The sequence below is a fragment of the Myotis daubentonii genome, chromosome 8 (assembly GCF_963259705.1).
Source record: "Myotis daubentonii chromosome 8, mMyoDau2.1, whole genome shotgun sequence".
NCBI lineage: Eukaryota > Metazoa > Chordata > Mammalia > Chiroptera > Vespertilionidae > Myotis > Myotis daubentonii.
The window spans coordinates 67,887,007-67,952,808 of record NC_081847.1 but is presented as its reverse complement, the minus strand read 5'-3'; the positions used below and the strand labels follow the sequence as shown (position 1 = coordinate 67,952,808).

General features: G+C 47.5%; 3 protein-coding genes and 2 pseudogenes across 5 annotated transcripts; 3 read left to right on the top strand and 2 right to left on the bottom strand.

Moving 5' to 3' along the window:
- Nucleotides 1-5,136: 5,136 nt before the first annotated feature.
- RAB43 (RAB43, member RAS oncogene family) lies at nucleotides 5,137-29,365 on the bottom strand. 2 transcript variants are annotated; one of them, XM_059706813.1, is made up of 3 exons: nucleotides 28,928-29,365; nucleotides 10,152-10,329; nucleotides 5,137-6,206 (listed from the first exon to the last, which is right to left on the bottom strand). In XM_059706813.1, exons 1-3 carry the CDS (start codon nucleotides 29,123-29,125, stop codon nucleotides 5,956-5,958), a joined length of 627 nt encoding a protein of 208 aa, XP_059562796.1. In that variant the 5' UTR covers nucleotides 29,126-29,365; the 3' UTR covers nucleotides 5,137-5,955. The 2 variants fall into 2 exon arrangements, with proteins under 2 accessions (XP_059562796.1, XP_059562795.1); XM_059706812.1 differs by having other exon boundaries at nucleotides 10,152-10,335; nucleotides 28,928-29,360.
- On the top strand, nucleotides 13,655-17,670 carry LOC132240113 (keratin, type I cytoskeletal 19-like; annotated as a pseudogene).
- Nucleotides 29,366-38,814: 9,449 nt separating the features above from the next.
- Nucleotides 38,815-60,958, bottom strand: ISY1 (ISY1 splicing factor homolog). Of its 2 annotated transcripts, XM_059706810.1 has the most exons (11): nucleotides 60,792-60,958; nucleotides 58,237-58,259; nucleotides 57,676-57,727; nucleotides 55,852-55,917; nucleotides 55,625-55,667; nucleotides 53,788-53,900; nucleotides 51,684-51,801; nucleotides 46,219-46,341; nucleotides 45,304-45,425; nucleotides 42,945-43,031; nucleotides 38,815-42,562 (listed from the first exon to the last, which is right to left on the bottom strand). In XM_059706810.1, exons 1-11 carry the CDS (start codon nucleotides 60,792-60,794, stop codon nucleotides 42,455-42,457), a joined length of 858 nt encoding a protein of 285 aa, XP_059562793.1. In that variant the 5' UTR covers nucleotides 60,795-60,958; the 3' UTR covers nucleotides 38,815-42,454. The 2 variants fall into 2 exon arrangements, with proteins under 2 accessions (XP_059562793.1, XP_059562794.1); XM_059706811.1 differs by lacking the exon at nucleotides 53,788-53,900 and having other exon boundaries at nucleotides 51,684-51,797; nucleotides 60,792-60,956.
- LOC132239854 (small ribosomal subunit protein eS1-like) lies at nucleotides 50,328-51,577 on the top strand (annotated as a pseudogene).
- A 1,356-nt stretch (nucleotides 60,959-62,314) lies between the features above and the next one.
- LOC132240111 (probable RNA polymerase II nuclear localization protein SLC7A6OS) lies at nucleotides 62,315-63,619 on the top strand. Its single transcript, XM_059707481.1, has 2 exons — nucleotides 62,315-62,323; nucleotides 62,610-63,619. Exons 1-2 carry the CDS (start codon nucleotides 62,315-62,317, stop codon nucleotides 63,576-63,578), a joined length of 978 nt encoding a protein of 325 aa, XP_059563464.1. The 3' UTR covers nucleotides 63,579-63,619.
- Nucleotides 63,620-65,802: the final 2,183 nt, after the last annotated feature.

Here is a 65,802-nt window from a genome sequence, read left to right as displayed (position 1 = left end):
CTCTCTCTCTCTCTCTCTCTCTCTCTCTCTCTCTCCTCTCCCTCTCCCTCTCCCTCTCCCTCTCTGTCTTCCTCTCTGAAATCAATAAATATTTATCTTTAAGAAACTGTAACATGCACACAAATCCCTGGAGATCTTATTAAAATTTAGATTCTGACGCAGGAGCTCTGAGGTGGGCGCTGAGATTCAATATTGCTAACAAGCTCCTGCATGATGCCAGCTGCTGGCCTGTGACCCTCACTGGGATTCATGGGCCTCTGAAACCCTCTCCTGGCATCCTCTCCCAAGCCCTGCTCATGATGGCCCCGGCTCCTGGGTCCCCTCAGCCCAGCACACAGCCTCCAGCTCACTGGGAACACCGTCATCACTGGCAACGTTGAATTTTATATGAAGGGGAAACCTCCATGTCTGCAGCCTGTTCCCTGGGCTCCCTGAACCGAGGTGGTGGGCAGAGCCAGCCTTCCTGTGGCCCCGAGGTGGCCTGGGTGAAAGTACACCGCGGATGCCCAGGAGGCACCAGTTGGATCCAGACCTGCCACCTGGGTCTTTTCTCTCCAGTGGGAGAACGACAGCAGAGAACTGCCACCTGGGGCAGCCTCTAGGGCAGGGGCAGGGCCCCCCCATGCGCCGAGGGGTCCTGGGTGTCTCTGAGGGTCAATGTCAGGGCCAGGAGGCTGTCCTTGGGAGTCCTGCTGGAGAAGCCCTTTACACAGCAGGTGGGCTGGGGGGGGGCGGGGTCTGCCTGCCTGGAAGCAGCGCATTGTGGAAATGGCAGGGTCATGTGTGGCTAGGGGTGGCAAGTGTCGGGGAGCGTGCAGCGGGCTCTGGGTGGTCCTGGGGGCCCTCTTGAAGGAGATTGAGGGCAACAGGGAGCCATGCAGAGGTCTGAGCAAGGGGGTGACCTGGTTAGTGTGCGACCTGCAGTCAGATGTGGAAACTGGAGGCAGGAGCCAAGTCAGTAGAGGCTGGGCAGAGTCTGGGTGGGTGGGGAGTGGCGTGTGGGGAAGGTGACAGAGGAGGGACTTCAGAGCTGTGAGGATGAGAGGGGCCATAACTGGGGCAGGGCACCTGCATCCTGGCTTCTCTGAAGGAAGTGCTGGCGGCCCCTGTCCCCAGCCCAGCCGCTGGGCAAATGTGTGCAGGGAGGGGTTGAGGCAGAGCAGGGGCAGATTCAGCTCTGGGGCCCAGCACCCAGCCGGGCCTGGCCCTGGCGGGTTCAGGTGTAAAATCAGTGGGGGTTTGAGCAAGTGTCTCTGAGTCCCTGGCCTCAGTTTCCCTGCCTTAAAGTCCAGGACTGGACTTGTGAGTCTGACCCAGGGTCTGGGCAGTCCCTGCTGTGGGCAGAGAAAAGGAAGGACCCTTGGCACAGCCTGGCCCACATCAGAGCCTCTGGGATGGGTGTGAGTGCCCGGCTCAATGTGGTTTTTCTTTCAAGGGGCACATTGGGCTTGGGGCTGCCTTGCATTCACTGAGAGCAGGAAATTCAGACAACGGTGTTTCTTCTCCCTGGAAAAGGTGTTGGCAAGTGCCTGGAGTTGGCCCATCTGGAGTTTCCAGGGCTCTGGGCCTCCCTCACTCTGTCAGCGGAATTCAGCAGCCTCCTGCCACCTGGGACAGACAGACAGGAGGCCCTGCTCCAGCCCTTCTGGTTACTAAGCTCCTCCCAGCCCAGGATCTCATCTTGGCATCCCCGATGCAGGCAGGACGGGAATTAAGAATCCTATGTCCTTGGAAACGGAGGCCCCGGGTGGAGAAATGACTTGCCCAAGTGCATACAACTAGTCAGGGCAGGCCTGGACTTGGCATGGAGGTTGGTCTGAGCCCATGATGTCAGTTTGTCTCAGAACGAGGCTTGGCCGGTGGATGCATGCCACCTGGCTGCCATGAGCAGTCATGCCATGCTCTCTTCATCTCACCCCTTCGGCTGAGGCCTTTTGTGAGCGGCCAGGAGCAAACCCATTATCGTGGTGGACTCTGGGTTCACAGGATTCCTGGTGCCCGGAGCCAGTTCAGGCCTCAGCAGTGCTTTCAGCACCTAGGTGCCGAGCCCCTTCTCCGCGCTGCGCTGGGAATAAGCAGTGAACAAGAGTGTGGCCCTCACGGGGTTCTTAGATTTGACTTGGAGTAAGAGCTAAACTTCCTTGCGGCTCCAAGGCTTTGGCAAGCATGGGACTCCCACCCCGAGTCTGCTGGCTCATCTGAAAAAGTAGACATTTGAAGTGAGGGGTGCCTCGTGCTCCGGGCAACCACCAAGTAACATTCCCAGCCTCCCTCCCCACACAACCACTGAAGGAACCTGGGTCCAGAAAGGCCAGTGACTTGCCCAAGGTCACGTGAGATCCTGGCAGAGAGGGGGCCCGAACTCCTTCCTGCCCCCTGGGCAGTGGGATCCCACACTCGTCTGGGGCAGAGAGATCTTAACAGTCTCCAGGCAACAGACGGGCAGTGGGCAACGTGTAGGCTCACCAACCAACTCCAGGCCTGGAGACGAGCCGGGGGATGGGAGGGGCAGGAGACAGGTGGGACCATCTGTGGGGATATCGCCACCTGGGCTGGCTCTGGGCTCAAAGGTAAGAGAACCAGTCTTGGGTGCCACTGCTCATTAGAGAAAACTGTTTAATGGTTTAGGAATGTGTACACTCTGGCTCTGTTAAGTTTCCATAAAGGTAACTTTTCCATGTTTTTAAAAATAGATGTGACATAAAGATGTATATATTTATAAACAGGTAATGTAAAATTCCAATGTAAATGGCATCCTTGGGCTGGCTAAGGCACTCCCCGCCCCACAGTCCAGAGCAGTGGGGCTCAGAGTGTCCCTAAGACCCCCCGCCACCCTCCCTCCCACCCCGCCCAGCAGCCCTCCTGGAGAAGAGTAACTGGATTCAATGTGAATTAGGAGTTTCCTTCAGCTCCGCGTCTGCTGGGACTTGTGCCTTTGGGGTCAGTCCCCACCCCTACCCCCATCCCCACCCCCGAGGACAGGGGACCACCTCTGGATCACATGTGTCTCCTGCCCACCCCAGTCCTCCTCCCAGAACTCTATCAGCTTCCCTCGTCCTCCCTCAGCCCATGTCACATCTGCCTCACCTAGACCACACTGCCCTTCTCCAGGCCTGGCTGCCAGGACAATTCCCCAATGTCCTTCCCTCTCCCACACCCGGGCCCCTCTCCCCACCTACTCCTGTGCTTAGATCATTTATAAACAAAGAGCGAACCCTGGCTGGCGTGGCTCAGTTGGTTGGAGCGTCATCCCATGCACAGGAAGGTTGCAGGTTCGATTCCTTCTACAAGTAAAATAAATACACTAATAAAATAAAATAAATAGAGATTAAACCGTTCCTTTGCCCCAGAGGCTGCTGGGAAAGGAAACAGAAACAAGTCTTATTTGCTGCCTCAGATACTTCCCTCATTTTCTCTTACTCCATCTGACACAGGATGAGGCCCAGAGAGAGAGGCCCCAGCCTGACGGGCGCAGAGCAGGGACCCCGCGCGGCATGCAGTCAACGCCTCGCCCGCAGCCGGGCCCTGAGCGCTAGCATCTGTGTCTGAGGTTGAGGGCATCTCTCGGAGCATCAGGAAATGGCTTCGGCCCAGGGAGTGGGTGGAGGAACCTCACAGGCGGAGGGTAGGGAAGAACTCATTCTTGCAGGAAAGAACGATGAACAAGAGATTAGCTTGGGGTGGGGCAAGTTCTGTGGGGTGTCCAGCTGGGTCATTTGTGGGATCATAAATAACATGAATAAAAGGGCAGGGTAAGTGGAGGGGGGGCGGAAAGGTAAGTGGAGTGGGAGCAGGATGCTCCTGGGGGACAGGCAGGTGCTGGAACGAAGCCAGGGTGGAGCTGTGAAGGCCTTGGCTTCTGGGTCCGTGTGGACAGCACTCCAAGTACCTGAGGACACCCCGAAAGGTGTTGGGGGGTGGCAGGACCAGGAGGGACCTCTCACAGTGGACACTGATGGCTGCAGGCGGTGGCTGGGGCAGTGGGATGAGAAGCCCAGGACCAAGGCCAGTGAGATGTCCGGGTGAGAGGATGTGATGGCCAGTGTCTCCGACACCTCGGGTCTGTGACGCGGAGGAATCAGAGTTGTTTGCTTGGTTTCTGGGTGAACCAAGAGGTGAGCAGTGAGACGAAATCTCCCTGGTCCCAGGCTAGGTGGCTCTGCCTTCCCCTTCTAAGCCAAGCCCCTGCAGGGTTTCAGGCCTCCTGCCCTAAGGACGGGGGTTGTGGTGGCTCATGTCCCAAAGTGACAAATGAACCTGTCACCTGCCAGCTACCCATTCCTGTGCCTACCCGCCAAGGACATCCATCCCGGGGGCAGAAGGACCTCCCTCTTCCCTGAACCCTGCGGGGCTGGGGACCGTGCTCTCAGCTGGAAGTGGGGCTGCAAGTCAATCACAGGGATGCAAGCCCTTGCCTCTGCCCCAAGACCCCAAAAACAGCAGGTGACATTTTCTAGCTGGGGCCTAAATTCAACACCCAGCTCTGCCCAAATATTAGCCCCTAGCAGGGGTCATGGGGCTGGAGGACCTTTGTCTTTTAAGGACCTTTGACCTTAAAGGAACCCTCTTCAGGGAACCCCTCGGTGACAGGCACTTTCTACTCGGCAGGTGGAGCCCAGGCAATGGAGAGGCCGGGCAGGCGCCAGCTCCCTGCCAGCACCCGGGTCCCATTCACCAGCAAGGCCGCTGAGGACTAAAGCCAGCAGCCTCCTTGCTTGTCAGGTGCAGGCTCTGGGCTGCCTCTCCATGACACGGCCTCGCAGTCCATCTCCTGAGGCCCCACACTGAGAGGCCAGCGGGCTGAACTGGGCTGACAGGGGAGAACTGAGCTGGCTTAGGAAGATCACCTAAGTCCAGACTCTGTGACCCTCTGAGCTACGCCAGACTCTGGTGCTGCTTCGAAGACCCCCAGTGACCTCGGCTCCACCCTGCCTTCTGACCTCAGCATCTGCGCATGTGGAGGCTGCTGGGGGCAGGTGGACTCAGAAGAGGGGAGGGGCAGGACGGGGTGGTGAAATGCCCAGGCCCAGAAATACCAGGCCTCGCCTCTTTGGTTTGGGAAACTCTAAGCTAGACTGGGAGCAGTGGAGAGCTGGTGCTCTAAACATGACAGGACAGATTTCTCAGACCTGAGCCTCAAGGATGCAAGATTTTACTTTTCCCTTAAATGTCCAGATTCCTATCTCATTCCCCAACCCCCAAGCTTCTGAGACCTCAGAACTGAAGAATCAACTGTGTGTTTTTGCAACCTGAGTGACAAAACTTTGGGTCCCAAGCCAGCAGACAATCCCTGCTTGGCTGTGGGCCTACACTTTTGTGAATGAAAACAAGAAGCTACATGGAAAACTGGAGAGGTCTTGCTAAGGCAGCACGTTGGGCCCCATGGTGTCTGTGAGCTCAGAGCTGGCAGTGAAGACGGTTCCTGCCCTGGAAGGAGTTGGGGCTTCCCTGGGCTGTGCTCAGAAACCACCTACTGGGCTGGTTGCTCTGCTCTCTCAGCTACATAGGGAGGCCCTGGAATGACCTGGGAACCAGTCACACCCCTGGGAGGCAGCAACCTGCTGCTACGGCTGCAGCAGACACAGGTGTGAAATGGTCAGAACCAGTTTGTATAGAGCAGGGCAGGCAGGTCCAGGCCCCTCTCCAGCTGTGGTCCACACTGTGAGCTCGGGCCAGTCCTGAAATGTAAGAGCATGAAGAGAACAGCCACTGACCGGCAGGGTGGGCCCCACACCCTGCCCTGTGACCACAGGCTCCTGCAGGAGGAACCCTGCTTCTCCTTTCCTTGGGGGAGCTTTCCCATCAAGCATCCAGGCCATGGGATGAATGATTCCAGGACTTTATCCAGCTGCTCTAGAATCGCGGGTGCCCTAGAGGGCCAGCTCTGGAGGGCTGGGCTTGGCAGACCAGAGCGAGGAGAAGGGGAGGCCCCTGCCTGCCTGCCCTGCACCCCAGTCAGCACCCGCAGCCCCAGCTTTCTCCAATGTCCTTGCTATCCAGCTGGATGTGGTCGGTGGTCTTCTCACTGAGCAGAGGACCCCCGTGCCTCATGACCAGCTCTGTGGCCACCCTCACGAAGGCCTCCTCCACGTTGCTTGAGTCCTTGGCAGACGTCTCAATGGCACACAGGATGTCATAGTGCTCCACCAGGCTCTGCGCTTCAGCCAGAGGGACCTCCCGGAGCTCACCAAGGTCCGACTTGTTCCCTGCGGGGAAAGGCCAGGAGCAGCGCGGTGAGGTCGGCTGGTGCAGGGAAGCCCTGTCCCGCGTGGCAGGGCCAAACTGACAAGCCCAAGCCCACCTGATGCCCTGTCAGCTCCTAGCTGTGCATGGCGATCTTTAAAACAACAACCAAACTGTTATGTTAAAGCTGCTATTCTATCCTGTAGTCCACCCCACTCTGTTTTTAACCTTTGCCAGAGGATTGTATATTTTGACTCTTTCTAAGATACAGCAATAAAATTTAGGTAAAAGAATACCATACTTTAACGTTAGAAGAAAATCTGGGTAGAAACTCCAGCTTCCTATCACTTAGGTAAGTCACTTCATCTCTGAGCCTCAATTTCCCCATCTGATGCCACCTTCAGCAGAGCAGGGATTAAATGATACAACAAACATGAAAACAACTGGCATCTGGCAGGTACTCCATAAATGTGTAAGTTAAAGAAATCTGGCACTGCTCTTTTTGTGTTTGTTTTTTTTCTGGTAAAATTCCGTTATTATTATTTATTCTCTCTTATTTTTCTACTACTAAGAACACAGACGACCACTTTATCTGAGAGCACATCACTGGCTCCTCCTACAGGTGTGAGGTGTCTCATTACATTCCAAATCATCTAGTAAACTACTCCTTGACCCAATTTTTAAAAGCATTTTTTAAGTTTCTAAATGGTTGACTTTTATAATGTGACTAGGGGCCCGGTGCACGAAATTCGTGCACTGGGTGTGTGTGTGGGGGGGGAGTGTCCCTCAGCCCAGCCTTCCCCCTCTCACATACTGGGAGCCCTCAGGCGTTTTCCCCCATCACCCTCCAATCGCAGGATCGGCCCCTTGCCCAGGCCTGATGCCTCTGACAGAGGCATCAGGCCTGGGCAGGGGACCCCCATCTCCCCCCGATCACTGGCTCTGGCCCCCGCCCAGGCCTGAGGCCTCTGGCCCAGGAATCATGCCTGGGCAGGGGACCTCCATCTCCCTCTGATTGCTTGCTCCACCCCCGGCCCAAGCCTGATGCCTCTGACCCAGGCTTCAGGCCCGGGCAAGGGGACCATCATATCCCCCCAATCCCCGGCTCCGCCCCCCGCCCAGGCCTGATGCCTCGGCCAGAGGAGTTGACCCTCATCACCCTCCGATCACCAATCACCGGATCGGACCCTTGACCAGGCCTGAGGCCTCCGGCAGAGGTGTCAGGCCTGGGCAGGGACCCCCAGCTCCCCGCGGTTGCAGGCTCCGCCCCTGCCCAGGCCTAACGCCTCTGGCCTAGGCATCCGGCCGGGGCAGCGGGGACCCGCAGTGGCAGCGGGGGGCGCCGCAATCGCGTGGGCTCCGCCCCTGCCCCTGCAGGACGCCTCTGGCTGAGGCGTCCGGCCCGGACAGCAGGGACCCGCAGCTGCACTGGCCCCGCGATCGCAGGCTCCGCTTTAGGCCCAGGCAAGGGACCCCTAGCTCCTGGGACTGCCAGCTTCGACCGTGCCCAGCTCCCATCGCTGGCTCCACCCCTACTTCCTGCTATCACTGGCCAGGGCGGCAAAGGCGCCTGATTCTCCGATCATGGCTGGGGGGCAGGGCAAAGGCGGCCCCAGGGCCGCCTTTGCCCTGCCCCCCAGCTCTTAGCTCCCCCCTGGGTTTCCGATCACTGTCAGTGGCAGGAGGCTTTTTCCTGCTTTCCTTTTCGCCTCCCTGCATTGTGCCTACATATGCAAATTAACCGCCATCTTGTTGGCAGTTAACTGCCAATCTTAGTTGGCAGTTAATTTGCATATAGCCCTGATTAGCCAATGAAAAGGGTAGCGTTGTACGCCAATTACCATTTTTCTCTTTTATTAGTGTAGATTATAGGGAGGACAAAAAAATAGATAAATGTCTATAAATATCTGAAATTTCTTTGGTAACCTTAAATGATATAGCAATCAATTTCAATGTGTGAAACTTATCCTAATTTCAAAAAGAAAAAAAAGCACATGTTGTTTATGAGTAATTATAAATCTGAACACAGGTCAGCTATTTGATTTATTCAGGTATTGTCAATATTTTTAGATGTGAAAATGGTACTCTTGTCATGTCTTTTTAAGTGTTTTTATCTTTTTTTTTTTTTTTTAAAGAACAGCTCTGCTCTTTTTTTTTTTTTTTAAATATATTTTATTGATTTTTTACAGAGAGGAAGGGAGAGAGAGAGTTAGAAACATCGATGAGAGAGAAACATCGATCAGCTACCTCCTGCACATCTCCTACTGGGGATGTGCCCGCAACCCAGGTACATGCCCTTGACCGGAATCGAACCTGGGACCTTTCAGTCCGCAGGCCGACGCTCTATCCACTGAGCCAAACCGGTTTCGGCGTGTTTTTATCTTTTGATTCATGCTGGAATATTTACAGATGAAATATTACAGATGTAGTTAGGAATTGCCTGAAAATAATACAAGGGAGGGAGGGGATGAGGTGGAGGTGAAATGTGACATGAGTTACTGAAGCTGGGTCTAAGGTTCGTTATACTATGTTATTTCTGTATTTGTGTAAAATACTCAATAATAAAATGTCTTATTTTAAATGTCCTGGATAAAAGGAATGTGGAAGGCTGGGCAAGGAGAGCTCCATTACTTCCCGGGCAGATGAGCTCTGCTAGCCCTTCTCTCCCCAGTCCAGGCAGGTGTGTGGGACCAAGCCACCCTTTCCCCAGCTGGAGCGACATCCAGGACCCATCTGTACAACCTCATCTTAGAAAAATCAGTCTGACTGTTGAGGTGAGGACCCAGGGGTCACACAAGTGGTCCAAAGCTTCTTGAGCCCAGTTCTGGGAAGTTTATGAGGAGAAAAAAATGGGAAATGGAGGTATCCGCATCTCTGCAACAGTAGTTCTCAAAGTGGGTTCCCTGAGTCGGCAACAGCTCTGTCCCAGATGTCACCTGGGAACGTGTTAGAAATGCACATCCCTGGGCCTCACCCAGGCCTCCTGAACTGAATGCTCTGCAGGAGGTGCCCAGCAGCTGTGCTTTATGGCTTTGGGGGCCTGGGAACATTTGAGGAGCCCTAATCTGCTGAGTTATGGTTAGTACTAGAACCACATTCACATTTCACGTGTGTATGCTCACAGGCTGTTTGAACTGAGAAATCATTTCACTTCTCTGAGCCTCATGCCCACGCCCTGACAAGTAAGGAGTAGTCAGGTTATGGGAATTAAACCCAAAGACACGTGTGAAGACTGAACCAGTGTTGACCACTGTGCAGACACGTGTGCGCCGCAAATCGAACTTTAGCTCCCTTTCTTCCCAAACTCCAGTTTTAAATAAACTTCACAAGTGACGAGCAGAATCAGAATTTCAAGTTCTGGCTCCATTCCTGCCTGGATAAGCTCAGGCCCGCTCTGTGCTCTGGCTTTCCTCTGTTTAAAAGGAGAGAGAAGCCCTAGCCGGTTTGGCTCAGTGGATAGAGTGTTGGCCTGCAGACCAAAGAGTCCCGGGTTCAATTCCGGTTAAGGGCACGTGCCTTGGTTGCAGGCTCCTCCCCGGCCTGGGCCCTGGTTGGGGCACATGCAGGAGGCAACCAATCCATGTGTTTCTTTCACATCAATGTTTTGCTCTGTCTTTCCCTCTCTCTAAAAGATCAATGGAAAAATATCCTCAGGTAAGGATTAAAAAAAGAGAGAGCCCAGCCAGTGTGGCTCAATGGTTGAGCATCGACCTATGAACCAAGAAGTCATGGTTCAATTCCAGTCAGGGCACATGCCAGGTTGCAGGCTCGACCCCTCATAGGGGGGTGTGCAGAAGGCAACTGATCAATGATTCTTTCTCATCATTGATGTTTCTATCTCTCCCTCTCCCTTCCTCTCTGAAATCAATAAAAAAAAAATTTTTTTTTTTAAAAGGAGAAACTGAGACAGACAGGATCTGTGGTCCCAAGGAACCCTGCCAGCCCTGACTTCATCCCTCCCAGCTCACCGATCAGCAGCTGCACAATGTTGGAGCCAGCATACTTCCTCACGTCCTCGATCCAATGAGGCACTGACAGAAAGGAGCTCCTCTTGGTGATGTCGTAAGCAAGAATGGCCCCATTAGCACTGCGGTAGTAGCTCTGGGTGATGGTGCGGAATCGCTCCTGGCCGGCAGTGTCCCAGATCTGCAGCTAAAGACATAGGAAGCCTCCCGTGAACCGGATGACATGGCCGGGACAGGAGGGCAACCCCACACACCCATGCCGAAAGCACTGGTTCCAACTGGCAGGCCACCAGCCCAAACCTTGACTGGACTCACACAGAAGGTCTAAAGGTGGAGAGAGAGAGAGAGAGAGAGAGAGAAGCCCTTCTGAGCCCTTAGAAAGCAACTCAGTGGCCCTGCGCTGTGTAAGGCTCCCCCACAACTAGGGTTCTCTATCTGCATCAGAAATACCCAGGACTATGCTCCCTACTTGGTGGTAAGGGAGGCCTGGGCTGTGTCAATGAGGGCCCAGGGGAAGCAGCGGGCAGAGCCCTTCCTGGGGCCTTTACCATCAACTGACCCATCTTGACCAAACGCAAAAAGCTTGGCATCTTTTCCTGCCCGTGTCTTCACTTAGCAACACTCACTAGGGCCCAATGCCCAGCCCTCCTGGACACTGGCCAGCAGGAGAGGTACCTGGGTGTGGCAGGAGCTTCTCTAGCTTTCTATAGAGGCAGCAGTTTGGCAAGACAGACACAAGATAGAGCAGGGCAGACCTGGCCCTATACTGTGCCCAGACGAGGAGGCCTCCCACTCTAGGTGGAGACCACCACCAGTTCTAGGACTGGGAGAGATACTGCGGACAGGCATCAGAGCAGGCAGGTACCAGGCTCTCAGGAGCTCAGGGATTGCTTTCTCCACTCCAGAAATCACAGGTTCTTGGGGCTCTGAGGATGAACACAAGCCTTTGGTCCACACTGGGCTGCAGGTCCATCCACGCTCCTTTGCTGGCACAAGTACTGTCAGTGCCTCTCTACCTAGTTCTCAAGGTATCAGAGGCCCTCTAGTCTGTCCGGAGTGGGACAGACCTCAGGGGTCTCAGACAGCTCCTGGGGGCAGGGATAATGACCCTCTCGGTATGGAGGTGACAACCTTTTCCCTAGGCCCCACCAAGAAAAGTCTGAGAGTTAACCTCTGGGCCACAACATGCCAAATACAATCCTCCAGCCCTGAGGATTCCTATTTACTCTTCAGCTCTAAGAGGCTACAGGGAAACCAGGCTCCATACCCCACGGCTTATGCTGTCTGCTAGCTCATGCATGGGGTGAAGCAAAAGGTGTAAACATTGACACTACACAAACCTGGGATCCAAATGACCAAGCACTCATCTCCACACCCCCGAGGAGAGCATATAACACTAAAGACAGAGGATAAACATGGAAAAAAGCAACTTGGAGGAAACAGAAATTATGCAAAAGCAAAAACCTCAAAAACAATCATCAAGAGTTTCAGAGATAGAAAAGATCTGTGAAACAACAATAAACACGTTAAGTAGAGGGAGCAATCAGAAATAAAAAAGAGCTCTTGAAAATTAACTATATAACAAAAATGAATAATACAACATAAGGGTTGGGAGATAAAAGTTGAAGACATCCCTTCATGGTAAAGGAAAAAATAAATACAAAGAGATGGAAAAGAGAAAAGAAAATTGTAGAAACAGCCTGGGAGGTACAATATGTGATAGTAAAAGGTTCAAGGGGGGCCGAAACCGGTTTGGCTCAGTGGATAGAGCGTCGGCCTGCGGACTGACGGGTCCCGGGTTCGATTCCGGTCGGGGGCATGTGCCTGGGTTGCGGGCATATCCCCAGTGGGAGATGTGAAGGAGGCAGCTGATCGATGTTTCTCTCTCATCGATGTTTCTAACTCTCTGTCTCTCTCCCTTCTTCTCTGTGGAAAATGAATAAAATATATTTAAAAAAAAAAAAGGTTCAAGGGGGGTGGGGGGAGGAAGTAAAATCAAAGAAATACTTCAAGAAAATGCCCAGAACTGATTGACAGGGTCCACTAAGCACACACACAAAGAAGGAAAACAGACCCACACAAAGCACATGACTGAGAATTCCAGAATAATAGGGAAGAAAAACTCCCAGAGTAAAAACAGAAAAAGAAAAAACAGGTTTCAAGGTTTCACACAAAAGATTCACATGGTATTAGATACTCAATCAAACAATCCCTAAAAATTATGACGGAAAATTATTTCCAATCTAGAATTCTCTACTCAATCAACTATCAGTCAAGTGTGATGGTTTAATAAAGGCATTTTCAGGCGTGTAGGCCTCGAAAAATTTACCTTCCTACCACCCTTTATCAGGAAACTACTGAAGGTTCCTCTACCTAAAGAAACCAATCAAAAATAAGAAAACGGGGGCTTCAGAAAACAGAGAATTCAACTCAAAAGAGAAGCAAAGGGAATCGCTAAGTGAGATGCCAAGACAACAGCCAAGCAGGGCGTTTGGATGCTCACCCATCCAGAGCAGGCCCAGCACTCCAGGACAACTTCCAGCCCTGGCACAGTGATCAACAGCAGACAAACCTTCCCTCCATAAGCAACCATTGGACTGAGGAAAACAGGGAGGCTGCCATTTTCAACCCCGTTGTGCTGCCTGATGTAAACAAGCAGCACAAAACTGTAACCCTGCAAGAAGCAAAGCTCATGAAATGTACCTTATGATGACCAAAACTCTCTACCCAGGGGCGGTTTTCTAGCCACAGGACAGTGGATAGAATCCAAGCAGAGCATGGTGGCCCCACTCAGCCAGGGAGGCAAAGATCAGCATCTCTAGATGTGATGGATGGAGCAATGCAGGGGGGGTGAGAGCCCAACAGTCTATGTGGGGGAGTTCCCAGTGAGTCCTCACCTGAGGACTCCATGCACAGGATCAGACTACCAGAATCTTACCAGAGTGGCTCCAACAGAGTTAAGAATAGACCAAACACAGAAATAGAGGTTGAGCAGTGCTAGGGGATGCTGAAGTTCCACCCAGACACATCAAGGTGCCTCGTTAGCACATTGTTAATGACCCAGCTATTAAGCTGAGACATCAGGAAGGCTGTATACTATGAGTGAAAACCATGGCTGGAGGAAGGCCTTCATAAACCTGCCCCAACAAATCCTAAAACCAAGACCCAACGTAAGTCTCAGGTTTGGAGGCTGAGTTCTGTCCGGTTAGAGAGGCAAAACAAACATCCTTGAACACTAACAAAACATAAAAACAAACATACACAGGTTCAAGGTGATCAACCAGTAATTTAATTAACTACTAAGATCCTGCACGAGCCAGGGAGGAGCCTGCAACCCGGGCATGTGCCCTTGACCAGAATCGAACCTGGGACCCTTCAGTCCGCAAGCTGACGCTCTATCCACTGAGCCAAACTGGCTAGGGCCATATATTTCTTAAAAACCAAAAACAAAACCCAAAAAAAACCACACAACCAACCCAAATTAAAAATAAGTAGAAAAAAAAAATAAGTAGAGAGAGGTAACAGCCTCTCCACTCCTCTGATGAGTGGCAGAGTCCGCTTTCACTATGACTTCCTATAGTGCATTGCCAGTTGTGGGCCTCCTCATCCTTCCAAGGCATGGGCGGGCACCTTGCACTTCAGAGCAAAGGCGCCTACCGCACACCCACCATTCATGGGGGCCTGGAGGACTGTGGTGTGTCGATGTCCTCCGTCTGCTTCGTGACCTCACCCTCTTCTGAGGGCTACAGGTGTGGCTATGTGGGCACCTTGGCTGGGTCCGACAGGCTTCTGGTGGGCAACGAGACAGTGACCATGCAGAACCTCAAGACCTCAGCGCCTCACACCTGGAGAAGGTACATGCCCTGGAGGAGGCCAACAGGTGACCTGGAGGTGAAGATCATGACTGGCACCAGAAGCAGGCGCCCGGGTGCCCATGACTACAGCCACTACTACCAGACCATTGATGATCTTCAAGACAAGATTCTTGGTGCCACCATTGAGAACTCAAGATTGTCCTGCAGATTAACAATGCCGTCTGGCTGTGGATGACTCCCAACAAAGTTCGAGGCAGAGCAGGCCCTACGCATGAGCATGGAAGCTGACATCGATGGCCTGTGCAAAGAGCTGGAGGAGCTGACCACGGCAGGAGCAGATCTGGAGATGCAGATTGAAGGCCTGAAGGAAAAGCTGGCCTACCTGAAGAACCATGAGGAAATCAGTGCCCTAAAGGGCCAGGTGGTGACAAGGTCAGTGTGGAGGTGGATTCCACTCCAGCACTGACCTGCCAAGATCCCGAGTGATATGAGAAACCTGGTCATGGTTGAGAAGAACCTGAGAAGAACTGGAAGGATGGTGACCTGGTTCACCAGCCAGACTGAGAAGCTGAACCAGAGGTCGCTGGCCACACAGAGTAACTGCCGATTTAGCCCATTAGCAAGACGGCCCTGGCCAGGTAGCTCAGTTGGTTAGAGCGTTGTCCAGATACACCAAGGTTGCAGTTCAATCTCTGGTCAGGGCACACACAAGAAGCAACCAATGAATGCATAAATAAGTGAGACAATAAATTGATGTTTCTCTCTCTCTCTCTCTCTCTCTCTCTCTCTCTCTCTCTCTCTCTCACTCTCCCCGCCCCCTCTCCACCCCCTTTCTCTTTCTCTCTCTTAAACAAAAGAAAAAACAACGATTAGCAAGACAGAGGCCACCAACTGGTCTGGAGATCAAGCTTCAGTCTCAGCTCAACATGAAAGCCACCCTAGAAGGCACGCTGGCTGGAACACAGACTTGCTTCAGAGCCTAGTGACAGGTCCAGGCGCTATCAGCAGTATCCAAGCCCAGCTGAGTGACATTTGTGCTGGCACTAAGCGTCAGAACCTGGAGTAACAGCAGCTCCTGACATCAAGACATAGCTGGAGCAGGAGATCGCCACCTACCACAGCCTGTGTCAGGGCCAGGAAGCCTATCACCAACCTGCCCGTCACCCAGACGGCCTGAGTCCAGCAGACTCCTGGGCTTCCTGCTTCCAGCAGAGGGATGCTCTGGAAGGGAGGGAGCCTTACCCCGGCTCTTCCTCTGACCTGTCAATAAAATTTTATGGCTCAAGGGAGGAAAAAAAAAATAAGCAGAGAACCTGAGTAGACACTTCTCCAAAGAGAATGTACAGATGGCCAATAGACATATAAAAAAATGTTCAACATCACTAATCATCAGAGAAATGCAAATTAAAACGACAATGAGATATCACCTCACACCTGTCAGAAAAGCTATTATCAATAAATCAACAAACAAGTGCTGGTGAGGGTGTGGAGAAAAGGTGCACTATTGATGGGAATACAGAGTGGTGCAGCCACAGTGGAAAGCAGTATAGAGTTACCTCAAAAAATTAAAAATGGAACTGCCTTATGACCCAGCAATTCCACTTCTGGGTATATACCCAAAGAAATCCAAAATATTACTTCTAAAAGATATATGCACCCCTATATTCACTGCAGCATTATTTACAATAGCCAAGATATGGAAGCAACCCAAATGCCCATCAATAGATGAGTGTATAAAGCAGATGTGGTACATATATACAATGGAATATTACTCCATCATAGAAAAAGAATGAAATCTTACCATTTGTGACAACATGATGGATGTAGAGGGAGTTACGCTAAGTGAAATAAGTTAGAGAAAAGCAAATACTGTATTATTTCACTTATACGTGGAATCTAAAGAACAAAATAAAACAGAAACAGACTCATAGATACAGAGAACAGAGTGATGGTTGCCAAATGGGAGGGGGGTAAGAAGTACAAACTGGTAGTTACAAAACAGTCATAGGGAATGTAAAGTTCAGCGTAGGAAATAGAGTCGATAATATTTTAATAACTATGTATGGTGCCAGGTGGTAACTTGAATTATCGGGGGAACATTTTGTAAATATATGAGTGTCTACTTGCTATGCAGTACACCTGAAACTAATATAAAATAATACTGAATGTCAACTCTAATTGAAAAACAAAATTTAAATGCCAGTAAAAAAAATTGCCCGACAGTGGCTCAGTTGGTTGAGTGCCACCCTGTGCACCGAAAGGTTGCTGGTTCAATTCCCAGTCAGGGCACATACCTGGGTTTTGGGTTTGATTCCTGATCGGGACATGTGAGGAAGGCAACCAATTGATATTTCTCTCACAATGATGTTTCTCTCTCTCTCTCTCTCTCTCCCTCTCTCGCTCACTCTCTCCCTCCTTTCCTCCCTTCCTCTCTCTAAACATGTCCTTGGGTGAGGATTAAAAATAAATAAGTTAAAAATAAAAAAATGATGCCAAATGGCCCATATATAGATTTAATAGGCAATACTTTGAAACAGTTATTTTAAATATAATAAAAAAAACTAAAGGACAATATGGTCAAAAAATTACAGCAAATATGATCACAATAAGTGAGTAAATAGGGGGTTTCAGCAAAAAATGAAAATAATTTTTAAAGATATTTAAAAGAGACTCGAGGTTCTAGAACTTAGAAGTACAATAAGTGAAATGGAATAATCATTCAATAATGTTAGCAGCAGCATGAAAATGCAAAAGAAAAAAAAAGAACCAGTGAATTTGAAGAAAAATTAATAGAAATATTCAATCTGAAGAATAAAGGGGAAAAATATAGATTGAAAAAAAAATGAACAGGGATCTGTGGGACAATATCAAACAGTCTCATATTCACATAACTGCAGTCCCAGAAGTAGAAAATATTGAGAATGTAGCAGAACTAATGAATGAAATTGCAAATTTGTTGAAAATACTAACTTAATTATCAAAAAAACTCAGCAAACCCCAAGCAAAAGAAATACAAAATATATAATGGGAAACCATAGCCAAACTGATTAAAAAAAAAAAAAGTAAAAAAGAAATTTTTAAACCAGTTGGGAGGAATAAACAGACATAAAGGAACAACACCAAAAATGACAAGTGACTTCTCATCAGAAATAATGAATGCCAGAAGACAATGCTGAGAAGTGTTGAAAAGAAAAAACTCTCAGCACCAAAGTCTATCCAGGAAAAAAGAAAATCTCTCACAAATGAGGGTTAAACAAAGATATTTTCAGATAAATTAAAGAGAACCTTCCTGGGAGACTTGTGTCTGTTTGGCTTTCTCCATGTGTCCAGCACCCAGCACAGTGCCTGGCATGTAGAAGGTGCTCCATAAATATATGGTGGATGGATGAGTATTATTTCTGCCCTTACAAGCCTGTTACCCTGCGCTGCCTGCTCTCCATCTAGTAGCTGGACTCTAGGCCCTAGTTTAGGAAACCAGCCCCATAACCCCCAGAAGTACTCTCCTGTACTCTCATTTGACAAACAGACAGGGACTTTGTACTGTGAACTGTACCTGCGCCCTCACTCCTTAACTGTCTCACCCCCCACCTGGCACACCTCCAGCTTCTCTCACCTTTCCCTACCAGACTTTCTCTTTAGGGGAAATTGCCTTGGCTGCTGATATCTGGAGTGAAGTCCAGAAGATTCTGCTGGGCAGAAAGGGTTGAAGTGAGGTCCAGTTAGGATGGGAATGGCTCCCAGAGGGTGTCAGCCTGGAAGACAGGAGCTGCCAGCCTCCCACTCAGCAGGGGATGGTCAGGTGAGTTTCAAATGGGTAGGATGGGGTGGGGGTTCCAAGACAGCAAGAGTCCTTGTTTCCATCCTTCTCTGTCCTTGGTGGTGACAGGCTCCAGCCCATCAGCTGCTGCCTCAGTCAGGGAAGCACCGTCTCCATGAGGTTAATTTTCTCTTCTAAGTTCCACGCCTAACAACTCCCAGTGTACACTGTCCCTCTGAGTCCCCACACCCATGGTGGGGTATTGTCATTTTTGTCATTACCTCCTTTTTCTAGGATAGACTGCATTCATCTTGATCTTTTGGTGAACTCCTACCAAACCTTCAGGACCCCAGTTCAAAAGTCACGTGGTCAGTAGAGCTCTCCCTGACACATAGGCCTGGGCCCAACCCTAGCAGAATTCATTCTTTCCACCATGCTCCCAGAGCCCTTAATTCTTGACTCTATAACAGCCCACACCATAAAATATGTTAGCCATTTAAGTCAAATGTCCCAAACTAAGGTGTCTTTGGGGGCCAGACAGGGAACATAAAATGCACCCCGAGACATGGTACGCCGATAGGACAATAGTAGACACTGCAAAACCTCAGTCCTCTCAACTGAGCTGTCTTGCTGCAAGGTTATATCCATACTCAGAATAATGTGCTGACTGAAGTGAACCCCCAGACTCGAATTCCCAGAACCTTTGACCGTTTTTTTGTGGCCTCATGGTTCACCTTTTAGACAAATGCAGTGTTCGAGCAACGGATGGCCCCCAGAAGCTCTTACGGTAATTAAGAACCCAGTGTGAGATCATTGCCCAGTTGGATGCTTGAAAATTGGTACTTCTTTTTCCATCCCGGTTGTCAGTAATGTGCAAGAGTTGGTGCCCGGCAGCAACCCTATTGCCTCTGTAGTGGGGGCCTTGGCCCATAGCAAGCTCAGTGTGGAGTATACAGAGAAACTAGTGTCCATCAGCAACTACCCTTTTCTGCGGCCTTCACCTGCGCAACGCTTACCACAGCCTTTGAAGAAGTATGGAGAATCCTCTGACAGTAGACCCTGCTCTGAAACACAGAGACCGGCGACGCTGCATCGCCTGACTCTTCCAACTCACTGCTGGAAGATGACCTTCCTGCACCAAGACTGTGGGGTTAGTGGAAGCCAAGGCTGTACTTTTGCTATTTGTTTACCATATAAACACTATTCTTGCAAACAAACAAAAAGCACACATGATTAAGTTCCCAAAAACCGTGTCCAGCACTGTCCCGCCGAATGGAAACATAAGAGGATTTTATTTGAATAGTCTTTCTCCTGCATGACAAATCAGGCAGTGGAAAGTTCCTTGCTTCTTCACAGTAGAAAAGGACTTTGGTAAAATTAGTGCTCAGGGCAAAACTCTAAAAACTGGTCAGAGTGACCCAAATACAAGTTCCTGAGCTATTTTTCATGGTATCTTGGGATATAGTGAGTCGAACCAGGAGGTGGTTTGTGGGCCACTCCTCCAGCCAACACTGTTGTCATTCTCCTGCCTCAGTTCTCCAAGGGAAGAGAAGAGGTTGGCCCAGGCTCACAAACAAGTCACAGCCTGAGACATGAGTGCACCAATAGGACCATAGTAGACACTACAAAACTCCGGTCTATTAGCGGAATAAAGACAGTCAGGGAGCTGGACAGAGACCAAGTGAAGAGAAAAGTGAGAATGCCGAGCTAGCAATACAGGGAGGAATAAACAACGTGAACCTAACACAGACAACTTCTCTGCAGTCAGCAGTATTGAGCATAAATTCCTCAAGCCCCCTAAACACGGGTTCCTCAAATCCCAGCATGAAGGTTACTTTCCTTGTCCTTTGTCACAATGCAGCTCTCCTTGGTAGAGCCATCTGCGGTCTGAACGAAAGAGAAATCAGGAATCCTGACCTACTCCACCAGTCAAGTGGTCAAGGATGGTCATAGTAGCTTCCTACTCTGTGTTTCCTTACCAGTAACTTGGGAATAGCAGCGACCAGCTTCATTTTGCCAGGCCAGTGGGAGCACAGGGTGAAGGTGGGGTTCTACTAGTAACATGCTTTGAGAACCTTCAGGCACTACCACTATTAGTGCTTCACAACTATTGGTCCATTTTATACTCAAAACAGCCCTAAAAGGTAAGTCTAATTACTTTTTAGATGAGGAGTCACAGGAAAGTAATATAAAAAGAGCTCTGACTCCACAATAAATTTTTTTTAAATATATTTTTATTGATTTCAGAGAGGAAGGGAGAGGGAGAGGGAGCTAGAAACATCAATGATGAGAGAGAATCACTAACTGGCTGCCTCCTGCATGCCCCACACTGGAGATCAAGCCCGCAACCCGGGCATATGTCCTGACAGGGAATCGAACTGTGACCTCCTGGGTTCATAGGTCGATGCTCAACCAGTGAGCCACACTGGCTGGTCTCCCCAATAAATTTAATTTAAAAAAAGAAGAAGAGCTCTGTGTAACCCCATGCTGTATTGTGTGCACAGCAACTCCACAAATCATTTCCAGCCTGACTACAAATTCTGGTTTCTTTGGTAAATGGTGTTATGCAGCCCTCACAGCCTCTGCAATAATTCCCTGAAACTCAACTTGCTCCTTTTTTCCAAAACTTCTCATAAACAAGAGCCTGGCTTACAGGGGGCTCAGATGCCATATGTCCCAAAGTGAACTTCGCCTTCCCTCTAACTGTGCCTCCTATGCCCTGCTACTTGAATTAATGGAGAGTGGGCCAAGCCGGCAGGCTCACTCAGACTCGATCCCTTGGCTGCCCTAAAATCACTGCCGATTATGCCTCCGGCCCATGTCAAGCCTCAGGAAAAAACGGTGGTTTTCCCAGACAAACGTAACCAGTGTCCTCCCTAAGGACAGTCAACACACCTTCTAGTATGATCAGAAGGCTGGTCCTGACCCCATCCATAGTCTCACTACTCCCACACTCCAACTACACTTGACTTGAACACACACACTTCCACTTTCACATCTCCACAGTTACTACATACGTGATCTTGGTAGCAAAGTCCTTTCTGTCTGTCCCCATTAGGAAACTCTCACTTATCTTTCAGGGCCCAACTCAAACCTCACTACCTCTATAACCCTGGGACGAGCAGATTGCTGCCTCCTCTGTGCCCCTGCAGCACTCAACACACATCCCTATGACAACCATGGGATCCTGCTTTGAGGGAACAGTACTAATTTTAAAACTTCAGTCCTGCTGTCACCACAATAAACACATATGTACTTGTCAGGCCATGTCTTCCAAGTCTTGGTTCAGAAATCACAGTCACTACAGAAACAGCACTGACACCACTGCACGCTAGGTATTGGTTTCCACAGATGTTCGCCAACCAGATGTTAGCTCCTAAAGAACAAGAACGGTCTCTTATTTCCCTTTTCTTCTCCTCAGTGCTTATAACAATGCCTAAGAAAGAGTAGATACTTACAGTATGGATAAATAAACCGTGAACTCACTGCCACTTAAACATCTACCTGACATGTAGTGTATGTCTCAAGGTGCTAAAGGCCGTCTGTGACTTGTGGAATCTCTGCCAGTATCCGTTGCAGGGGCCAGGCCCTTGCTTTTTCTTACACAGAAAACCCTATATGGGTAGGTCAGACAAGGATTCTTTTCTTCATTTGACTGATATAGTAAGAGATCAGTGAAGTAACTTGGGCAACCCCACACTTCCTGTCTTCCCATGCCACTGTCTCCCTCAGGTGATTTCCACACCAACATCAGTTCCCATCTACTGATGGTCTGCTATACACCAGGTCCTTAAAGTTAGGGGTTTGCAGGTGAAGCAGATTAAAAGCAGTGACATCAGGGCCTATCTGGCAAAGCCAAAATTTTAACCTGATGTTGTTGGGTTCTAACACTGGCCCTCTTTCCACTTCACATGCTGCCTCAGGACTTTCAGAAAACTTGAGAGGCAAGGCTTATTTTGCAATGAGGATGGTTGCCAGTGGTATCAAGAACAGATTTCTTCAGCCCAGCTGGTATGGCTCAGTGGTTGAATGTCAACCCATGGGGGCTTGGGGAGTAGAGGAGAGGAGAGGCAGCCAGTTGATGTTCGATGTTTCTCTCACATCAATGTTTCTTTCTCCCTTCCTCTCTAAAATATATATATATTTTATAAAAATTAATATATATATATATATCTATATGTATATACACACACACACACCAGGTTTCTTCAGACAACCAACAAGAACTTCTTTCTTACCTAACAGTCCTTTCGCTATCTCTGATCAAAACTGAAAAAGTCAAACCAATTTTATTGAAATAGGAATAGCACCTGAGCAAAGCCAGCCCCTGAGCTTTAAAAAGAAGCTGGTTCTTTTTACCTACCCTTACCTTCCTTTTGGAAGTGCCACACACAAGGACTGTGGGGCCAAGGGAAGCTTTAGACTCACGGCTGGATGTCCCGAAGCTGGAGACCTGGCCCAGGGGTGGATTGACCTCTGTGAGTGAGAGACCCAGCCCCCAAGGGGAGCGTGAGCCGGAGAGAGAGCTAAAGAAATGGTGTCTAATTTTACAAGGTTAACCTCTCTGTGTAAACTTGAGGCCTGCATCCCAAGTAATCTGCAAAAACAAGTTTACATAACAGGCCTTTGTGTTGTCCCAGATAAGAGTTGAGTAGAGGAACATTCAGAATGTTTTAAGGATTTAGAACCAACTGAAATTTTCTAGGGGACAGTGAGGTTGAGGAGTTGTGGGAGAGGGGCAGGTTAAGAAATAATGTATCTAAGCATGAGTGGACCTACAGATTATGCTCAGTGAAATAAGTCAGAGAAAGACAAATACCATAGGACTTCATTTACATGTGAAATCTAAAGAACAAACAAACAAAATAGAAACAGACTCATAGATACAGAGAATAGACTGGTGGTTGCCAGAAGGGATGGGGTTGGGGAACTGGGTAAAATAGGTGAAGGGATTAAGAAGTATAAATTGGTAGTTACAAAAATAGTCATGGGATGTATAGTACAGCACAGGGAATATAGTCAATAATATTGTAATAACTATGTATGGGGCCAGATAAGTGCTGGAAATATTGCGGGGGACACTTTGTAAACTATATGATTGTCTAACCCAGGGGTGGGCAAACTTTTTGACTCGAGGGCCACAATGGGTTCTTAAACTGGATCGGAGGGCCGGAACAAAAGCATGGATGGAGTGTTTGTGTGAACTAACATAAATTCAAAGTAAACATCATTACATAAAAGGGTACGGTCTTTTTTTTTTTTTTAGTTTTATTCATTTCAAATGGACCAGATCCGGCCCGCGGGCCGTAGTTTGCCCACGGCTGGACTCTAACCACTGTACTGTACACCTAAAACTAATTCAAAATAATAATGTAAACTATAATTGAAAAAAAATTTAATTTAAAAATAAAAAATAATTTGTCTAATGTAGGGAGAAAAATAACAACAGCAATAAAATAATTCCTTATATTTGTGATTCCTTGGGAGGGGGGGGTTGTTGTTTTTTTAATCATCACCCAAGGATATTTTTTCCTTGATTTTATTTTTATTTTTTAAATATATTTTATTGATTTTTTACAGAAAGGGAGAGGGATAGAGAGTTAGAAACATTGATGAGAGAGAAGCATCAATCAGCTGCCTCCTGCACACCCCCCACTGGGGATGTGCCTACAACCAAGGCACACGCCCTTGACAGGAATCGAACCTGGGACCCTTCAGTTCACAGACCGACGGACACTTTATCCACTGAGCCAAACCAGTCAGGGCTTTCCTTGATTTTAGAGAGTGGAAGAGAGAGGGAAAAACAGAAATATCGATGTGAGAAATACACATTGATTGGTTGCTTCCTACACGCTCCTCGACCAGGGCCTGGCCCGGGGATGAGCCTGCAACCAAGGTATGTGCCCTTGACCGCAATCGAACCCGGAACCCTTCAGTCCACAAGCCAGTGCTCTAGCCACTGAGCCAAACTGGCTAGGGCTCCTTGGTTTTATTTACAATACTTTCAAGATAGACAAAAAAATGGGTTAACATTGATTACCTCTTATTAGAGGGCACTGGGTGGCTTGGGAAACAAATGTGGAAAGAGATTTTTTACTGCATGTCCTTTCACATCTTTGAAATTTGGAATTCTGAACCATGTGAATGAATTATCTATTCAAAAATATATACAGAGAATGTTAAACTATTTTAATCATGTCCACAGTTTTCCAACAACCCTAAGAAGTAGGCAGAATGAAGATCATTAATTCCATTTCGTAAATGCCAAGGAACTGGCCACAGTGTGGTTGGACATACAACCCAGACCTTCAGAATCCTAATCCAGTGTTTTCTTTCAGAGACTCCACAATGTGAAAGACTAGCAGCACCCAGATTCACTCTCGGAAGTTCAGTCTGATTAGCTAGAGCAAACGGCATTCACATGAGGTAGGGGACAGGAACCAATCACCCCATACAGAGCCTTGCTAACCAGCACAGCAGGCTATGTGAGCTATCTGGGACTGGCTAGATGTTCTGTTAGCTGAACATCTGTTTACCCTGAAATTCTTTGGGATTTCAATCTTTATAACTGAAAATCTATAAAATGCCCACGTTCTTTTCTCAAAGTGTGGTGGCCACAACTTCACTTTTACTAGATTCATTAACTTACAAGATCTCAGGATTATCATTATGAACACAAAGGGACTCAGAAGGGTGGATCAAGTGTAAAAAAAAAACACTGGGCTTAGAAGTCAGCCTGACTGGGTTCAAATCCTGGTTTTACCACTGACTTGCATGTGGCCTTGGGCATGTTGGTCACTTCACTTTTGTATTTTGGCCTCAGCTTCCTCAATATAAAAATTATTAACAGACATGTATTGAGCACTGTTGTAGGTGTAGGGATTCACTGATTACACAAGGCACACTGGATCCCTGAGCTTTCAAGAAGCTAAAATTGTACAGGGGAGACCAACACCAAAATAATTTCAAGTCTTGGTAAGTGCTATGAACTTATCCTTAAACTTATCCCATAATAAAAAAGGAGGGGTAGGAGGCCAGGGAAGGGCTCTCTGAATAGGTGGCATTCTCAGTGGAAACTAAATGATGAAGCGGTGGTCTCAAGCAGAGCCCCTTGGGACAGAGTGTGACAGGCAGGGACAAAAATACAAAAGGCCTGAGGCAAGTATGGTTGAAGAACAGAAAAAGCTAGTGGGGCTGGAGATTTCTGAGTGAGGGGCACAGGGAGATAGATGAAGTCCGCAAGGCAGGCAGTGGCCCATTTCTTCAGGTAAGGAGTTTGAATGTTACTCTGGATCCAATAGGAAGTAACTATAAAAATAAAGGGGTTTAATTATATCTGTGATGTCTCAAACTTTTTATTTTTTAGCAGAACTTTTTAGTCAAATGAAAACAAGTGGGACCTCAATATAAAACTAACTAAAATTAGTATTTTTCTGGCTGTGTGAGAAGTTCGTTAAGGCTCTTCTAAACCTGTGGTCTCTTGACCTTCCCCCTTCACCCCACCATATCCTCAAGCACTGGAGCTTGGAGGAGCTGGAAAACCATTAGGTGATCTATCTTTAAGGTTCCTTAAGCTTAAATCGAGCAAAAGCCAGCATTCCAGGAAAAGGGAGTTTAGGAGATCACACTGGATGCTTGTTGGACCCCGGACAGAACCTGGAAAGGTTCTAAAACTAAATCCCTTCTGTTCACCAAAGGTTCCGTTAAAATCACATTGATGAAACTATAGGGGCAGAAAACAGATCAGTTTGCCAGGACTGGGGTGAAGGGAGACAATAACACAAAAGGATACAAGGGAACTTTCTGGATTGATGGAAGTATTCTAGACCTTGATTGTGGCTGTGGTTACAGGACTGCATATGTTTGTCAAAGTTCACAGAACTATACACCTAAAATTGGGTGTGAAGTTTATTGTAAATTAAACCTCAATAACCCTATGTTTTTCAATTACATTGCTGGAAGACACCTCACAGTTATTTTACAGATGAGAAAACAGTCTCTGAGAGGAAAGATGACTGGTTCCTGATGAGTCAGGAGAGCCCAGAAAGCCTGACTTCAGAGACTGTCCCTCACCCACTACTGCTCAGTTTTAATTCAGAGCCTCTTCAGTGCGCCGGGCTTCAGATTTCTCTGACTGCAAAATGAGGAGGTAAATAACCGTCAAAGGCTCTCCCACTTCCAACAATCAGATTCTAAGGAGGAGGAGAAAGATCTAATGCTTTGGAATCAGAAAAACTGGAAGAAAAATTCCAACCTCTGTCACTCAGTAGCTGTGTGCTCTGGTGCAAGTGTGTCCTGTGTTAATAATAAGAGCACATCTGTAAAATAGCTGGCAAACAAACTCTCAAGAAGGGCAATGATTCTACACTGTTGTCCTATTCCCAGTCCCACCTGGCTGCTTCCTAAGAAAAATCTGGAGGTGACCATAAGGAAAAGAAATAATGAACTGCCTGCTCTGCATTGCATAACCTGTGCTCTGGTTCACAGTACACCCTGGGCTCCAAAGGGGCACAGGTTGTTATCTTGCTGGGTAAACAGGAACACCCTGCCCCCTCCTTGACCACCTTCAGCACGGGCCACCACAAACACTGGAGTTGGAGCAGGCTTATGACTTGCAAGAGCACCACTGCTGATTATGCCTATATTTTAATACTCCACTTTCCCTGTGGCTTCTGGTTACAGGGCACAAACTTGCCCATGGATATATTCCACAGCCCTTTCCTGGCCACCTGTTAGCTCTAAAAGGGGTGGTCCCAAATAATGACTCAATGCTGCCTGCCACACCTTGCTTTTTTTCCCCTTCTGTTCCAAGGAGACCAAAAACACACAGAAACCCAAAAGACTATTTAAAACAAAATAAAACAAACAAAAAAAGCCCTCAGCCTAACTGGTGTGGCTCAGTGGTTGAGCATCAACCTACAAACCAGGAGGTCACAGTTCCCTGTCAGGGCACATGCCTGGATTGCAGGCTCAATCACCAATAGGGGGCGAGAGAAGGCAGCAGACCTCAACATTGATGTTTCTCCCTTTCCCTCTCCCTTCCTCTCTAAAACCAATAAAAATATATTTTTGAAATATATATTAAAAAAAATAAAAAATCTTCAGGCCTGGCCGGTGTGGCTCCATTGGTTGGAGCCTTGGTCCTTGCACACCAAAAGGTTGCCAGTTCAATTCTCAGTCAGGGCACATACCTAGGTTGTGGGTTCAATCCCAGGTCCAGGCACTTAAAGGAAGCAATCAATGTTTCTTTCTCTTCTCTCTCTCTCTCTCTCTCTCTCTCTCTCTCTCTCTCTCTCTCTCTCTCTCTCTCTTCTTTCTCTTTCTCCTATCCCCTTTCTAAAAATCAATGAATGTCCTCATGTGAGAATAAAACATAAAAAAATAAAAACCTTCAGGCAGGTAGTTTCTGCTTCCACTGTCTCATCGACTCTAGATGCACTGTGGTCATGTAAAAGCTATTGGCTTACTTTTTGTCCTTGAAGGGGCAGGAGGGAGGCAACACTGAGAAATTATCCAACTTTTGCAGGAACAAAGAGCTAAGTATCTGGGCCAAAGGCAAGCATGAGCAGGCTACAGCAGACCAAGGAGGCAGAGCCCCCAGCATCAGGACTCAACAACTCCAATACCCTGGCTCAACTTCTCAAGAACACAGAGATAACACTTGCCCTGTACTGCCCCTGCCCAGTGCTCTCAAGAGTTGTCCTGGAGCCCCGCAGGTGTGGCTCAGTAGTTGAGCGACAACCTATGAACCAGGAGATCACAGTTCAATTCCCAGTCAGGGCACATGCCTGGGTTTCGAGCTCCATCTCCAGTGTGGGGCGTGCTGCTGATAAAAGCTTCTCTCTAATCATTGATGCCTCTATCTCTCCCTCCCTCTCCGAAATCAATACAGCCATAACTGGTTTGGCTCAGTGGATAGAGCGGCGGCCTGTGGACTGAAGGGTCCCAGGTTCGATTCCAGTCAAGGGCATGTACCTTGGTTGCAGGCACATCCCCAGTACGGGGTGTGCAGGAGGCAGCTGATCGATGTTTCAAACTCTCTATCCCTCTCCCTCCCTCTATGTAAAAACTCAATAAAATATATAAAAAATAAAAAATAATAAAAATAAAAAATAAATGGAATCAATACAAATATATTTTTTTAAAAAGAATCAACCAATGAATGCAAAGATAAGTGGAACAACAGGTCGATGTTTCTCTGTCTCTCTCTTTCCCCCTCTCTAAAATTAATAAAGTAAAAGATAATCACAATTGAAAGGAAAAAAAAAAAGTTGTCCTGGAGATCATGTGAACTCAAAACCGTGAAAGAAGGACAAGGATTTCTGAACAGCGAAGTTAAGTGAAGTTCCTGAGCGAGAAAGAACAATGCTTTGTCCGAGAGGGCTGACACCAGGTTAAGAAATTCTGATTCATAATCACAAATATTATTTATCAAACAACTGCCAGGGCACTGTGGCAACTACATCCTGCTGCTTCTATTCCGAGCCATTGCCAAAGACTGGTCCTCAGCCCTACCTTCCGGTATCTGCGAAATTTTCAGTTTCCATAAACTCCAGCTGGGGGAGGGGACCAGCGCCGGCCGTGGACGAGTAAAGTTCCACCAGCAAGTCCACAAAGAGACCAGAGAGGCGTGGCCAGGCCGGAAATTCTGACCCAAAGTTTGGGCCCTCGGGTCCTAGAGGCAGCTACTTCCTGATCGCTCCGAGCCGCGGGGCGGGTGTCGTTTTCGCGCGGCGGCCGCCACCCGCGGGCCGAGCTCGGCTTCCCCCGCGGGGGGACGGGTCGGGCCAGCCCGGAGTCACCAGGCCCCCCGCCCCGGCACCGAGGCGCTCAGCTGCCTCCCCATGATTTTGGAGCAAAGTAAAGGCTGTGAGTTCGCGAGGGCAGAGTCTCCTCCCCACTCCCCCCGGACACACACAGACTCACACACACAGCCCGAGGCAGGCGCTGTGCGGACGGCAGCGGGCTCAGACCCCCAGGCCCAGGCCTGCCCCACGGGAGGAGGGAAAAGGAAAAGCGAAAGGGGTTTGGCAGACGCCTCCGAACTCTCCTGGGCGCTAGGTACCGAGGGGACAGAGCAATCCCCGCCCCGCTGAGGGAGACCTGCCGGGGCACTGGCCAACCCCAGTGCACGTCGGAGCCCCGGCTGCGCAGTGGCCCAAGAGGGCCAGGCCCCCGGCCCGGGGACCCCAGGCCGGGCCTCCCACCTTGACCCGCTTGCCCTGGATCTCCAGCGTCTTCATGGTGAAGTCCACGCCGATGGTGCTGCTCTGGCGCTCCGAGAAGGCGCCGGTCTTGAAGCGCTGCACCACGCACGTCTTGCCCACGCTCGCGTCGCCCACCAGCACCAGTTTGAACAGGAAATCGTACTGCTCGTCTGGGTCCCCCGGGCCCGGCCCTGCCATGGCTTCGCGGGAGCCGAGGGCCGGCACTCCGGACGCTGGGGGCGGCCTGGGTTCACGGAAGCCACAGGCGCCCGGCGACGTGGAGCCGCCCCAACACCTGAAGCTGGGGCGCCGCCGAACACCGGCCCCGGTCCGCCCGGGCCGGCCCTCCGCCCCGCCCCGGCCAGCCCGAAGCCCGCCGGCCCCGGCTCCGCCCCAACTCTCCTAATCCGGAATCTGCGAAGCGCGCCGCTGGCCCACGGTTCCGCGCCAGGCCAGTCCGGCCCTCAGGTCGGCCCTCAGCACCGCCCACAGCTCCTCCCCCGCCAGGCTCCGCCCTCAGCACCGCCCACAGCTCCTCCCCCGCCAGGCTCCGCCCTCAGCACCGCCCACAGCTCCTCCCCTGCCCGGCTTCACCCTCAGCACCGCCCACAGCTCCTCCCCTGCCCGGCTTCACCCTCAGCACCGCCCACAGCTCCGCCCCCGCCAGGCTCCGCCCACAGCTCCTCCACTACCAGGCTCCGCCCCCCAGGTCCTGCCTCAGCTCCTCCACTACCAGGCTCCGCCCCCCAGATCCGCCCTCAGCTCCTCCCCGCCAGGCCCCGCCCACAGCTCCGCCCCCAGATCCGCCCTCAACACCTAGCCCAGCATCACCCACATTTCTATTCACCCTCGGCACCGCCCCAGCACTCGCCACGCCCCCTCCACCTATTTATTCCGCACTCCACACCGCCCACCTCTTCCTTAGCTAAGCTACTCTACAGCCCAGACCCCAGATGCTGTCCAGTGCCTCCCGTCCTCCCTCCCTGTTCCACAGGCCTGGCCAGCCTGTCTGGGGTCGCTTGCCTGCTGCTCTTCCCCAGTCAGAAGCAGGCTCATAGGAATGGTGGGGACTCTGGGCCTGCAGGCCTGGGGGCCTGTTGACCCAGCACTTGGATCCAGAATGTCCTCCTCTCGAGTGTTCACTAGGGGAGTGGACAACCACAGCAGTGTCATCTTAGTGTTCACACTAACAGGGCAAATGATGCAGAATCCCTCCAACAGAAGATGGGATGGAAGGAAGCATTTTCCCACACTGAAGAAGGAAAAGGCCTGGCAGCACACTAAAAAGGATAAAGGAGAAGTCTAAGAAATTAAGCTGGCTATAAAACTGGGAAGGAGGCCAGAATCCTTGTGGAGAGGCACCTGAAAGCTGTGGCTCAAGATGACCTCCCAGTCCAGTACTCTGGGGCGAGGAGAATTAGGGAACCTCACTTGGTGGACAACTAAGCCAGAAAGAGGAGCTGGAACATCACAACCCCAAAAGAAAGCCTAGCGGTTGAAACAGCTTCTCAAATGTCTCAGAATAGGTTGGCTCAGCTGGTGTTATGGGGGAACTAACCCATCTGAAACGCACTGAAGATTGGCGTGAGCAGAGGAATAAGGGAGGTTTGTGGGCAGTTCTGTTGGACAAACCAGCTCCCAAGATGGCCCAGTGAACCAGGGATCCTCAGAGAAATTATATTCAAACATCTGTAAGAAGCTTAAAATAGATCAAATAGAACCTATTTCCCAAAGCACTTTCCAGCTATCAAGATGAAAGGGAATTAAGAACATTCCTGCTCTCTTCATACAGCTCTCTTACAAGGGGGCTATAGCATTCCAATTCCATTTATTCTTTTTTTCTTTATTGATTAAGGTATTACATATGTGTCCTTATCCCCCATTGCCCACCCCCACACACACACTCATCCCCTCAACCCCTGGTGTCTGTGTCCATTGGTTAGGCTTATATGCATGCATACAAGTCCTTTGGTTGATCTCTTCTAATTCCATTTAATTCAGTAAGTTTGATTAATGCCTGCTATGGATCAGGTATTCTTCAGGGGTGGGCAAACTTTTTGACTCGAGGGCCACAATGGGTTCTTAAACTGGACCAGAGGGCCGGAACAAAAGCATGGATCGAGTGTTTGTGTGAACTAATATAAATTCAAAGTAAACATCATTACATAAAAGGGTACGGTCTTTTTTTTTTTAGTTTTATTCATTTCAAACGGGCCGGATCCAGCCCGCGGGCCGCAGTTTGTCCACGGCTGTAGGGTCTTGAATACATCAGCGAAGAAGACAAAAATCCATGCCCTCCCCAATAGAAAGGGGAATAGGGCCTTCTTGTAGCTTAAGGAGACCACAGAGAACAAGTCCCCCAGGACTAGTATACCCCCTGAGAACCCTTCACCAGCTTTACTGGCCAAGTGGGGAAGAGACTGGATGAGGAGACAAAGGTAGACCCATGGTAAAGGTGGAAGAGTTATTTGTTCTGGAAGAGTTTGAATTCCGTTACCATGGGAAGTAACCAACAGTACTAGACGGGCAACCCTTAAGTGCCATGGAAAAGCAGTGCTGGGAGCACAGCTTTGGTGTGTCAGACAGGCACAGACAGTGGGAGCAGCAAGAAATAGCCTCCACTCAAAAGGAGTAGCAGCCTAACCAGTGTTGCTCAGTGGTTAAGCTTCAACCTATAAATCAAGAGGTCACAGTTTGATTCCTGGTCAGAGCATATGCCCGGTCATTCATAAAAACCCCTCTGGCCCGGCCGGTGTGGGTCAATGGTTGAGCGTCGACCTATGAACCAGGAGGTCATGGTTGCCCAGGTTGTGGGCTCGATCCCACTGTGGTTCATGCAGGAGGCAGCTGATCAATGATTCTCTCTCATCATTGATGTTTCTATTTTTCTCTCCCTCTCTCTTCCTCTCTGAAATCAATTTAAAAAACTTTTTTTAAGAGTAGTAGCCGTGGCCAATGTGGCTCAGTTCATTGGGCATCCTTCCGTGTACTGAAAGGTTGCTGGTTCTATTTCCAGTCAGGGTTTCCAGCTCCATCCCCAGTAAGAGGCATGCAGAAGGCAGCTAATGGATGGTACGCTCTCACATTAATGTTTCTCTCTCTCTGAAAATCAATTTTAAATTCTTTTTTTATTTAAGTAGCAGATGAGCCCTAACTGGTTTGGCTCAGTGACTAGAGTGTTGGCCTGCGGACTGAAAGGTCCCAGGTTCGATTCCGGTCAAGGACATGTACCTTGGTTGCAGGCACATCCCCAGTAGGAGGTGTGCAGGAGGCAGTTGATCAATGTTTCTCTCCCATGAATGTTTCTAACTCTCCATCCCTCTCCCTTCCTCTCTGTAAAAAATCAATTATATATATATATATATATATATATATATATATATATATATATATATATTTTTAAGTAGCAGATGAGATGGAATGGCTCTGGGAAGGTGGGGCATGTCAAAACAAAGAATCCCAGAAAAACATCTGCCTCCAGCTCAGAGTAGCTACCCAAGGCACAGGGTGGAGAAGGGGAAGGGAAAAATGAATCTCGGAGTCAGTATGAGACAAGGCTGTCACCAATTAGAGGCACGAGGAAAGGAAGGAAGAAGGAGGAACATTGAACGTGTGGGATGGGATAGGATGGACAAGTGGCCAGATAGCCCAGTTGGTTTTTATATTGGCCTTGACTGGAATTAGTTTGGGATGGGGTAGTGCATGTTGGTGTTGGCATAAATTTTGCCAGAGAGCCCAACCACCATTTGCTTTTGTAGGATGATGGAAATGTTCTAAAACTGGACTGTCATGATATTGTATGACTCAGAAAATTTATCAAAATCTTTCAAATGTACATTTATAATAGGTGAATTTTATGGTATGCAAATTACCTCTCTATATAAAACTCTAAGTGACCGTTTGACTGTTCAACCGGTAGCTATGATATGCACTGACCACCAGGGGGCAGATGCTCAATGCACAGGCATGGAAACATAGAACAGACTGATGAATCTCTGTGGGAAGGGGGAGGTCGGGAAGATATTAACCAAAGATCTTATAGCATACTAGAGACCCGGTGCATGGATTCGTGCATCAGTGGAGTCCCTCGGCCTGGCCTGTGGGGATCACACCAAAACCAGCAGTCCAACATCCCCTGAGGGGTCCTGGATTGCGAGAGGGCGCAGGTCAGGCCGAGGGACCCTACTGGTGCACGAATCTGTGCACCAGGCCGCTAGTCTATATCTTATCTAATAATAGAGAAACATGGTAATTAACCATAACTTCGCTACCCTTCCCATTGGCTAATCAGCGAGATATGCAAATTAACTGTCAACCAAGATGGTGGCCGGCAGCCAGGCAACTGAAGCGAACAGGAGGCTTGCTTACTCCAGGGATGGAGGAAGCCAAGGTTCCCCGCCTGCCGCTGCCGGCCTCTGATCTGCACTCTAAGAAATAATGTTGCAATTATAGAAGCTAAATAAACCCCAGAAACCTGCTTTCAGCCAGCCAGGCCTCAGAGCTGGAGTTGCAACAGTGTTTCAATTATAGAAGCCAAACAAACCCAGATACCTGCTTTCAGCAGCCAAGGTCTCAGAGCTGGAGCCGAGCCACAGAGCTAAAGCTGGCTCTCAGTTCCAGTGACAGCCATAGAGGGTAAATAAATCCCAGAATAAAAAGAAAAAAAAAAGAAAAAAAGGAGAGGTTGGGAGCTTCAGTCACCCACCAGCCTGAAAACGGCCCTCAGCCCCTCACCCAGACTGGCCAGGCACCCCAGTGGGGACCCCCACCTTGAAGGGGGTGTGACCAGCTGCAAACAGCCATCATCCCCTCATCCAGGCTGGCCAGGCACCCCAGTGGGGACGCCCACCCTGAAGGGGGTGTGAGCAGCTGCAAACAGCCATCAGTCCTTCATCCAGGCTGGCCAGGCACCCCCACCCTGATCCAGGACACTCTTCAGGGCAAACCAGCCAGCCCCCACCCGTGCACCAGGCCTCTATCCTATATAGTAAAAGGGTAATATGCAAACTGACCCTAACAGCAGAAGGACTGGGAATGACTGGTCACTATGACACACACTGACCACCAGGGGGCAGATGCTCAATGCAGGAGTTGCCCTCTGGTGGTCAGGGCATTCTCACATGGGAGGAGCTCTGCTCAGCCACAAGCCAGGCTGATGGCTGCCAGTACAGCAGTGGTGGTGGGAGCCTCTCCTGCCTCCTCAGCAGTGCTAAGGATGTCCCACTGCAGATTAGGCCTGCTCCCCACTGGCAAGTGGGCATCCCCAGAGGGCTGCCGGGCTGCCAGATGGATGTCTGATTGCCATTTTAGGCCCAATCCCCCGGGGAGTGGGCCTAAACCAGCAGGTGGTCATCCCCTGAGGGGTCCCAGACTGTGAGAGGGCACAGGCCGGGCTGAGGGACCCCCCCTACCACCTGAGTGCACAAATTTTTGTGCACCGGGCCTCTAGTATCTACACTAATAAAAGAGAAACATGGTAATTAGTGTCACTCCTCTACCCTTCCCATTGGCTAATCCCCCTGTCACTCACAGAGTAGGGCCAAGATATGCAAATTAACTGGCAGCCAAGATGGCGGCCGACAGCCAGGCAGCTGATGGGAACAGGGAGGCTTGCTTGCTTCAGTGATGGAGAATTCCAACATTCCCTGCCTGACTTGCCTGCCTCTCAGTTGCAACTCTAAGCAACTATGTTGCGAATAAAGAAGCTAAAAAAAACCCAGAAACCTGCTTTACTCAGCGGAGCTTCAGGCAGCCGGACCGCAACATTGTATCAAATACAGACCGTAAACAAAGGCCAGAAACCTGTTTTCAGCAGCCGAGGCCTCAGAGCTAAAGCTGGCCCAGAATAAAAAAAAAAAAAAAGAAAAAAAGGAGCGGTTGGGAGCTTCAGTCCCAGCCTGAAAACAGCCCTCAGCCCCTCAGCCAGACTGGCCAGGAACCCCAGTGGGGACCCCCACCCTGAAGGGTGTGTGACCAGCTGCAAACAGCCATCATCCCCTCACCCAGACTGGCCAGGCACCCCAGTGGGGACCCCCACCCTAACCCAGGACACCCTTCAGGGCAAACCAGCCAGCCCCACCCATGCACCAGGCCTCTATTCTATATAGTAAAAGGGTAATATGCCTCCCAGCACCGGGATCAGTGGAGCCGTGAGGCCTCCCGGCACCGGGATCAGCGTGACAGGGGGCAGCGCCCAAACCCCCCGATCGCCCTGCAGCTCTATGTGTGACAGGGGGCGGCGCCCCAATCCCCTGATCCGCCCTGCCCTGAGTGTGACGGGGCGGTGCCCCAACTCCCCTATCGGCCCTACTCTGTGAGTGACAGGGGGGAGCTCCTCAACCCCCTGATTGGCCCTGCTCTGTGCATGACAGGGGGGAGCTCCCCAACCCCCTGATTGACCTTGCTCTGTGCATGACAGGGTATGGAGCCCCAACCCCACTGATGGGCCCTGCTCTGTGCGTGACAGGGGGTGGCGCCACAACCTCCCCATCGACCCTGCCTTGAGTGTGACAGGGGGCGGTGTCCCAACCCCCCAATTGGCCCAACCCTGAGCGTGACTGAGGGTGGCATCGCAACCTCCCAATCTGCCCTGCTCTGTGCATGACAGGGGGCGGCGCCCCAACTCCCCAATCGGCCCTGCTCTGAGCCCGACCAGGGGCTGCACCTAGGGATTGGGCCTGCCCTCTGAAACCTGGGAGCAGGCCTAAGCCAGCAGGTCATTATCTCCCGAGGGGTCCCAGACTGCAAGAGGGCACAGGCAGGTCTGAGGGACCCCCCCTTCCCCCGAGTGCACAAATTTTTGTGCACCGGGCCTCTAGTATATATATAAAAGCCTAAGCGACCGTTAAGCCCTGAGACTGGATGGGAGCAATAATGTACACTGACCACTAGGGGGCAGACACACAATGAAGGATCTGCCCTCTGGTGGTTAGTGCACTCCCACAGCCAACCTCCAGTGGTCCCTCCCTGCCACCCCCCGCCCCACCCCCCCGCATCAGTGCCCCGATTGGTCCTGATTGGCCCAATCTCAGGCCAGGCCGAGGGACCCCACCTGTGCACGAATTCATGCACTGAGCCTCTGGTATCTCAATAAAGCTGTTAAAAAAAATCTGCATTTCCTCTCTTTTAGTGGTAAATTCCTGAATAGCATAATTGCATTTTATCTGAAATTGAATTATGCTTATTTAAAATAGAGCAATTCAAAAAACCATTTGCAATGTCTTACTTAATGACCAAAATTTGAAATGACACACCTCAATTTTTAAAAAAATGTATCAAGAATTTAACATCCTTAAAGCTAAAAGTCAGTAAGTTGAGTGAATTTTAACTGTGCTATTGCCACAAGGTGGCACTATCCTAGCTGTAACATCTGTAGCATGTGCTGTAACACCAATGTTCTGTGAATCAGAACCCCAAGTGATTAGAGACAAGTGCCATCCTTCTCTTTCTTCCTCCCTCCTTTCTTTCTGCTTTCTCTTTCTTTCTACAGTCACCATCATTATAGCCTCTAACAATATTATCCATTTTGTTTTATTTGATGGTGCCCAGACTAGTTCTGATAATGTGCCCCCAATTAGAAATGAAGGTGAAAAACACCATGAAAACAACCAGACACCAAACATACCACTGTATATATTTTATTGATTTTTTTACAGAGAGGAAGGGAGAGGGATAGAGAGTTAGAAACATCAATGAGAGAGAAACATGGATCAGCTGCTTCCTGCACACCCCCTACTGGAGATGTGCCCACAACCAAGGTACATGCCCTTGATCGGAATTGAACCTGGGACCCTTGAGTCCACAGGCTGATGCTCTATCCACTGAGCCAAACTGGTTAAGGTGATACCACCGTGTTCTTAATATAGAAGAGTGCTTGATGCAAAATATTAGTCATTTAAAAACATCAAGAAAGCAAACTATGCCACAGCAGTTGTAGACTTAATTGTCCTGGGCTGATGCTGGCTGAGGTCTGGGAAGTCTCCTCCCAGGCAGTCCTCAGCTCACCTGACAGCCAACAAAACTACAGCCATCCCATTCTCCCCTCCCAGAAGTCCAAACCTTCATAAACAGGAGTCAAATGAACCCCAACCCTCCATTTTTTGGTTTCTTTTTTTGGGGGGGAGGGGGTTGTTGTTTTGCAGCAAAGCAGGCAAGAATTTATTGGCTGCAGCAAAAGTACACTCAGGACAGTGAAACAGGAAGGGCTTAGCGTAGAATCAACAGGAGGACCTAGGCTGGGCTGCTTTGGCTCAAGGGAGATCAGAGAGAAGGGGGCATTGGAGATAGATTCAGGGGGTTAGCCTGGGACAAAATACTACTGCCTATTGTTCCCTTGGTCGCAAGTCTCTGTGGGTCCCTTACAGTTTAGGAGATGCCTGTGGGGAAGTAGAGGAGGAAGGGAATGTCATGGGTGTTCTCCCCAGATGGAGAGCATGCCTATTAGTGTTGATGGTACCCACCTCACACTTGAGGCTCTGACTGAAAATATGGGGTTATCTGGCTCTCAGCACCCCTACTTGAACCTCCCCCAACTCCCCACTACCCTCAGACCCAGAGCAGTGCCCCTCCGAAGGACTGCCCTAGCTTCCTCCTCTCTCAGCTTCTAGTTGGCCCCACAGCCCCCCTACCCTCACACCAAATGGGCCTACTAGAAGTGCTCTTACCTAGCTACCCCCTGCTCAGACTTCAGTCACAAGCCCAGACCCTCCAAACACTGCACGTTCAAGGCTCACCTTACCTCATATGGTCCCTGGTCATAAAGCCCCTCCCCTATTTCCCAGGTCCTCAAATTTGCCAGTGTGGGGGTTCAGAATGAGCCACCCTAAGATGTGACTCAGTGGTATATAATTACTTTTATTTAAAAACAATTTTAGCATCAGGCTCATAAGAAACTTCTGCCCCTCCCTTTAACTACCTAGAACTCGAATCAGGGGCCTTGCCCATAATAAAAAATTATCAGAAATAAATTTTTTAAAATATATTTTTATTGATTTCAGAGAGGAAGGGAGAGGGAGAGATAGAAATATCAATGATGACAGAGAATCATCAATAGGCTGCCTCCTGCATGCCCCACACTGGGGATCGAGCCCACTGGCCTGGAATTGAACTGCGACCTCCTGGCTCATAGGGCAACGTCAACCACTGAGCAACACTGGCTGGGCAATAACTTTTTTTAAGTTTTAGAGAACTGCAGCTTTCTTTTTTTAAAATGTTTTTATTGATTTTTAGAGAGGAAGGGAGAGAAAGAAATATCAATGATGAGAATCATCAATAGGCTGCCTCCTGTGCAACCCCCACTGGGGACTGAGCCCACACTCCTAACGGGAATCAAACCAGTGCTCTCGGTTCATGGGTCGACGCTCAACCACTAAGCCACACTGGTTGGACAGACATAATGTCTTTTGACCTGTCTAGAAGTCAGGGTAAACTTCTGTTTACTAAATGTCTGTTTTTGGCCCTAACTGGTTTGGCCCTAGCTAGTGGATTGAGTGTCAGCCTGGCAAACAGAAGGGTCCAGGGTTCTATTCTGGTCAAAGGCATGTACCTCATCCCTGGCCGTAGTCAGAACGGACATGTGCAGGAGGCAACCAATCAATGTGTCTCTCACTGTCTCTCCCCCTCCCTTTCACTCTCTCTAAAAGCCAATGGAAAAATATCCTCGGGTGAGGATTAACAAAAAAATAAACAGTGTCTGTCTTTGTTATCATTCTGCAATGACTCATTGAAGTCCCCAAGGTACCTTACTTCACCCCTAGCTCAGGATGTCTTATATACATCCATGTTCCCTTTCTATCTCTGAACCTCTCCTGCATGCGAGGTTTCTCTATCATGTATGCAAGGTTCCCATACACATGTATGTATTATATTTGGTCATTTTCTTTTGCTAAGCTGTCTCACGTCTATTTAATTAGTAGACCAGCCAGAAGAACCTTGAGAGCAGAGAAGTTTCTTCTTCCCCCACACCAGTTTTCACAGGATCCTACAGGGCCCAGACAGGCCTGGGAGCAGATCTGCCTGTCCCACTCATCTTAGTGAGGTGGGAACCCAGGCTCAGCGACTCGAAGAAAAGTACCGTGTAGGAAGTCTGTAGTACGGGGTCAGCCCTACAGAAGATATTACCTCTATGGGTTTTTTTTCATTTGTTTGGGGTGGAAGTGTGTGTTGCGGGTGGGGGTGGGGGGGGAGTTAAAGCAGGAAGGAAGCAGATGTAAAGATGCCTGAAGGGCCAGGATGCCACTTGTAGTTTCCCAGTGGACCTGTGTCATTAGCCAAGCAGTACATGCTGGAAGTGAGAGAACACCCGGTGACTCCAGGGGGGATCCTGCTGCATTAATGTGAGCAGGGGCTTTGGGAGGAAGCAGTAAGATGGGACAGTTGTAAAGGATGGAGTTGGGGGGGTAAGGCATTTGATGAGTCAGCAAAACCAGCCCCTTGATTCTCCATTAGTAAGCCATCCCTCTCACAGCAGCCCATGGTGCGGAGGAAAGTTGGTTGGGTGTTGTTGTCCCAGGCACTGAAAGTTTGCCAGTTCGATTCCCAGTCAGGACACATGCCTAGTTTGCAGGCTAGATCCCTGCTGGGGGTGTGCAGGAGACAGCCAATTGATGTTCCACTCTTACATCGATGTTTCTCTTTCCCCCTCCCTTCTTCTTTCTCTAAAAATCAGTAATAAATAATTTTTAAAAAATGTTTTTAATCTCGTTTATAAATTACCCAAAGTAGGGGCATGTGAAGTGAAGTCAGGGGGCAGAGCGCAGGGGATAGGGTGCAGGGGAGGGAAGGCAGTAGGAAGTCTAGGTGAGGCTGACAGGACAAATCTTAAAACAAAACAGAAGGAAGATTGATGTTTTAGACACAGAAGACCAATGGGGAGAGGGGAGGGGAGGGAAGTCCATGGAAATGTGTATATAGAAAGCTGCCATTTAGGAAACTCAGGCAGAACCAAAGGTAATGGAAACCATGAAACCGGTTTGGTAAACAAAGAATCCTGACAGAGCATGAGCTGGGCCACCAGTGGTGACACCCACCAGTGGTCACACCCACCAGTGGTCACATCCACCAGTGGTCACACCCACCAGTGGTCACATCCAAGCCAACTCAGGTTTCCCTGCTGTCCCTGGCCTGTGGTGCGGGTCCTGCAGAGATTTCATTTCTGGGGTCTCTGGCAAACAAGTAGCCAGGACCTGTAAGACAGGAAGAAGCCTGGGGTGGATCCCATCTCTGCCAGGAAAAGCAGCAGGATGTCAGGCCAGGTACTTCTGTAGTCAGGGAAGGAAGTTTAGCTCTTATTCCAAGTCAAATCTAAGAACCCCGTGAGGGCCAGACTCTTGTTCACTGCTTATTCCCAGCGCAGCGCCGAGAAGGGGCTTGGCACCTAGGTGCTGAAAGCACTGCTGAGGCCTGAACTGGCTCCGGGCACCAGGAATCCTGTGAACCCAGAGTCCACCACGATAATGGGTTTGCTCCTGGCCGCTCACAAAAGGCCTCGGCCGAAGGGGTGAGATGAAGAGAGCATGGCATGACTGCTCATGGCAGCCAGGTGGCATGCATCCACCGGCCAAGCCTCGTTCTGAGACAAACTGACATCATGGGCTCAGACCAACCTCCATGCCAAGTCCAGGCCTGCCCTGACTAGTTGTATGCACTTGGGCAAGTCGTTTCTCCACTTGGGGCCTCCGTTTCCAAGGACATAGGATTCTTAATTCCCGTCCTGCCTGCATCAGGGATGCCAAGATGAGATCCTGGGCTGGGAGGAGCTTAGTAACCAGAAGGGCTGGAGCAGGGCCTCCTGTCTGTCTGTCCCAGGTGGCAGGAGGCTGCTGAATTCCGCTGACAGAGTGAGGGAGGCCCAGAGCCCTGGAAACTCCAGATGGGCCAACTCCAGGCACTTGCCAACACCTTTTCCAGGGAGAAGAAACACCGTTGTCTGAATTTCCTGCTCTCAGTGAATGCAAGGCAGCCCCAAGCCCAATGTGCCCCTTGAAAGAAAAACCACATTGAGCCGGGCACTCACACCCATCCCAGAGGCTCTGATGTGGGCCAGGCTGTGCCAAGGGTCCTTCCTTTTCTCTGCCCACAGCAGGGACTGCCCAGACCCTGGGTCAGACTCACAAGTCCAGTCCTGGACTTTAAGGCAGGGAAACTGAGGCCAGGTACCTGGAGGGGCTTATTCAAAGCCCCCACTAAATGTGCACCTGAACCTCCTAGTTCGGGCCAGGCCCGGGCTGGGTACTGGGTCCCAGAGCTGAATCTGACTCTGCTCTGCCCCAAGGCCTCCACTCCCAGAGCTCCTACCTCAACCCCTCCCTGGACCCTGCACACATTTGCCCAGCGGCTTGGGTGGGGGTTGGGGTACACCAGCATTTCCTTCAAAGAAGCCAAGACTCACCTGAAGAACCAAACATCTCCTGGCCCTGACACTGACTCTCAGACACTCCCAGGACCCCTCTGCATATGGGGAGGCCCCCCAACACTGCCCTAGAGGCTGCACCTCTGCTGTCAGTTCTCCCACTGGAAAGAAAAGACCCAGCTCAGGTGGCAGGTTTGGATCCAACTGGTGCTTCCTGGGCATCCCCAGTGTACTTTCACCCAGGCCACTTAGGGGGCACAGGAAGGTTGGCTCTGCCCACTGACCTCAGCTTAATGCAACCATCACCTTGATACAGGGAGACCAGGGAACAAGCAGCTGCAGGCATGGAGGTTTCCCCTTCATATAAAAATCTTTAATAAAAATAGCTCTCAAGTGGCCTAATATATGGTGATGGAAGATTGACTTTGATTTGTGGGTACACAATGCAACATATAGATCTTGTATCATAGACATCTATACCTGAAACCTATATGATTCTATTAACCAATGTCACCCCAATAAATTTAATTTAAAAAAATAAATTTTAATTTTTAAAAAATAGCTCTCTACAGAACCAGTCATAAAACAGAAATAGCAAATTCAATTTCCTGCCACCTGGGCAGGAGGGAATGAGGCAAGCTGAGCAGGCCACAGAAAACTATGCCAAAAGGTACAGCTCTGGCTGGCTACTGACACATGGGATGTGGGCTCAGGGTTGACACATTTCCTTTTTTCAAGAGGAGTTACAAATAATGTCTTGTTAGGAAAAACTTCATTTTTTTAAATGGTGGTCACTAATTGATCACCCTCCTCACCAAATGGCATTAAAGGATAAATAAAACACCTATAGGCAGCCAGTTAGCAGCCTGTTTTACACATTCAATATAAAAATAAGTGGGTTCATACAGTAGCAAAACATTTGTACAAAGGTGACAGCTAAACTGATAGCATGTAGGCAGCCTGCAAGGGAGGGATGGGACAGACTCCTCCCCTGAGACCATAGCTGAGGTAAGAAAAGGTAAAAGAACGAATGGTAAGAAGTAGCAGGGAGCCTTGCCGCACTAGCCTGCCAGTCTGTAGTCCCAGGACAGCAGAACCCTGTAGGTTAATGCAAGGGCCAGCTGGGGCTGAAGAACTTCCAACAGGTTTCCAGACCCAGGGAGCACCCTCACTCAGCCCTAATATCCCATGAGTCTTTTGGCCTCTTCGCTCTGGGCCTGCAGGGTCTCACTTGCATACTTCTGGAGGAGTTCCATCTTCTTCCTTCGCACAAGTGCCTCCTCGATCTGTGAATAAGAGTAAAAGACTCAGGCAACACTCCTCAGTGAGGCCCTCTATGTCCTGCTGGAACCCAGCCAGGAGGGAGTCCCTGTGAAGGAGGCCAGTGAGGAGCTCAATACCCAGAGCGTCTTGAAGGTCCCTTTCTCTCCCACTGGAAGCATGTGAACAACAGAATGTTTACCAGTTTCCTCTAAAGCAGATAAAATCCTGCCTTCTCTAGATCCCACCCCTATTATAAGCACAGTGACCAGTGCCATGTGGTCAGGAGTCAGAGCTGCTCAAATGGACAGATGGGAAAAGAACCCAGTGAAGCATTCAATGGAGTCTCCTTTAGAGGCAAGGCCCCTGGCACTTGGGAAACTACACCTCCAACGCAGCTCACCCTACCTCTTGCTGCGATGGCACAGGGACATGGGCGATGAACTTCTGCTGCTCATCTTCGCCTCCTTTCTCCTGGCTGCCTTCCTCATCAGACTACAAACAGAGAATAACCAAGAGTCCATGAGTAGGAGACCATGAAATAAACATTGGCAGTGCTATAAAATGCACTACTCTGCAGCTGTTTAAAAGGGGGGTGAGGGAGGGGCGGGGAGATTAGGAAGTTCTGTACTCATACAGAAACAAAGCCAAGACATCATCTATGTATATATAAAACCCTAAGTGACCAGTTGACTGGTCGCTATGACACACACTGATCACCAGGGGGCAGACGCTCAAGGCAGGAGCTGCCCTCTGGTGGTCAGTGCGCTCCCATAGCAGGAGCACCGCTTAGCTGACTGATGGGCACTAGACACTGGGCTCACAGCTGGCAAGCGCAGCTGTAGGGGCGCAAGCCTCTCCCACCTCCATGGCAGTGCTACGGAGTGGCAGCAGCAGGCGCAGCGGGGCTGGGATGAGTGGAAGTGGCGCGGTGCCTGGCTCAGGCTCCTCCCCAGCCGCCTGCCGCTTCATACACTACTATATGCCTTGGGTGATGTCGAACTGCCAGTTTCGGGTGGAAACCAGCAATGTGACAACCCCCAAGGGGTACCAGATTGCAAGAGGGCACAGGCCAGGCTGAGGGACCTCACCGATGCACAAATCCGTGCACCAGGCCTCTAGTTAAGTATAAAAATCAACAAAACATTGTGTATAGTATGCTAACTTTTGGAGTAGGAAAGAAAAGAGAATAGAAACTAGTGACAGCAGCAAGAACTAGGTAGATGGAGGGCAGAGCTGCAAAGACAATCTTTGTTGACTATCTTTATATATTGTTTTGTTCTTGATCTTTGTAAATTTATTATCTATTTAAAAAAAATTAAATTTAAAGTCTGGTCAAAATGATGGAGTAGGTAAATGCTGTATTGTCCTCCCACTACCACATCAAAATTACAACTAAATTATAGACTGTCATGAGAACAACCTGGAGACCAACTGAACAAAAGTCCTATAACTAAGCTACATAGAAGTCGTCATGTCAAGACCGGCAGGAGGGGTAGAGATGCTGAACCAGCAGGTCTCATACCCACAGTGTGGCAATTAAGAATCAAGAGAGCCCTAGTTGGTTTGGCTCAGTGGATAGAGCATCAGCCTGTGGACTGAAGGGTCCCCAGTTTGATTCCAGTCAAGGGCACATGCCCGGATTGTGGGCTCAATCCCCAGTAGGGGGTGTACAGGAGGCAGCCAATCAGTGATTCTCTCTCATCATTGATGTTTCTATCTTTCCCTCTTCCTTCCTCTCTGAAATTAATAAAAATATATTAAAAAAAAAAGAATCAAGAGAGATATCTCTGCTGCGGATGTCCCCAGTGAGGAACAGGGGGCCCCACCCCCATACCAGGCTCCCCAACCCAGAGCACCAGTGCTAGGAAGAGGAATCCCATAACATTGGGCTGTGGAAACAGCAGAGAATTCATCCAAGTGAAACGGAGGAATGCTGGAGACCGAGGCACTCCTCTCGAGGGGCCTGGAAATGGACTCACAAACTCATTCACTCTGGGCTCCAGCACCCGGGCAACAGCTTGAAAAGTGCAAGATACATTTGGGGAGGAACTAAATTGACGAGTTTCAGGACAAGTGCTGGAGGGGCAGGAGTCAGGGCAGTTCTCTCCAGGACAGAAATGTTGGCAGGCAGCATTGTTTCCTTATTGAGCCCTCCTCCCATCCAGCCTGGCTAACATGGTTCTCCCCACCCTGATTCCCTGAGATCCAGCCCCACTCAACTCAATCACCCAGCCTGAGCCTCTTCTAGAAGCTGTTCCACACAAGCACTTTCTTAAAATCACTGAAAGATGCATAAACCCCAAACAAGCAGTGGCTGGCCTCAGCATGCCTTGTATCTCTTGGTAAGCAGCCCCAGACTGAGTATATGCAGTAACTGGTCTCAACAACTTGCACCATAACTCCTATCAGGTGTCCCCAAGGCTGGCATAAGTGGCAGCCAGTCACAGCTTGAAATGTAGCTTCAAATAAGTGGCCATAAGCCTAGCACAACTGGCAGCTGGCCTCAGCTCATATCACAGTGTCCAGCAAAGGGTCCAAAGCCCAACATTAGGGGCAGTCGGCCTGGGTTCACAGCATAGCCTCCCCCAAATGCCTTTAAGCAGCCACAACTGCAGATCACTTTGTAGCTACCAGGAGGTCCCAAGCAAGGCAAAAAGTGGTGGCTAAACTTGACCTGCACTGACACCCTTCCCAAAAGGTCCAGGCTTCACAACTCAGAGCAGAAGGTAAGTGAGCGCCAGAGACCCGCACTGCCCACCAGTACCTCCTCCTCCGTGACAGCATAGATGTTGATTTCTTCCTCCTCTTCCTCCTCCTCTTCCTTTTCTCCTCTTGCCAGCCGAGCCTCTCTCTCTGCTTTCCACTTTTCCACTAACTGGGCTCTGACTGAAGACAAGAGACAGCGGGTGTTACTTTGGTTTCTAAATAAGCTTTAAACATCATGCAGAGCAAAGCCAAGATGTTCCCTCAGAAAAGGGTCACCCTTCATTCTGCCCTGGTGGGAGGGAATCAGGTGTGAGGGGCAGTCTGGTCTCACACAGCTCTGACTTAAGTCACTACAAGGCAGCTTTTTAGGGAACATCCTCAGATCCTCCCCAGTTCATCAACCTTGGTGACTTCCTGATACGCCCATGTGAAAAGAGATGCTGTATATAGCATGCTGGCAAAGGGCTCCAACTCCTGACTACCTGCTTCTAAAGCCCTAGTTCAGTGCACCTCCTGGGGAGTAGCACTTATTCTTCACAGAGTTGTCATGAGGCTTCAAAAGGATGTCCATAAAAGGCTCAGCATTTTGCTTGTCATGGAGGAAGCTCTCAGAAAGGGAGACCCATTTTGCTCTACACTGATATCCCATTACCTGTGTTTAAAGCAGATCTAAATCTCCTTAAGTGGGCACGACTTCATGATTTCAAGAAAGGCTAGTCTGGGAAGGAATCCTGGTGGACAGGGCGCAGGTGAGATGACACTCTGTAGCTTCTCCAACATGCTCCTTCTGGCCCAACACCATGCTAACTGCCTCATAGTTACTGGGAGTTAGGGCATTAGCAGATCATTTCCTCTGAGGACCATTAGTAACAAAGAAAACTCCCTTCTGGCATAAACCACTATCTAAAAACCCAGTTTCAAGAGAGAGAAACCAGATGCCAAATATAATGAAGCGAAATGCCTGTAGACCTACATTTCTTTTCATATTCCTGTTCCAAAGGCACAATAACACCATCATCTTCATCTAGGTAGCCGTAGTATTCAAAATCAATTGCCTTCATGAGCTCAGCACGTGTCTTTCTTGGAGGAGGAAGAGCTAAAAGAAAGAGTACCAACTTAGCTGAACTTCCCATCATTATCACACTCAAGCCTTCTCCGTACACACTGTTACAGAGGCATATAGTATGTGTGTTCATGAAAATATGAAAGACATTTCTTTACACTAGTAATTGGATTTTATAAGGGGCACTATCCATCAGTATTGAAACCTTTCACCCAATTAGTCCATTTAAAAAGAATTTATCCTGTTCTTGCTGGTTTGGCTCATTGGATAGTAAGCATTGGCCCATGACCAAAGAGCCACGGGTTCGACTCCAGTCAAGGGCACATACTTTGGTTGCAGGCTTGACCCCCAGCTGGCCCAGTAGGGGTGCATGCAGGAGGCAACCAATCGATGTGTCTCTCTCTCTCTCATTGATGTTTCTCTTTGTCTCTTCCCCCCCCTTTCCACTCTCTCTAAAAATCAATAGTTGGCCAGTTTGGCTCAGTGGATAGAATATCAGACTGCAGACTGAAGGGTCCTGGGTTTGGTTCTGGTTGAGGGCACGTGCCCGATGTGGGCTCGGTCCCCAGTGGGGGGCATCTGGGAGGCAGCCAAACAATGACTCTCTCTCATCATTGATGTTTCTATCTCTCTCTCCCTCTCCCTTCCTCTCTGACATCAATAAAAAAATAAAAAAATAAAAATCAATGGGAAGATATTCTCAGGCGAGGATTAACAAAAAAAAAAAAAAAAAGAGAGAGAGAGAGAGAGAAGAGAGAGAAAAAAAAATCTATCCTAATTAAAAAACAACAACAAAAGCTGGCAAAGCTTTATGGACAGAGATGTACATCACAGCATTATTTATATAACAATGAAAGTTGAGAATATCTTAGAATAGTTCATTGCAGAATGTGTATGAGATGGGGTAGCCTCCAGCCCCAATAATACTGTTTTTCACAAGGTGCTTTGATAACAGAAAATGCAATAATGTTTAATGAAAAAAACAAACCCAAAAACACGGGGGAAAAAACATTAGGGGAAAACATAAGTATATAAAAAACACAAACTATAAAAAAACAAAACAGATAAGTGAGAAAGACCTGAAGAAAATATTTTCAGACTTAGGATTACTATTCAGAATATTTAAGTAATTCTTGAAAATCAAAAGGGAAATGACACCCTGGCTGGGTAACTAGGTTGATTGGCGTGTCATCCGATATGCAAGGTTATGGGTTCAATCCCCGGTCAGGGCATATACAAGAATCAAGCAATGATTGCATCAATAAGTGAAACAGTTAAGTGGATGTTCCTCCTTTTCTTTCTCTTTCTTTCTTTCTTTCTTTCTTTCTTTCTTTCTTTCTTTCTTTCTTTCTTTCTTTCTCTCTCTCTCTCTCTCTCTCTCTCTCTCTCTCTCTCTCTCTCTCTTTCTTTCCTTTCTTTCTTTCTTTCTTTCTTTCTTTCTTTCTTTCTTTCCTTCTTTCTTTCTTTCTTTCTTTCTTTCTTTCTTTCTTTCTTTCTTTCTTTTCTTTCTTTCTTTCTTTCTTCTTTCCTTCCTTCCTTCCTTCCTTCCTTCCTTCCTTCCTTCCTTCCTTCCTTCCTTCCTTCCTTCCTTTCTCTCTCTCTCTCTCTCTCTCTCTCTCTCTCTCTCTCTCTCTCTCTCTCTCTCTCTCTCTCTCTCTCTCTCCCCCCTCCTCACCCCCCACCCCTGCCTTGCTTTCTCTCTCCTTAAAATCAAAAAATAAAAATTTGGGGTTGTGGAGGAGAGAAATGATAACCCAACAGATTGGTCAAAGAATAAAGCTGATAATTTAAGAAAAAAATTCATAAGTATACAAATGTCAATTAATAACTGAATTTAATTATCAATTTCATTAGTAATAAAAGAAATAAAAATAGCCCAGCCAGTTTGGTTCAGTGGTTGAGCATTGACCCATGCACCAAGAGGTTACTGGTTTGATTCTAGTCAGGGCACATGCCCAGGTTATGTGCTCTATCCCCAGCAAAGGATATGCAGGAGCCAGTCGATTGATGTTTCTCTCATCGATGTTTCTGTCTCTCTATCCCTCTCCCTACCCCTCTCTTTCTCTAAAAATTAAAAATAAAAATAAGAAAAATCAATTACAAAAGAATTATGCTAAATTTACTCTGCCCGTCTATAAATGGGGCAAAAAACCTACATGATAGCACATCTGCTTACAACAAGGTTTACTGAATACTTTAAGCTCCTGTTGAGACCTGATGCTTAGAAAAAAACGATTCCTTTCTAAATATTACTGCTCATTACAATGCAGCTGGTCACCCAAGAGATGTATGAGATTAATGTTGTTTTCATGTCTGCTAACACATCATCCATTCTGAAGCACATGGATCAAAGAGTAATTTTAACTTTTAAGTCTTATTCTTTAAGAAATATATTTTGTAAGGCGATAGCTGCCATAAATAGTGATTCCTTTGATGGATCTGGGCAAATAAATATCTTCTGAAAAGGAGTCACCATTCTACATTTCATTAAGAACACCCATGATTCATGAGAAGGTCAAAATATAAACATTAACCAGAATTTGGAAGAAGCTGATTCCAACCCTCATGGATGACTTTGAGGGGTCTAAGACTCTAGTCAAGGATGTAATTGTAAATGTGGTGGAAACAGCAAGAGAGCTAGAATTACAAGTGGAGCCTGAAGATGGGACTGAATTCTGCAACCTCATGATAAAACTTGAGTGGATGAGGAGTTGCTTCTTATGGATCAGCAAGGAAAGTGGTTACTTGAGATGGAATAGAAACCCTGGCCAGTTTGGCTCAGTGGATAGAAGATGAAGATGCCGTGGAGAGTGTTGAAATGACAACAAAGGGTTTAGAATATTACATACACTTGATAAAGTAGTGGCAGGTTGGAGAGGACTGACTCCAATTGTGTGTGTGTGTGTGTGTATGACTCCAATTTTGAAATAAGTTCTACTGTGTGTAAAATACTATCAAACACCATGGCATACTACAGAGAATCATTTATGAAAGGAAGAGTGAAACAATGAGGCAAAGTTCACTGTTGTCTTATTAAGAAATTGCCAAAGCCACCCCAGTCTTTAGGAACTACCAACCTGATGAGTCATCAGCCATAAACATCAAGGAAAGACCCTCCATCAGCAAAAAGATGATTACTCACTAAAGGGTCAGATGATGGTTAACATTTTTTAGCAATAAAATATTGTTAAATTAAGGTGTGTACATTATTTGTTAGCATAATGCTATTATTGCAAACTTAATAGACTACAGTATAGTGTAAACAACTTTATATACACTGGGAAACCAATATATTCATAACTCTCTTTGCTGAGATATTTGCTTTATTGCTGTGGTCTGGAACTGAACCTGTAATATCTCCAGTGTATGCCTGTGCACAAAAACTCCAGACCAGTGGTTTCCATTGTGAAAGGCCAAGGTTTGACTGAAATTTCCCAGGGCCGTGAAAGGACAGGAGAAATAAGGGTGCCTGGCTTGGATTGACACAGAGCAGCTTGACTTTTCTCTATCTTTACCTATTGTGGTTAGGTCCACGGTTTTATTACTTGTCGGTTTTTTTTTTTGGGGGGGGGGGGGGAGGTTTCCCCCCAAATAATAGGTAAGTGAAATATGAATCCAATTCAATTAAAATCCTGCCTTGTAATTTTGGGACATTTCAAAGAGAGGAACTCCTCATTCAGAATAAGAGTCTAGTATGTGCAAAGAGTGTGGAATTTGGCACTAGTCATTTCTAGGTACTTTTCAGCCCCAATTATGTATCCTGGGCCTGTAACTTCATTTCCTAGTGCTTAAAGGTTCTTGTTAAAAACCTGGGAACAATAATTCTGATACTACTGGGCTGTTGTGCAGCTAAGAAGTAATATAGGAGAAGCACCCAGCAAACAGCATGTCTACTGTTATGATGATTACCAATAAATTCAAGGCTAGTATTTTTGGTTCTCTGAGCGGCATCAGAAAGTGGCAAAAAGGGAGCCAAAGAGAAAGTGGTTGATCTGTTTTCTGAGAAAGATTGGTATGATGTGAAAGCACGAGTTATGTTCAATGTAAGAAATATTAGAAAAACACTAGTCACAGGACTCAAGAAACCCAAATTGCACCTGATGGTCTTAAGGGTCGTGTTTTTGAAGTGAGCCTAACTTATCCGAGAATGATGAAGTTGTATTTAGAAAATTAAAGCTAATTACTGAGGATACTCAGGGCAAAAACTGCCCAATTTTCATGACATGGATCTTAACCTGTGACAAAATGTGTTCCATATTCAAAAAATAGTAGCCCATGATTAAAGCTCATGGTGATATCAAGACTACCGACAGTTATTTAATTCATCTATTCTGTGTTGGTTTTACTAAAAAACACAGCAATCAGGTTCAAAAGACTTCTTAGGCTCAGTATCAACAGTCTGCCAAATCTGGAAAAAGATGAAAATCATGACCCAAGAGGTACAAATGACCTGAAAGAAGTAGTCAAAAAATTGATTCCAGATAGCATTGGAAAAGACATAGAAAAGTCTTGCCATTCTATTTGTCTGCTCCATGATGTCTTTGTCAGAAAAGTAAACATGCTAAAGAAGCACAAGTTTGAATTGGGAAAACTCATGAAGCTTCATGGTGAAGGTAGCAGTTCTGGCAAAGCCACTAGGGATGAGTCAGGCTCTGAAAGTTAAGTGAGCTAATGGATATGAGCCCCCAGTCCAAGAATCTGTTTAACCCCTAGAGTGCCGGGAGTGCGATCACGCTCCTCCTGCAGTGTCACTATTAGATGTTAGTCGTTCACTCTTTATTGACAGATGGCACCTAAGTGCAGAGTACTTATGATGTCGAATGTTTGTAGTTCTAAAATTGACGACTGGCATTTATCTGCCTAATTTTTTACAGGTACTACGATTTTATGAAGTTTACTCAGATTTTGTAGCCCTAAAGCTTCAAAATGGCAGCCAGTTCTAAGTCTGCTTTTATTAGTGATGATGATATTGCTAAATATGTCAATTCTTGCTGTGAAGATGACGATTTTGTGGAAGATATTGGAGAAGGGTGTCCCTCTATTTTAACATTATATGTTTTGTTCAAATATTTTTTCTACTAGTATTTTATAATACAATCAGCAAACAATATATGTCAAAGAGGAAAACAAATGTAGTAAAGGTTTCCTTAAGTTTTTGAATATGTAACTTCATTTACTTGCGATTCATAATTTTTTTCCTAAACTGCTGTAAAATCAGCAAAAATGCCTTGGCAATTTTAGCATAGTTCCTAGGATATTGGTTGGCACTCAAAGGCTTAAAATTCAGACTTACTTCAATAGTGACAAGTAAAAGTCTATTTGTAATGTTTAAAAAATATTTGAGGCCCAAACCCACACAAACATTAATTACTTACGTTCTTTTTCAAATAGCTCTCGAACACCAGGCAAATCTTTTGCTGCTCCAAAGTATTTGTAACCTCGATTTCCTGGGACTTCTTTGCCTTCATGATCCAGCATTTTAGGGCCAACTTTCTTAACGGCAAAGAAAAAGAGAAAATATTTATGTACACAGAAAAATAATTAGGTACCTTTTTATCCTTTAAAAATCCATCTAAATACCTAAAAGTTGGTTGAGTGTTCTCCTATATATTGAAACGTGGTGGGTTCAATTTCTGGTCAGGGCACATACCCAGGTTGTGGGTTCGGTGCCTAGTCAAGCCAGGTATAGAAGGCAACCAAATGATATTTCTTTCTCACATGGATACTTCTCTCTCTCTCTCTCTTTCCCTGCCTCCTTCCTCTCTCTAAATAAAAAAAAAATCTATAGTAATAAAAGGGCAATATGCTAATTAGACCTGATGTCCTTCCGGGTGTCCTTCCTCCCAGACAAAGCCACAGTAGGCGGGGCCACAGCAGAGGTGGCAGAGGCCCTCGGCCATGGCGGTGGTGGACAGGGGCCAAAGCAGAGGCCGCAGAGGCCCCCGGTCATGGCGGGCGGGGGCCGGGGCCAAGGTCCTTGCACGTGCAAGGATAGGCCTTCCTTCCCCCGGCTGCCAGCACCGGCTTCCCTCCGGCACCTGGGACCCAGGCTTCCCTCCAGCTGCGGGCGGGCACCCTGGACCTGGGCTACCCTCGAAGCCCCAGCTTCGTCCGAAAGGTCATCCAGAAGGACTTCTGGCCTAATTAGCATATTAGGCTTTTATTATTATACATATCCTCAGATGATGATCAAAGAAAAAAGCAGGATTACAAAAAAGGAAAATATTCAAGTATTGCAGACAACTAAGTGTTGTTCTGCTTCTTTATACTTTTCTGAACTTGATGACAATGTATTATTTCTTCTTTTTTTATTGTGGAAAAATACACATATCATAAAATTTACCATCACCCTGGTCAGTGTGGCTCAATTGGTTATAGCGTTATCTCTGGACGGAAAGGTTAGCATTTTAATTCCCGGTGGGGGCACATATGGGAACCGATTACTGTGATTCTCTCTCATACATCGATGTTTCTTTCTTTCTCTCTCTCTCTCTCTCTCTCTCTCTCTCTCTCTCTCTCTCTCTCTCTCCATCCTTCCCTCTCCCCACCCTCACATATCCTTGGATGAGGAAAAAAAAATTTACCATCTTAAGCATTCTTATGCATACACAAAACTGATATTAAATACATTCATAAGGTCATGTAACCATCACTACCATCCATTGTAATAACTCTTTTCATCGATTAGGTAGCAGCTGGGAGAAAAATCAACACACCAGGGAGCGGACTCTAACCTCGGTGGCAGACTTGGCCACCACCCGCCACACTGGGGCTCAGCATCAATGATAAGAGAGAATCATTGATTGGCTGCCTCCTGCACTCCCCCCACTGGGGATTGAGCCTGCAACCTGGGCACGTGGCCTGACCGGGAATCGAACCATGACCTGGTTCATGGGTCGACACTCAAACAATGAGCTATGCCGGTTGGGCAGGGCCATGGTCATTTTAAACAAGGCCCAGAGAAATCAAGGGGCTTACTCAGGGACATCTGGCTGGTATTTGTAGGTATCCTATCTGATCTGAGCCTTGTTCTGTGGAGTCTTTAAACATTATCCGACCTATCCTTTTCATAGATTTCCTGTCCACATGCAACAGGTACCTTTTAAAAAAATATTTATATATTTTTATTGATTTCAGAGAGGAAGGGAGAGGGAGAGAGATAGAAACATCACTGATGAGAGAATCACTGATCAGCTGCCTCCTGCACTCCCCCTACTGGGGATCAAGCCTGCAACCCACACATGTGCCCATGACTGGAATAGAACCAGGGACCCTTCAGTCCGTAGGCCGACGCTCTGTCCACTGAGACAAATGGGCTAGGGCCAACAGGGACTTTTTCAAGCTTTCTTTCATGTCTTGAGTGCTTGCCCTCTAGCAGTCACAGGCTGGGAGCTGCAGGCTCCTAGACAGGCCCTATCCAGCCCGCCCCAAATCTCACAAGCTCACCCCGAACAGCCACAGGGACTGTTGCTTACTTACTACATAATCAGGACCACCCAGCTCCTTTATCCGGACCTCCCAGTGTCCTTTCTCTCTTAGCAATTTGTTAATTTCATCATTCAGGTCACGAATTCGGAATTCACCTAAACCAGCTAGAAAACAAAAACATTCATATAATATCTTCAAAACACCACTCAGTGTCATGACCATAAAAATAAATGCCACAACAATAGACATATTAGGGGACTTTAACACCCCACTGACATACTGGATAGATCTTCCAAACAAAAATCAACAAGTAAACAATGTCCTTAAACAACACACTAGATCAGATGGATTTAATTGATATTTACAGAACATTTCATTCCACAGCTGCAGAATATACATTCTCCTCAAGTGCACATGGAACATTCTCAAAACAGACCACATGTTGGAACACAAAATAAGTCTTTATAAGTTTAAGAAGACTAAAATCATATCAAGCATCTTCTCAGATCACAATGGCATGAAAATAGAAATCGACAACAAAAACACTAAAAAATATTCAAACACATGGAGGCTAAATAGCATGTTATTAAATAATGAATGGGTTACCAATGAGATGAAAAAAGAAATCAGACAAGAAGAAAAAGTCATCCAAATTGGAAAGAAGGAAGTAAAACTGTCATTCCTCAAAGATGTCAGGATATTATACATAGAAAACCCAAAACACTCCACCAAAAAATACTAGATTTAATAAATGAATTTGGCAAAATAGCAGGATACAAAATTAACATCTAGAAATCAATGGCATTTTTATACACCAGCAATGAACTCTCAGAAAGAGAAACTAAAAAGATAACCCCATTTATCACTGCAACAAAAAAATAAGATACCTAAGAATAAACTAAACCAAGGAGGTAAAACACCTGTACTCGAAAAACAGGACATTGAAAAAAGAAATAAAGGAAAAAACAAACAAATGGAAGCATATACGGTGTTCATGGATTGGAAGAATTAGCATAATTAAAATATCCATACAACACAAAGCAATCTATAGCTTCAACACAATTCCTATTAAAATACCAAAGACAGCCCTAGCCAGTTTGGCTCAGTGGATAGAGCGTCAACCTGCAGACCAAAGGGTCCCAAGTTCGACTCTGATCACGAGCACGTTCCTTGGTTGTAGGCTCCTCCCCAGCCCTGGCCCAGGTCAGGGCTCGTGAAGGAGACAACCAATTGATGTGTTTCTCTCACATTGATGTTTCTCTCTGTCTTTCCCTCTCTCTTCCACTCTCCCTAAAAATCAATGGAAAAATATCCTCTGGTGAAGATTAATTGAAAAAAAAAAAAAAAAAGGCCTCATTAAAAAATAAATATTAAAAAAAATAAATAAAAGATAACTGGAAAAATATCCTCGGGTGAGAATTAACAAAAAATAAATAAAAATCTATATATATAAAAGCCCAGTGACCCAAACAACTGGTCACTATGACGTGCACTGCAGCAGCCAACAGGTCTGATCAGGGCCCCATAGGCCCCTCTCCACAACCACCCATGGCCCCTCCCCCTGGCCAGCCTCACCCCCGATCGGCCCCCCCAACATACACCCGGATCAGGGGCAGGGCCAGCCGACCAACCACCCACGTCCCCTCCTCCCCACCAGCCCTGCCCGATCGGCCCCCATCAGATTCATGCACCAGGCCTCTAGTAAATAAATAAATAAATAAAAATACCAAAAGCATATTTCACAGATCTAGAACAAATATTCTCTTTCTCTATCCCTTCCTCTCTCTTTCTACAATCAATCAATAAATCAATAAAAAGGTAGAATAGTGTGTCGAAGTCCCCGAGTCTGTGTCTTTTAAAATCAAGTACTTTAAGTAGATAAACTTACCATTCTGAATTTGAGCCACTTTTTTAGAGATCTCTCCAATGATCTGTAAAAAAAAAAAAAAAAAAGTCAGTAAATTCTTATGACTTTTTAATATGTCTAAAAGCAAAGGAAAATATAATTAAAAACTGGTAATTAAAAAACTTAGAATTTTGGTTTTAAGAGTCATTTAGGTAATAAGAAGCAATTAGAGACTTGTTACTTCTACTAAGATCATATTCAGAATTTACCTGTCGTCTCCACTTCTCAGCTTTGGGCAACTCAGTACATTCTGAGGCAAGGAAGGGTCTTCGTTCCTAAAAAGAAACAAATTATACACGTTAGCACTATATTGTATGAAGGTACAAGCTTCATTCACCGTTCAACTGATTCAGGCCTGAAATCTAAGATGTCTAATGGTTTAAACACATCTGAAGTTCCAACTGCAGATCTTAATCAAGCCTTAAACCCACTCTATAGTCTCTATTTAGGAAACAACTATATAAGCAAAAACATTCATTGCATTGTATTTAATACAGTAAGCCAATGGAAACAACCTAAAAGTCCAATAATAGCCTGGCCAGCGTGGCTCAGTAGTTGAGCCTCGGCCCATGAACCAGGAAGTCACGGTTCGATTCCCAGTCAGGGCACATCCCAGATTGCAGGCTCAATCCCCAGTGTGGGGTGTGTAGGAGGCAGCTGATCAATGATTCTCTCTCATCATTTTTATCTCTCTCTCCCTTCCTCTCTGAAATCAATAAAAATATATTTTTAAAAATTGTGGTACATATATACAATGGAATATTACTCAACCATAAAGAAGAATGCCCTTGGCCAGTGCTGCTCAGTTGGTCAAGCATTATCAGGTGCACAGAAAAGGTCACCAGTTCGATTCCCAGTCAGGGCACATGTCTAGGTTTCAGGCTCAATCCCCCGTTGGGGTGCATGTGGAAGGCAGCTGATAAATGTTTCTCTCTCACATTAATGTTTCTCTCTCTCTTTCTCTGTCTCTCCCTCTCCCTTCCTCTCTAAGTCAATAAAAATGTTTTTTTTTAAATAAATGAAATCTTACCATTTGTGATAGCATAGATGGACCTAGAGCAGTGGTTCGCAACCTTCTGGCCCTTTAAATACAGTTCCTCATGTTGTGACCCAACCATAAAATTAATTTCGTTGCTACTTCATAACTGTAATGTTGCTACTGTTATGAATTGTAATGTAAATATCTGATATGCAGGATGGTCTTAGGCGACCCCTGTGAAAGGGTCGTTCGACCGCCAAAGGGGTCGCGACCCACAGGTTGAGAACCGCTGACCTAGAGGGTATTATGCTACGTAAAATAAGTCAGTCAGAGAAAGACAAACACATGTGATTTCACTTATATGTGAAACCTGAAGAACAATATAAACGAACAAACAAAACAGAAAGAAACTCATAGAGAACAGACTGATGACTGCCAGAAGGGCGGGGGATAGGTTGGGGGACTGGGGAAAAAGGTTAAGGGAATAAGAAGTACAAATTGGTAGTTACAAAATAGTCATGGGGATGTAAAATACAGAATAGGGAATATAGTCAATAATACTGTAATAACTATGTATGGTGCCACGTGAAACTAGAAATATTAGGGGGAACAGTTTGTAAAGTGTATGATTGTCTAATCACTACGCTGTACACCTGAAACTATTACAAAAACCTGAAGAAAAAAATAAAATAATTCAAAGAATGGTACATTTTATCCCTAACCTGGCTGAGTCTCTGTGAGTTTGAGATCATTTATTGGTTTCAGGTTAGAGCTGTTCCCCATAGCACTTCCACTTCCTATTATTCAATATTAATAGAGCTGGGATATCAGAACTCAATTATCATCGTACAAAAGAGACAGAAGGACAAGCAGCCAAATCCTCACACTGCCCCAGGTACAGAGACATACACCTGGAATTTAACTGTATAGATTCATAAGTGTGTCAAGTGCAGACAAGAAATAGGAAGATTTGGAGTTTTGAAGACTACTCAGGAGAGAATTTTACCACATTTGTTCATGATATTTACAATGTATGAGGAAAATTTACACCAACCTTCACTTTTCCCTCTTCCAATTGAGCTTGGCGAAATCTTGCTAAGGCCGTCCTACCAGAAAGAAAGAAGACTCCATTAGATCTTGCTCACAGACTCTTATCACCCAAGTTCCTAGATAGGGTAAATCAGCTCATGACCATATTTAACATCGTGTGTGTGTGTGTGTGTGTGTGTTGTGATTTAGAAACCACAGAGAAGTTATGAGTTTTTATTTTATTTTCACTCCATGTAAGGACTGTGGGAAACTATTTATCAGACCACTGTGGTGAGCAACACATCCAGATGTTAAAGGCTAATATCCTGGGGTGCCCCAGCTGCCACTCTCACAGCCCATGCACCATCCCCAGATGAATGAATGTTCATCTGGTAAAAGTTCTAGGAGCTGTCAGAAAACACTAATGGGGAAAACAAATGGGAAAATATGGGAATACTATTTTAAAGTATGTAGAGAAAGAAACATGTACCAAAAGGCTCATATACCAAAAGGACCAAATACAGAAAGAGCTCTGTGATAATAATTGTTACATAAAATTTACAGACAAAATCAAGTTGATACTTACATGGCCTTTTCTGCATTTCGGGCCTAAAAGGAGAGAGAAGGGAAGAAAAATATCCATTTTTAAAATGACTTGCATCCAGAGGAGCAATGGGCAGCAACAGCTCATCCTGGGCTAACCCCTGACCCTGTCTCCAAGGCTCCTTTCCTTTGACTTTCCAGTGAGCCAAAGCGGCCGAGGCTCATTTCTTTCCTATAACATTTCTAGAGACCCAAAGCAACCCTGCCTAGGCTCTCTCCTGTTGCTTCTTCTATCCTAAGCCCTTCCTTTTGCCCAGCTTTAGTAAACATCCTCTCAAAATAAAAAAATATATTATGTGCTACCAATGTGGCTCAGTGGTGGAGCCTCGAACTATGAACCAAGAGGTCACAGTTCCATTCCTGGTCAGGACACATGCCCAGGTTGCAGGTTCGATCCCCATTAGGGGGCATGCAGGAGGCAGCCGATCAATAGTTCTCTCTTATGAATATTTCCTTCTCTCTATCCCTCTCCCTTCCTCTCTCTCTAAGATCAATAAAAACATATTAAAAATATATATTAAAAGATATCCCAGCCGAAACCAGTTTGGCTCAGTGGATAGAGCGTCGACCTGCGGACTGAAGGGTCCCAGGTTCGATTCCAGTCAAGGGCATGTACCAGGGTTGCGGGCACATCCCCAGTGGGAGATGTGCAGGAAGCAGCTGATCGATGTTTCTCTCTCATCGATGTTTCTGACTCTCTATCTCTCTCCCTTCCTCTCTGTAAAAAAATCAATAAAAATATCTTTTAAAAAAAATTTTTTTTAAAATAAAAGATATCCCAAATCCTGTGACTTTACCTATGCTGCTCCCTCTATCTAAAATCTTTGTCTGCTCCCCAGCCCCTTGGATCTGACTGACTTCTAGTTATCCTTCAAAATTTACCTTTGTCATCACTATCCCAGAAGTTCTTTCATGACCCCCTTCTTCCCAGCTCAACTGCTACCCTTTGTCTGGGTATACCTACCATGGCACTTCCTATCCAGCATCACAACTGTCTGTTCCCCGGCAATGCAATTTGAGGAAAACTTTTACAAAGTGAGTTTTATGTAAGTATTGTCACATTAGTGCCAAGTCAATTATCCCTGAAAAACACAATGTCAGGCAGGGAAAATGTTTTCTGGATATAAGTAGAAAGAATTCTTGTTGAGTCATGTAACTGAATTTTATTCTCAGCTCTTAACTTACCATCCCTAAGAAGTAGTCTCTCTAAGACTACTTTAAACAGTAGTGTGTACCTCTTATCTCATAGAAATGTCATGATGACTTGATGAGAGAAATACATGAAGACATCAGTTATGCAGTTTATAGACACTCAGCAAATGAGCTCACTTAAAACTCCTTTCTGACCCTCCACTTCACTGGACACAGAAACAAACTTGGCAAATGCTTTTCGGATAAATGAGCACAATATCTACTAAGGAATAAAATAGAGGCTCTCGGAGGGGAAGCCATCCTGCTGAAGGCTGAGGTGGTCTGTGCCTTAAGTATTTCATTAAAGCCCATAGTTCCTAAATATTTAATTCAGTGTTTCTCAATGCTGACTCCATGCTTAAAACACCATGCTAGGTGCTGGGAATTCTGCCATGGTTCTTCCCATGGAACTCACAGGAATGTCCTCCAAAACAATGAATCAATTATAAGTGATCAATGATAAGAGTATGTATCCAGGGTGATGAATGTGTGATGGTGACAGTTATATAAAATACCCAACAACTCCTGTAACCATAAATATCCAGGTCCAAGGAGATGCCCAATGCTAGCCAGAGTTCAGAAAGGACAGTATGCAGCAGTAACTTTGGAGCATATCCTCCTACAGAAAGTGCTGCTTCTAGCCAGCTGGTTCCTTTCTTCTTAGGCTCTTCTGCTCATCAATCTACAAGGGCTTCCACTATGCCCTTATGTTGTAATTATTCTAACCTTACTATGACGTCGAGTGCTTCTTATGGGGGCCTCACTTAATGAAAATACTATTGTACCAGCACTCCTCTGTTTACCCGTCGTGAGCACTTCTTGAATGAAGCGCACTTACCACGCCAGCCCAGAGATCGCACCCTCATGCAATGACACTGTGACATTCATTCACACGTTACTGAACTCCTGCAACGTGTCAGACACAGTGTGGGACATTAGAAGCAATGGTGAACAGACCCTACCCTCGGAAAGTTTACATCTTGCGGGGAAGAACGGACGTAAGTCAAATACTCTAGGAACATATGGTCACAACCGCAGTGTGACTTGGGGACAAACAATCCGACACCCTGAATCGGGGCCGCTCCTAGAGCCTCTCATTTCCTTAGTTTCCCCTATCTGTAACGTAAAGCGCTTCGTCCAGATTAAAACACCATTGGGAGATGGTGGCTCTCGACATTCCAGTTTCCTCCTCCAAATTCTGAGAGCTAAAGAGAGGCAAGATGAGAATTCCCAAATTACAGTCTAGGAGCCCGAGGCCCGCAGTGATGCCGCCTGAGCGCCTCCGATGGTGGGGGAGTCCTCACGGCCCGCCGGCTCGCTCTCCCTACATCCCGCCCCCCTACTCACCATGGTGCAAGTGAGGGGGGCCGCCCTCGGACCGTGTGGCCAGAGAACTTCCCGGCCTCAGGGGAGGCCAACCCCGGCGGGAACTGAAGATTCTAACCGACCGCACCACCGATTTTTCTGTCGGAAGGAAAAAAGGGGGGGCGGGGAAAGAACCGGAAATAAGGGACCGGAAGTGAAACTGAGAATGGGCCAGGGAAGGGGGAGGAAATGCAGACTTGCCCTTGTAGGCGGCCTTCCCTTGACTTCTGACGTCACCAGCGCGTGCGTAGGAAGAATGGGGCGTTGGCAAAATTGCGCTTGCGCACCAGTACTGCGACGCTGCCCCGGCGGCTGGTTTTCTCTCGCGAGAACAACTGCGAAATTTCACGCGGTAATTATCAGTACTGCAGGAACCAGCAGTGCTGCAATTGTCTAAGGTTGTGTGAAGTTGTCGTGGCTACTCTCTCATGCTCTCTTCTCAATGAATGGACCGAATTCTCACAACCGACTGGGCGGGTTTCAGATTTGCCAAGTGTACTAAGAAGCATTCCTCATTGGTGGCACACAAAGAATCTGGTGACACTATATAAGTTTGAATATAAATTATAGCTACGATTCAGCAGTTCTCAACCTGTGGGTAGCGACCCCTGAAAATACATCCTGCATATCAGATATTTACATTACGATTCATAACAGTAGCAAGATTACAGTTATGAAGTAGCAACGAAAATAATTTTATGGTTGGGGGTCACCACAACACGAGGAACTGTATTAAAGGGCCGCAGCATTAGGAAGGTTGAGAATCACTGCTCTAACATAAGGAAATAGTGACCTGATTACGTTTACCCCAGCCTCTTGAGACTTGCTTCAAAAGACCTTTAGCCGAATCCGGTTTGGCTCAGTGGATAGAGCGTCGGCCTGCGGACTGAAAGTTCCCAGGTTCGCTTCCGGTCAAGGGCATGGACCAGGGTTGCGGGCACATCCCCAGTAGGAGATGTGCAGGAGGCAACTGATCGATGTTTCTAACTTTCTATCTCTCTCCCTTCCTCTCTCTAAAAAAATCAATAAAATATCTTTTTTTAAAAAAGAAACATTGGTAAGAGAGAAGTGACCGGAATTGAACAGTTTGGCCAACGCTCTTTCCACTGAGCCAACCCTGACCTGATGAACAGAATAAATTGGTGATTATAGTAGAATTAGGGGTATAGAAAGGGAGTGGACTGACTATTCTTGGGGGGGAAAGGGGCATGGGGGTGCGGGAAGAGACTGGATAAAAATCGTGCACCTATGGATGAGGACAGTGGGGGGGGGGCGGTGAGGGCTGAGGCTGGGGTGGGAACCGGGTGAAGGGGAGCTATGGAGGGAAAAAGAGGAACAACTGTAATAATCTGAACAGTAAAGATTTAATTAAAAAAACAAAAAGGAAAAAACCCAGTTTCGATGGTTGAACCAGAATGAGGTTTAGAGCCCAGTCAGCCTGACCTCTGCTTCGCCCTCTAATGGTGGCTCCAGAGGCACCCAGTAACTACTAAGGTATCTGTACAATGTTAAGGGTGATGACTTAGCCTCATTTGCATACCCATAATACCCTGCGCAGAGTACAATGCTTTTCAAGTTTAAAAGACTTTTTTTTTTAACTTGTCATTTCTAAGTACAAGAAACTTACTTGAAAAAATCTTGTGCAAACTTTGGGCAGAAAATACCGCTAGCACTAAAACGCCACCATAACTGAACTAGGTGTTGTAGGTCTTGGGAAAGGGAACTCTGGGGCTCTGAGGGACTCTCTGCTTTCTCCTCAGATAGGGTTGGCCTCTCACCCTTTACTGGAGATTTCCGCAGAGAGGAATATACATTTCGTTTATTTTGCACACCTCTGGAAACCCCTGGACGTGCTTTACCGTTGCCGCTTTGGAGGCAGGTCGCGCGGCTACGCTCCGCGTGAGGCGGAAGCTCAGCGAGGATCCTGCCGAGGCCCAGGTCCTCGCCTGTAAACGCCTCCGGGGAGGTGCGGGGGAGTCGGCGGTCCAAGAGACACCCCCCGAGGGTCTGGAGAAAGCAGCAGAGAAAAGTGTCTCCCAGTTGGTGGCCACCACATGCTCCCAGGAGGACCTGGTCCAGCCGCTCCTGCGCGCTCTGCCCCGACCCCTGGCCACCCCTCAGTGTATCCGCCACGAGCTACGCGCTTCGATTCAGAAGATCCAGCAGGAGGGCCGACCCTCGGGCCTTCTCTCGGATGACCTGGAGTCCGAGGACGCGCGGGAAAACCCAGAAGCCGACAGTGACGCAGGCTTCCAGCTGCTGGATCTGGTCCACGAAGGAGACCCAGAGGCCGCTGCCGCCGCCGCCTCCAGCAAAGTATCTGATCCAGATGTGACCCTTTGCAATTCTGTAGAGTTGCTCCCCGAGTGGTTGACTATATCTGAGGATGGACCAAGTGTCTGGCACTGGGAGGAACAGAAGGATGACTATGCGTATGACATTTACTCCTTGGAGGCGGCCACTCCAAGATGGATTCAGAAGGTCCTCTCTGTGCAGCCCGTAAGCCAGGAGCCGGAGCTGGTGGATGAAGGCAAACCACTAGGGAGCGTTGATGAAGAGGAAGATAAGAATAGTGAGAATAATTGGCGCAATGAGTACCCAGAGGAGAGGAGCAGTGATGGAGACGCAGATTCCAGAGGCTCTGATGAATGCCACAGCCTCAGTGAAGAGGAAAGAGGCAATAGCAGACCACACATGTGGAGCAAATACCCTTTGTATGTGCAGAAGGAGTTTGGCTATGACAGCACTTATGACCAGGCCTGGGACTGAGGATCCTGTGACAACCAGGGCGGTAAGAAATCAACTGAAGGACTTGTATGCATGCATATAAGCATAACCAATGGACATAAGACACTGGGGGGTAAGGGAGGCCAGGGGATTGTCAAGGGCGGGGGGAAAAAAGGGACATATATGTAATACCCTTTGTAATACTTTAAGCAATAAAAAAAAGAAAAGCCCTGTGTTGGACAGGATGGAAAAAAAAAGGCTTTTTGTGGAGAGAAGGGTGGGAAAGGGACATAGAGCAGAGGACAGCCCTAGTGAGGGAAGCAGAACTGCACGAGACTACTGTGGGTCCCACATCTCGGCCCCAGAGGCCTCAAAGCTCATGTGCTAATGACAATAATATACTCGCGTACCTATTTCTTTGGTAATTAACAAAAACAAAACCCTCCGAGGCCCAAGTTCTTTGTTGGCTGAGCATTTCATCTAACAACTGAAGTATTTAAAAAATCCAGTAAACAGCCCGGCCGAGTGGCTCAGTGGTTGAGCATTGACATATGAACCAGGAGGTCATGGTTCGATTCTCAGTAGGGGCATGTGCCCAGATTATGGGCTCGATTCCCAGTGTGGGGCATGCAGGAGGCAGCCGATCAACGATACTCTCTCACCATCGATGTTTCTCTCTCTCTCTTTCCCTCTCCCTTTCTAAAGTCAATAAAAATAAATTTTAGACTGAAGGGTCCCTGGTTCGATTCTGGGTCGGGGGCATGTACCTGGGTTGCAGGCACATTCCCAGTGGGGGATGTGCAGGAGGCAGCTGATCGATGTTTCTCTCTCATCGATGTTTCTAACTATCTCTCTCCCTTCCTCTCTGTAAAAAATCAATAAAATATATTTTAAAAAAATAAATTTTAAATAAAAAATCCAGTAAACACTCTGGAGCTCATGCCCTGATGAAGAGACAGCATAAAAACAGGTACTTTTTACATAAAGCACTGAACTTAAAATATGCCAAATATACTTAGAATGTACATGGCATGATTGCAGATAGCAAGCTGGGAAACTGCCTCCAAGGCTAAGGAGTTTTCTTTGAGCAAAACCGGTAAATTTGCTTCTCATTCATCATGTTTTTAAAAATATATATTTTATTGATTTTTTACAGAGAGGGAGGGAAACATTGATGTGAGATGTCAGGGAAACATCAATCGGCTGCTTCCTGCACCCACCCTACCAGGGATCAAGCCCACAACCTGGTCATGTGCCCTAACCGGGAATCCTGGCAACCTTTTGGTGCACTGGATGACACCCATCCAACTGAGCAACACTGGCCAGGGCAGGAATAAAATGGTTGAGGACTCTCTTCAGTTGTTTTTTAAGTATCAAAGCAAGAATGCACAGACCAATCAAATTAACATATGAAAAAAAATGCTTTGCTACAGCCCTAGATGGTTTGGTTCAGTGGATAGAGTGTCAGCCTGCAGACTGAAGGATGCCTGGGTTGTAGGCTCGATCCCCAGTAGGGGGCATGCAGGAAGCAGCTGATCAATGATTCTCTCATCACTGATGTTTCTCCCTTCCACTCTGAAAGCAATAAAAATATATTCAAAAAAATAAAATAAAAGATATTACCAGTGTAGCTCTGCTATGCATTTCAAAATTCAATGGAATTTGGGTGCATCTGAGATCTTGCTATCAGGCATATGTCATCAGTTTGGCTCAAATAATAAACTCATAAAAATTCTCTACAGGGCCGAAGCCGGTTTGGCTCAGTGGATAGAGCGTCGGCCTGCGGACTGAAAGGTCCCGGGTTCGATTCCGGTCAAGGGCATGTGCCTGGGTTGCGGGCACATCCCCAGTAGGAGATGTGCAGGAGGCAGCTGATCGATGTTTCTCTCATCGATGTTTCTAACTCTCTCTCTCCCTTCCTCTCTGTAAAAAATCAATAAAAGAAAAAAAAATTCTCTACAGGGGCCCTGCCAGGTGGCTAAGTTGGTTAGAGCACTGTCCTAAAACCCCAAGGTTGTGGGTTTCATCCTCTGTCAGGGCACATACAAGAATCAACCAATGATTGATTGTGGTTCAGTGGTTGAGCGTCAACCTGTGAACCAGGTCACATTTCGATTCCCAGTCACGGCAGTCCCCAGTACAAGTGTGCAGGAAGCGGCTGATCAGATTCTCTTTCATCGTTTCTATTTCTCTCCTTTCCTCTCTCTGAAATCAGTAATAAATAAAAGTTCAAGAATCAACCAATGAATGCGTAAATAAGGGGAAA

What these genes read in the sequence shown, in the direction of transcription:
- RAB43 (XM_059706812.1), bottom strand. Translation starts at nt 29,125, where the DNA reads ATGGCAGGGCCGGGCCCGGGGGACCCAGACGAGCAGTACGATTTCCTG. An exon ending in TCCAGGGCAAGCGGGTCAAG is followed by an intron (nt 10,336 to 28,927) that starts GTGGGAGGCCCG and finishes CTATGTCTTTAG; the next exon opens with CTGCAGATCTGGGACACTGC. An exon ending in CATTGTGCAGCTGCTGATCG is followed by an intron (nt 6,207 to 10,151) that starts GTGAGCTGGGAG and finishes CTTTCCCCGCAG; the next exon opens with GGAACAAGTCGGACCTTGGT.
- ISY1 (XM_059706810.1), bottom strand. An exon ending in CGAAATGCAGAAAAGGCCAT is followed by an intron (nt 57,728 to 58,236) that starts GTAAGTATCAAC and finishes TCTTTCTGGTAG; the next exon opens with GACGGCCTTAGCAAGATTTC. An exon ending in CTGTGCCATCGCAGCAAGAG is followed by an intron (nt 42,563 to 42,944) that starts GTAGGGTGAGCT and finishes TCTTATTCACAG; the next exon opens with ATCGAGGAGGCACTTGTGCG.